This window comes from Cololabis saira, chromosome 14, assembly GCF_033807715.1.
Source record: "Cololabis saira isolate AMF1-May2022 chromosome 14, fColSai1.1, whole genome shotgun sequence".
Taxonomy (NCBI): domain Eukaryota; kingdom Metazoa; phylum Chordata; class Actinopteri; order Beloniformes; family Belonidae; genus Cololabis; species Cololabis saira.
Window position 1 is genome coordinate 37,070,455 of NC_084600.1, and position 55,309 is coordinate 37,125,763.

Below are 55,309 nucleotides of genomic sequence, written 5' to 3' on the forward strand. Positions count from 1 at the left end.
ATGTCCATTTGTGGTCACATGACCCTCTGGGCAGAAAAGCAGACGGAGACCTTCAGGAGTTTTATGTGCACTTCTTTCCACATTCAGAACTCAGGGTTTTATTTTATTCATTCAAAAGTGACCATCTAAAACTGTATAAGACACGCATCACTGTAAAAAAGAAGTGATCACTTAAAACAATCTGTTTTGATGAAACAATTAACAGCTGCTTTACTGAAATGTTCGCTTGACAAAAACATCACAAGTCCATGGTGCAAGTAAGAAAGGCTAAAAAACAAAAACAAAAAAGCATCACTGAGATCTCTGATGTTATTACCAATATGAGGAATCAGACTGAACATACCGAATCTTTAATAAACCTAATGTCAGGATAACGTGGTGAAATGTACAGCAAAATCAGATTTCTGAAAAAGGGGTAACATGTGATGGACCTATGTAAAACCTACCATTTATTAGCATATATTTGCATCAACAGTAGTTGAAGGTAAAACTTAATCTACTCCATCAGTTCTTTTTCAGTGAATTACCAAAGGATTCAGTGCCTGGGAGTAAAGAGAGGTAGTCTGGCACAAAACACACAGATCTCAGGGTTTAAAGATGAAATAAAAGATCACAAACTCTTTTCACAGGTGTCAAGTTGGCTTTGGTTTGTCAGCACAATTCAAGAGTAGTCATCCTAATCACATACTGACTCCATACTAACATCAGTGTTGGCAATCACCATTTAAAGAAAGAAGAAAAAAAAAAAAAGAAAGAAGGCCATCCACAGGAGGACTCGGGGAATGCTTGAATGAAAGTATGAAACAAGCACACGAGCGTTTGCACAAACTACATTAAGACATTTACTAAGTTGCCCTTTAAGTACAGAAACACATTCCTTCACAGGGTCAGAGAGCCAATTAAAAAAATAATTTAAATGCAAACATCTCATTCACTTTACATTTACACTGCAGTGTTGTGTACCTCATTTAAATCAGCGGAGCATTCCCCGCACTCAGACTCGGAGAATTTACTTGAATGGTAACATACAAACCAGCAAGAGTGGCGCGTAAAAAAATAAATATTTGAGCCGAGGCTCTGTGTCTCTGCCTGGCTCAAATTTCTTCCTTAAGACGACTCAATGCGAGTGTCCGTGAACTTTAAAAAGGGAGAAAAAAAAAAAAGAGAACTTTGGATATGTTTTTTTGTTCACAATCAGACTATTAAACTGTCTTCTCTCTCTTCAAGTATAGTACATTGCTATGGGTTTCTTCTCCCTGCGGCTACATTCCCTCATTGGCCCGTGTAGTTATCCCGGCAGCACATCGCGCCGATGTGCCCCTTCCAGCTGCTCTGGGACAGCACAACCCACCGGAGGAGGGGGAGAAAGCAGAGGGCATGGAGGCGGCCTGACTGGGAGATGCTGGGGTGGAAACGGAGCAACGTTTGCCCGGTTAGCCGTGGCAGCAACAGCTGAAGTCCCCGACGGAGGTGGAGCAGATTACTTCTTTCTATTGTGTTGCCTTCGTGCTTGAAGCCTCTGCCGTGCTCCAGACGGTCTCGATCCGGCTCCGATGGAGAAGGAGGGAGTTGCTGGAGTCCCTGTTCGTGAAACACAAATGATCCGTCATCATGTGCAACAATTCTGTCACTTCTAACATCTGAGCATGCTGTCGGCTGCAGGAAATATCTGTGCCTAAATTCTCAGAAATGGAACTTCCCAAACACAGAAAATGCATGTACATATACAGTACCTTCTGAATTTATTTTTGCTAAAAGTTAAGATGTCTTCCAAAATGTATACGTTTTGGGCTGCACAAGATCACACTAAAATCAGTGCCAGCATCACACTTAACTATCCCACATCCATCAGGACCAGAGGTGGGTAGTAGTAACGAGTTACATTTACTTTAGTAAGTTTTGGGAAATTTTGTACTTTTAGGAGTAGTTCTGAATCACTATACTTTTACTTTTACTTGAGTAGATTTGTGAAGAAGAAACTGTTACTCTTACTCCGCTACATCGAGCTCGTTACTTTTCTTTTATCCCTTTTATCCGCGTACGCGTCATCCTCATGACATCACTGAGTGATTCTTTGGGAAAAATGTTTGTTTTTGCATGTTTTGTCACAAATACACAGACTCAAACACACACAGAGTTTATATGAGTTCATGGTTCTAGTTCTGCCTGCGGAGCCTGGTTAAAAAAAGGAAAGTACAAAGGCTTGAAATTTTGTGCTACTTGTGATTAATTTATTTTTTTATTCCGTTATTATTTTATTATTTATTAAAGTACTTGAATTTACTTTAAGATTATTTTCATTTAAGCTATTTTTTATTCATTTTAATTTATTTTATTGATTGAATTTGCCTGAAGATGATTATTATGTACTTTTGTCTGTTTGAATGGTTCTGTTAAAAAAAATAAATCAGACGTTACTCAACAGTTACTCAGTACAGTTACTAGTAGTTTTTTCACCAGGTACTTTTTTTACTTTTACTCAAGTAATTATTTGGATGACTACTTTTTACTTCTACTGGAGTCATATTAATCTGAAGTAACAGTACTTTTACCCGAGTACAATTTTTGGCTACTCTACCCACCTCTGATCAGGACCCCAAGCAAGTGTTGACAACTTTGCAGACCACCACCTCCCTATCATATCATCTCATCATGAGTACGACAAAACAAATGCTTCCATTCGAGAACTCTTTGGTTGGAACGAGAAATATTTAAATTATGGTCCAATCTTGCAGCAATATCCACCCTAACCCTACAGTACAGCTGCACACTCATTCTGCACGTCATTAATTGTAATACTACTGCAAGAACAAACAAAGGACACAAACAGCAAAAGGGTTTAAGGTTTTTACCTTTGTATATGGAAAGTTGTTACATTACTAACGATCATGAGCAACTTACCAAACTGTTGAACGGGAGGGTTGAATCCTTGGACAGGCGTTCCAGGACTTCCAAAAGGAATGGGAGCAGCAGCAGCACTCTGGCCAAATGATGGCGTAGATGTTCCTGCAGAGAAAACAACAGAATCAGACCAAACCAGCAACGACTTCATTCAGATGGTACAAACAAATGCCCACCCACTCTTGAAGAAACATCTAAATATTAGTCTTTCCATAATCATAGCATGAAATCTTATGTCATGATAATTCATATTCACTAAAACAACAACACATCTGTGTGAGTATTCCCAGACGAAATATGGCAAAACCAATTTCGACCAATATGAAGACTAAAACAATGTTCTCCACGAAACCTGTTCTAGATTACGGTGGCCGAGACCCGCCATTGCTGAAAATTAAAGAAACGCTGCAAATACAAATAAACGCTTTGCAAATAAAAGAAACGCTGCAAATATAAAGAAACGCTGCTGCAAAAAAAAAAAAAAAAACGCCGCAAATAAAAAAGCCACAACGGAAGTGAATTACCGGGGACTATTTTTGCTGATGCACCGGTGTTTTTTACGTGAGAGGAGAAGAAGAAGACGAAGAGGACGTAAGTGAAAAGGAAGAAATAAGAAGAGTGAGGAATAAGAAGAACAACGAACGAGAAAATAAGTGAAAAGGTTAGTGTTCAACGTCGCTACGTGTAATTTTGAATGTGCAACACCGGTGCGTCGGCAAAAATAGCACCGGTAATTCACTTCCGTTGTGGCTTTTTTATTTGCGTCGTTTATTTTGTTTTATTTGCAGCGTTTCTTTTTGTTTGCAGCATTTATTTTATTTGCAGCAGCGTTTCTTTTTGTTTGCAGCGTTTATTTTATTTACTAAGCGTTTATTTTATTTGCAGCGGCGTTTGTTTCCGTTTGCAGCGATACTTTTATTTTCAGCAATGGCGGGTCTCGGCCACCGTACTAGATGGGTTTAAAACAACAAAAGATGAGTTTTGTTTTTAACTTACCAAAAGCGGGTTTGTCTGTTGCTGCTGCCCCAAAGTTGAAGCTTCCCATCTGCGGTGCGGGAGGATTAGAAACTGGTGTCCCAAACTGGGGGCACGGCATACTGGGAGCAAAGTTAAACCCGCCGGTAGCCGGCTGTGCGGGGCCGGCGGGGGCCGGCTGAGGAGCAGCACCACCGAACGTGAAGGTGGATGACGAGGAGCTCTGAGTCTGAGTGGCTGCACCAAAACTGGGTGGAGCCGAAGGAGCTTGGGTGGCGCCGAAAGCAAAACCAGTAGAGCTAGCTCCGAATGTGGGTTTGGCCGGGGTACCAAAGGTTGTTGCTGTGGTCGTGGCTGCTGCCCCAAAAGTGAAGGGAGCCGGGGCCGGGGCTGGGGCCGGGTTAGAGGAGGCTGGGGCCGAGGAACCGCTGTTCCCGAAGGTGAACGGTTTTGGTTGTGCTGCTGTAGAACCAAAAGAAGGTGGCGGTGCTGCTGCAGCTGCTGCAGCAGAACCAAAAGAAGGTGGTGCTGCTGCAGCTGCTGCTGCTACCGAAGGACCAAAAGAAGGTGGTGGTGCTGCTGCAGCTGCAGAACCAAAAGAAGGTGGTGCTGCTGCAGCTGCTGCTGCTACCGAAGAACCAAAAGAAGGTGGTGCTGCTGCTGCTGCTGCTGCGTCAAAAGCCGGCTTTCCAAAGGCGAAGGTGGACTGGGGGGCGGAGGTGGCAGCAGCGGTGGAAGCCGTGGTGGCCATGGCAAAGCCGCCGAATGAAGCGGTGGTTGTATTCTGGGTGGGAGCTGTCTGTCCAAAGCTAAATACTTTCTGGGTGGAAGCTTGGGGGTTGGGTTGTGTGGCCCCAAATGTGAAGGCTCCCTGGGTGGAGGCGGTGGTGGCGACAGCAGGAGCAGCAGGAGCAGCTGCTGTGGTCCCTGTGGTCGCAGCTCCGAAGGAAAACGTGCTCCCTGTATTTAGAGGTTGCACTGAGGCCGCGCTGCTACTCGTCGTAGATGGCTTGGACCAGTTTCCAAAGAGGGTTTTTACAGCCATCGTAGCTGCAGGCTGAGCAGTGGTGATGGAACCTGCGGCGGCGGCGGCGAGGCTACCAGAGGTGTTAAAGCCGGGATAAGGAGGAGGGGCGGCTGTGGTGCTACTTGTCGATACACCAAACATTGACGGTGTACTACTCGCAGGAGTTGTAGAGGCTGTAGATGCGGTTGTGAGGGATGTGGGTTGTGCAAAAGCTGCAGCTGCTGTGGCTGTGGCGTCTCCAAAGATGGGCTTAAAATTTTGGATGGAAGCTTTGATTTCGGAAGAGGATGTAGCCGGGGAGCTGGTGGTGGTAGCGGGAAAGATGGGCTTGAACCCCGATGCCAGCAGTGGGTTGGTGTTACTGACGGGCCCAGAGCTGCTAGCCGGGGCGGCAGCAGCAGCAGCAGTGACCGGGGTAAGAGTAGCAGTGACTTGGGGAGAGGCCAAAGACGATGAGGGGGAGCTGACCTGGCTGGACAGGCCAAACAGGGTTGCTACTGGTGCAGGTGCGCTGGTGGGAGCTTTGGACACCTGGCTCAGCAGCTGGGAGAAGGCAGACGGTCCCCCCACCCCACCAGGGGAGGACTGGGAAGTAGGGGCGAGCTGCGGGGCTGCACTTGATCCTTTCAGGTTTAAGCTGCCGGCTGGCACAGGTGTCGCTGACACAGACACTACACACACAATGAAAAAAAAAACATAAAAATCATGGCATATATGGGGAAATTCACTTTTAATTGATATTAAATCAAAGTATCATGAATCATAAAAGCTCTAGAAAAAACAGTAAATCGCTATGTTGTAAGGTCAAGGCTTTTTGGGTGGAAGCTAAGAAAATATTTGAAAAAATTATTTCAAAGGCCCGTTTAATGGACCCTGCCCTTTTCATCCTGGGATCCTAAAGGGTCACAAATACCCCCGTTAGTGGAAGAATAATTATAGACATGTGTCTTTTGCATGCAAAAAAAATCAATTGCACTTTTTTGGAAGAAAACCAGTAGGTCTAGTGTTACATTCTGGGTTAGACAGATGTTGGCAGTCTTTCCTTTGGAAAAAATCACATATATGCTGAAAGGGAAGCAGGACTTGTTTGAGATGGTTTGAGGACCATTTATTTCTGTTGTTAAAGATGTGTAGGTACCCTGACACTTAAATATTTTTTGGAAAACCTGATTGCAGTTTATTTTGTCTGAGAGCTGTGAGTGGTTTCATTTCTAGTGTTTTTTTTTTTGTTTGATTGGTTTTTGTTCCTTGTTTTATTATTTATCTATCTGATCATATGACTTAGATATCTGATCATTCTGTCTGCGAGAGTGTTTATTGTTATCATTGCCTGGAATTGTACTGAATGTACTTTATATATGTGAAAATATGGAAAACGTTAATAAAAACTGTTAAAAAAAAACAAAAAAACAAACAGTAAATCAAAAAAATAATAATGACAACACTGTCAGTTCAGAGATTCTACCTGTGATTGTACTGGCAGCAGAGATGGAGCTAGCAGGAGTAATAGTCTTCATCTTCAGAGCCTCCAGAAGTGGGTTGGAGATTGCAGGAGCTGTGCTGACTTTGGGGGCTGGACTGGAATCCAGGTTGATAACTGGGATGTTTGTGCTGGACATTGTGGACAAGGGAGCTGCAAGAAGGCTGCTCAGGGTGGTGGTGGTAGAACTGGTGGAGGAAGGCGGCTGAGTGGAAGTGGCTGCTGGGGGAGCTGCAGCCTTCTCTGGTTCTGGAGCTACGTGATAAACAAATTCAACAAATGGTCAAAGACAGTTTGGGGTCTTGTTTTTTTTTCTTGTCTGAACATCTTTCGAGTTGTATTTGAAATTCTATATGACTACTTATGGCGCTTTTGCATTAGTCTCACTTCTCCCCGGTTCTACCCGCTATGGCCCCGTTTTGCGCTTTCGCACTAGGGCTGAGACGTGTAGAGCCGCTCCAAGTCGGTACTTTTTTCTGTAACCATTTCAGCCAGGTTCTTAGCGGGCTGAGAAGGGACTATTTCTGAGGTCACCACCCTCCGCGCCTCTGATTGGTCGGGGGGCGGGGCCGTCAGACGTTTGAATCAGGAAGCGGGAGTCAGAGCGAGGCGACCCGCGGCTCGCGGCGATTTTATTATAAAGCACAAAACGTCTGTTTGGTGATCCAACTCTGAGGTGCAGATGTTCATAAACCTGGTGGCTGTCGAGAAAAAATTAAAAAAGCGATGTAGACGGGCTGTTTTACTCTCAGCCGCTCCGGCTCCAGCTGATTTCTGATCAGCGCTGACATGAACAAAGGTGTTGCGCAATCGAGTACGTCACAGCAGCTTCACCCAAACCTGCCCGCTTCTCCCCTGGCAGTGCGAAAACACAGAGTGGAACCGTGTAAAGCCGCGCCGAGCCGAGTCGGGCCAAGTAAGTCCTAGTGCAAAAGCGGCATTAGAGCTGGGCGATATATCGAGATTTTAACATATATCGATATATTTTCAAACGCTATATGGTACGAAAAAATATCGTTTATATCGATTTTAAAAAAAAAAGGGAAAAAAAAGTTTTTTTTTTTTTTTTAATGATTTTGATATACCGTATTTTCGCGACCATATGGCGCACTGTGTGGAAAGGCGCACCCTCAGTTTTGTGTGTCATTTTTGGTTTTAAAACACACATACGGCGCACCGACCCAAAAGGCGCCGTCTACGGAGACGGACCTGCACACACACGCGCTGCAGAACACACACGCGCTAAAAATACAGCGGAAGCAAAACTTAGTTTGATATTTTATTTCACTTTTCACATCAATCAAACCCTTCAAAGGTTCATATTCTGTTTCTGCATTAAAGAATTTTAAAAAAACACCGGGTTGCTGCACATAAACCTGTCTCAGCCACTGATCATCTCCTCATCCATCCAGCCCTTTTCATTTCACTCTGGCTGGAAAAGTCTCTTTAGGGAACGCTTTTCTTTTAAAAATCCCGACCGTGGCGGTCCCGGGTCCCGCTCCCCGTCTGCTCCCTCGCGCTGGACCGGGTCCGCTCCCCGTCTGCTTCCTCGCGCTGGACCGGGTCCGCTCCCCGTCTGCTCCCTCGCGCTGGACCGGGTCCCGGTCCGCCCCCCCCGCGCTGGTAGCGCGGCGGTCCCGGGTCCTGGGACCCTCGCGCTAGACCCGCTCACACACGCGCTGTCGGGGAGCCGGTACCGGGGTTTGTATCCGACTGAGCTCCGTTAATTCAGCTGCGCCAGTCCGAATTTCCAAACCTGTCTCAGCTTGTTGATCATCATCCCTTCATGCAGCCCCCTCTTTTCATTCGTCCTTATAATGACTCCGGCTGGAAACGTCTTATGTAAAGTTTTTCTTTTAAAAATCACCATACAGTTTCTGTCCATCAGCTGCGCCAGGCCAGCACCACATAAACCAGTAAGTGTGTGTCGCGCCGCGCCGCGAACACACCCGCGCATGTCGGGATCCGGTACCGGGTTTGTAACCGACAGATTTGGCTGCAAATTTCGGAGGGTGAAGCCGATCCAACCTAAGACGTACCCCAGAAATCTCTGCTCTTAAAGCGGGCAGGAACCAGGTCGATCGGACCGCTTTGGGAACCAGGAAGTCGGCTGCAGCAGCGCCCATCACCGCGCTGCTCCAGCCGCTGCTTTAGAACACTCACACACAAGAACACTCACACACAAGTGTGCTTATTTAAATAGAGCGGAGCAAAACTTAGTTTGATTGTATTTTATTTCACTTTACACATCAAGCAAATCCTTAAAAGTCTTCATCATCTGTTTCGCATTAATCAGCTCAGTGGAGTCTCATTCACGTCGTAACTCACGGGGGCTTCACCCGCCCCCTTCTCCCTTTACCGTTCTCATGGTGGCCGGCCTGACATTACCGTAATTCAGGTAATAGACACGGCGCACCGTTTCTTAAGGCGCCCGGCACATTAAAGAAAAAAAAAAAAAAAAAAGTTGCGCCTTATGGTCGCGAAAATACGGTAGCTTATTTTGTGACGAATTGACTTGAATGTTTTATTTGAGATTTGCACAAATGTTTTGTTATTTGCACAACTGTCAAGCTCAGTGGAAAAGTCTGCCTGTTACTGTCTACATTGTATTAATTTGCACAGTGTATTTTAATTTAATTGTTATGCAGGAAAGGGATATTTGTTTTATTTTATTCAATAAGCATTTTTATTCTATATATGCAGGCAGTTTATTTTTATTTCATTTGTTTTATACATTTTGATATTGTGCAGACCTCTGTTAATAAAGGAACCTGTGTGACATTTGGCACGAGGCTTTGTATTAAAACTGACGGGTTTTTTTAAGGGTTTGCCTCAGAAAAAATGAAGCTAACAGAGATGCTATGCTATAATGCTTTGGGGGAAACCCCAATTGTGGCACAGAAAAAATATCGATATATATCGAGTATCTGCATTCAGCTAGAAAATATCGAGATATGACTTTTGGCCCATATCGCCCAGCCCTATGACTACTTATGAAATATTTATTCTAATCTGTAAATGTAGGTGAAAGATGGAACAAACTGCAAAAAGAAAATAAATGATTACTCACCGGGGGTCTCGAGGACCTTCTGAATCTTACTGATGGCAGCCTTTTTCTCTTCATCAAGATCTTTTGCAGTGACCGTGTAACCCAACTCGGGAGGCGGAGGCTGCACATGAACAAGCATGAAGAAAAATAAAAATCTATGTCACTGCAACTTACAAGTACATGAATATGTTTTAATTTTGTTTTCTCTTGAGTTTGAGAATGTAGCACCAACCAGGGTGATCTGATCATCCCGGTGGCTGGATACCAGCTGGATCTTCCGTTTTCTCTTCCCACCACTACCAGCAGAGTTTGTTGAGGTGGTGACTGGGACTTTGGGGATTGGAGTCAGGTTTGCTGCAACATCATCATAAAACAGACAATTAAAATAAAACCATTTCTGATCTGTCCTTTTTAAAGCCAGATCATCTTTCCACTGAGACAGCACTGCAGTCATGCAAAAGTCTTTGGTGGAGGTGCACTCATCAAGTATGCTGGTTTAATATCTGCTCCAATCCCAATAAACTTGAGAGAACAGATCACCCCATCATTGGCTATTCAAAAACGGTCAAGTAGTAGGGCTGGGGATCGATTCAAATGTCAAGAATCGATTCGATTCCGATTTTTAAGGTTCAGATTGGTTTTTAATTTTTGAGAATTTGGTTTTTACCATTTTATGCAAATGTAACCCCAAGACAGTATATAAAGTAATGAAATATAGACCATTTATGCAATTATAACTGAAAACTTTAATGTTTTCATAACTTTAAACATATTTAAAGGCAAAAACATGGCACCAGTTATTCTCGTGTCCAACAAAACATTCCTTTTTTGAGCATAAACAAAAAAATACCAAAAGTTGTAATGATGGGGAATTAAAAATAAATCTATTAAATTAAATTAATTAAAAATCGATCTTTAGACATACAAATCGATTTTTAGGAATTAATATGAGAATCGATTTAGAATCGGAAAATCGATTTTTTCAACACAGGCCTATCAAGTAGGCTTATTGATCTTGAAACTGTAGTCATAATTTTCTGCTATCGTCGTAGAGACGGGAATAGTTTGCACAAAACTGCATCCTTAAGGCTCTAAGCAAAAAAACCTGCTCTCGACAAGTTAGACTTACAAGTAGTGTGTATCCGGTCAGATGTGTTGTGATCTGACTTCACTGAAGATGCTGAGCTGGGAGATTGGGTGTCCTCCTCCCTGGTTATATAAATGCAGGTTAAAAATTACTGGTCTGAATTAAACGTGAAAGACCGTTGGCGAACAGACAGAGGCAGACCTGGGTCTTTTGGAGACTCCCTCTGGAGTTTGGGAGCGAGATGAGCCAGGACTAGAGAGAGCAGAGCTGGGTGCTGATGTTTTCCTACCCTGTAAAAGTAAACACGGAAATAAACGTGGGAAAACGTCTTTTTTTTTCTATTTTCTTTGCAGTGATGCGTACTATAAATCAGCAGAAAAATGAAAAATACCTGACTGAGACCCATAGAGGAGCTGTAAGAACTTTGGATAGCATTTCTCCTGGTGCCCGAGCTTCCTCTTGAGGCGTGGAGCGCAGTCCCGGAACTAATGGAGGAGGTGCGAGACCTCTTCATGATTGAATCCTCCGCCGCAGAGGTCATCCCTCTTTTCAGGCTTCCTGGCCTGGAGAAAGAGGTTGACAAAAGTATTACCATCCACACTTTTACAACAACATAGTTTGTGCAATACTACAGGCATGTTCCATACAAAAGCGGGAAAAAAAAAAGTTACTTCAAAATATTTAACTCACTTAGGAATAAGTTGTGACGGTGCTCCGTTGGGCAAAAGAGACTCAAAAGCAGAGTGTGCACTTCCACCACTGTCATTGCGCCTTCAAAAGTGAAAATGGATTTAAAACAGATACATAAGTCAAATGCACTTGCATTCATTCTGTTACATTTCGATTTATGCTTATAAAACTCACAAAAAATACAATTATCAAAAGAGAAAATTCATTATCAGGGCTGTACGCTTACTTTTTTGAATGGTAGCACTGGTGCTAGCAAGTTAAAAATTTTAGTAGCACAAATAAAAATTTACTAGCACACCCGGGTGGACAGTTAGTAGGGGTGTAACGATACACTAATCTCACGATACGATACACGATATTGAGGTCCCGATAACGATACGATATTATAGCAGTATTTTTTTAACAACCTTGAATGAGGAACATATGACTGGAATAAATGGTCTTTTATTTGAAAGACACAAAATAGAAAACAATACTGTGCGTTTGCCCTATTGCTACAGTTTGTAATGCTTTATAACTGTTTAAGTTTTAAAGAGAAAGCCAGGCCAACCATTTTCCACAAACTGAACTAAAAGTAAATGTCAGTTTTGCATTATGATCTTCAGTTTCATACAATTAAATATTTTGCCACAAACTGAATAGTTTCTCTCATGTATGATTTGACTTTTTTATTTTCCAGAAATTTAACAACTAAAATTAAATAAATAAATAAAAGTAAATGAATACATACAATTTTACATCATAAAAAAGATTGATTTATGCTCACCTTATAAGTGTAAGAGGAGATTTATTTTTGTTAAGGTTATTTTGGTAATTCAGGGTTCATTATTTTATAAATATATATTTTATATTCTGATGTAAATCAGGGACTATAATTACACTAGTCAGTTTATCTGTAGTTGTTAATATGTTTTAGATTGGGCGGAGTGATACAGCAGTAGCTGCTGTGTTGATGCTCTAAAATCCTACGCTGTTGAGCGGACATTAAAGTACACTGGAACTCAGCAGAAGTTGTCCTCTGTTTATCCTACTCACGACCCGAAAAAGGTTTAATTTAATAAGGTAAGGCTTAACTCTACACCAGACTTAAAAGTTCAGAGCTCAAAACCCCGCTAGAGACCCGTGATCGGGACCGCAAAAAGGTACTACTTTCTTCTGAGCGGAGTAAGATTTTGGTCCGCGTGTCGAGGCGCAGTCGCCACGCGCGGTCGGATCATGGATGTATTAATAGCCTTTCCACACGGCGCCCCGTATGGTCGCGAAAATACAGTATTTATATATGACATGTCAGAATAGGTAATTTTTTTGACGACACCCCAGGGTGCCGCGACACCCCGGTTGAGAAAGGCTGATGTAGGTCAAGAGACATTCATATTGATTTTCACACTTTTTTTAACATGACCCCAGCGCAACTCACTCGCACAAATGCGAGTGGATACATATTTCTCTTCGCACCGGATGATTTTTATTCGCAAATGCGATGAAAACTGTCGCACTGTACAGCCCTGATTATAAATAGTGAAATTTTGGTTAAATTTGTCAGATTCGTCACATTTTCTGCTCTAATGTGTAGAAACTAGATTTTCACTTCAACACTGAGAAAAAACTCTTAAACACTGTTAGGTAAGAAATACGTTTCACCCTCACAAGGGAAAACAACTGTGAGAGTATGTGCCAACTGCATGACTCAGACATTACAGGACAGAGTTGGCAGTCCTTTAGTATGTTATTCTCCTTGGCCGGGTTTCCCAGATCAGTTAAGTAGTTCTTAACAGCGAAAGACTTCTTTCAAACCTTCTTAAGCAGCCTGTGAAAGAAAATCGCGTTTCCCAGAGTTGCTCTTAGCTTAAGTATCTCTTTCATTAAGAAGGAAATGAAAGATGCTGCTGACCCAGTCTTTACAACCATCTTAGTGAACAAAGACTCACAGATCCAGCCGCGTCAGGCAAATCAATATCACACCAAGCAATGAGATATTAAAACAATGCACCCCGCACAAATTTTGATCTATTTTATACTTTAGATTTATATTGTTTAGCATTTATTGGTGACAGCAAAGGAAAAAAAAAGAAAAATAAGGAATAACAAGTGTGTTCCTGTATATGCTTTATGCTTTACGCACAAATAAAACGATCATCATGAATATCATTTATTTGATAATTTGGCTGCCATACAGCATGTTCTCGCTGCAAATCAACCGCGTCACCGTGCGCGAAGCAGAACTGTTTTTATGAACGCATTCGTGCGTCAGCACTTCAGTCCCCTGGACGTGTCGGACCGGGCTGTCAGACCGGGACACCTGCGCCGTGCCCGAGCCCGAGCACCTCTACGTGTGATGACAGGGAAGCAGCAGCTGAAGAACAGGAGCCTTTGATGAATCGTTCATTACAGTCTCAAATATAATCAATGGTGTCGGTTTATATTAAAGAATCTTTTTGCCCAGAAGAAAAAAGAGCGAAGACAACGACCCATAACTATTTTCTTCTCTTGAAAAAACCTGCACCGCGGGGTTTAGGAGAAAAAGACGCTGCAGCGCGAGTCGGGATGCAGCATCATTCAGAAGAGGAGGAATACGTGCGAGGCGGGGCTGATCTCTGCAATCTGAAGCGCTCTATAATTGTAAAAAGAATTTCACTTATCACGGGTTCTTTTTGGAACATAACCCCTGCGAAAAACCAGGGATTGCTGTAATTCCACGTTGCGATTTGCGAAACTCGCCTTCTCTTGGCTCATGTTTTTGAACACACACAAACGCCCACCCCGTTTCCTCCCGGTTTCTGCGTGTGGGGAAAAAAAGCCTCACTGTAGCCAGAAATAACGGAGTAACGCACCGTTTGGATGAAAAAGGGTCATTGAATTATATTTATCATCTTAATCTTTTATTATAACGCACAGGCAGCAGTGAATTAGTGCGTTAGGTAGCAGTGCTGCGTGTGAAAATGCGCTGATAGTGATCGGTGATCGATTTGCCTGGCATCGATTCATTTGGTTTCAGAATCGGACAGCTGCTCCAAAGAGCTTCTGAAAGAGCGAAACTAAAGGACGGTGTTAAGAAGTCATCTGGGAAACACCCGTATCTTTGGGTTCTCTCTTAGTTCAAACCTTCTTTGAACCTCTCTTAAATCCTTAAGAGAGGTTGGATCTGGGAAACCCGGCCCTTGTTTGTTAACAGTAGACAAAAGCAGAGACGTCGATTTTTTTTACACCATCTGATTCTTTTAGCTCCCATTGTACACTTGCAATGATAATATTCTCTACTCCAGTCCAACAGCCTATTGATTCATTTGGTTCAAAAACCCAAAAAGGTAATATTGTACTCTTTCCCAAAAATTCTTCAATGACAGTTTTTTTCAAAATGACATTTGTGGAATATGATCAATGTTTTTTAAGTCACAATAAAAAGATAATCCATGCTAACAAGTTCCAAAATGGCATGTTTTAGATGTGATAACAGTGAAAAATAGAAATAGTCGACAAAACTGAATCCAGTTCTTGCACTTCATTGAAAGAATTTGCTAAATATCATTTAAGACTTTTAAATCCAATAATCTGCTTGGTGCCGGCCCTTTTCTCCAAAAACTGTATTTGTGAAGGACGTTGCTGAGGGTCTAACAGCATCTGTTACTCCACTCATAGCTGCTATGAAAAACACCCATTGGGCTCATCTTTAAAAATCTACTGATCACCATGGCCTGTTGGAATCTTTTAACTTCTCTCATCTGTGTCAAATTATCCTGGGCAAGAGGCCATGATTGAGCCTTAAAAGGTTTCCACAGTTATCAGCATAAGTCAGAAAAAAGACCAAATACACAAGAGTAAAAATACAGCTGAGAAGAGCATGAAAAGCCAAATGATCGTTTGTATCTTTCAGTCTGATACCTTCTTTTGCTTTTCTGTTCTGTTGTGAAGCTCCTGTCCTCATCCTCCACATCCCTCTTACGGCTTTCCTTCAACACCCTGAGGACACTCTCTTTGGAGCAGGGGTCTGCAGGGGTCCTGGTGACCTCAGCACAGCTCAGATGATCCATTCTAGAGAACAAAGAGCCAAAGCAGAGCTCAAGGCACAAGTCGGATTTTTGTTAAACACTAAATCCTACATAAAAATAACTACAAACCATACATTGTTATTAACACACCAAGAGGTCTCTTTAGTATTACTTCACATCAAAATTTAAATTTTTATGCCTTAAAGGGAAGATTAACTGATTCAAGATAATGTTCTCATTTGAAAAAGACAAAAAAGAAAAAAAAAAGGCAGTGACCTGGGGCTGCTGTGGTCGGGTCTGGCAATCTTCACAGTGACTGGACTGAGGGCAGCCGGGAAATTACGAGGGCTCAAGATGCTTTTCTTTCTGAAGCCGTCCCAACTCGTAGGAGGGAGGACTCCCACTGATGAAACACCTGGCTGCTGCAGGGGGTAGTGACGCTGTGGGGTGATGGTGAACCTGCCCGGTGTACCCGGTGTCTCCCTACAAGAACATAACAATGAGACACAAGATCTGGTATATTTTACATGCATAATATAAACATGTATTGCCAAGATGGGAAACATAAAAACAAACATTTAATGCACAGGAGACATTCATTTTGCTGATTCTACTCTCACTAACACTGAAGATCTTCAGACACAAGCCTCAACCCTAATGTCAAGTTTCAGCTTTGATTTTTTTTTGGCAAACCTACAAATGTCAACCATAAAGAGAAGATTACACCACATGTTACACCACCATTCCTCTTCACAGTTCTGCTTTGGCCCATGCTAGGTCAGGCAAACACTTTCAGTGGGAATATTCACATTACAAACAGATATGTTGATGCTGCAAAAATAAAGTAAAATTGCAGGTTGAAAAAAAATAAAGTCTATGGTTTGCCTATGAAACTGTGCATGTTTTTTTCTAGTATTTTTACTGCCTTACACCAGTAAGTAGCCTAAGACAACCACAGAGCACATCTCACACAGATTGGCTGATTGATGAGGCACACTAACTATAATGTGAACTTTCCAAGAAAGGACATGTATTAAAGTATTTCCTGAATGATGGAAAACTGTATAAAAATAAATAGATATAAAAAAATTGGTCAGTGAATTTGTTATCCAACTGTTGAGGATATTTACTGCTTTGTCAATTATTTGTAAACATCCCTCATTACACGTGGGACTGTGTGACCACAAGGCTCCCAGATGAACACATGCCTATAATTTTGATCCTTCACTCCAGGTAAAACCTGGCTTATTACCGTAATTTCCTGTCATACAAGAGAATATAGCCAACAAACAAAACCAATTATGAATGCTTTCAGTTTTAAAGTGGATTTTATTCGACTAAAATGAACGAGTTGTACTTGTCAACTGTCTCCGTAAAGTCCCATGAGAGGACTTTAGCTGTGCAATTGTCATAAGCAAATAGACCCATTTGAATCTTGTTATACATCTTCACAATGAAACAAGTGACACTTATAAACAAGTTTATAAATCACTATGTTGTACCCATTACTAAAAGGAGGTTATTTAACTAGAGTCATCCCAGGATCCCTCTAAAAGGCTCAAATACATCCTGCCAAGAAGTTGTATCTCTTGACAGTCACAAACTTGCACACAGCGTGGTTTAATGCGCCGAACATAATTGGGTCTGCATAAAATAATACATCCACGGTGCGTTTTGAGGTGTACAGAATGAAAGTATTGCTACTCCATATATATATATTTTTTTTAGTCTGAATAAATATTTTTTAAATTTTTTGACGGGCTCGACAATGACTTTTTGTCAACGTTCTGTGTTTATTGTGATCTTAGCAATGGGTCCTTTTTTTTTTTTTAGAACAGTTTACCACCATAACTGTTAAAACTTGATCAGTTAGTTTAAACAACTTGTTTAGGGCTCCATATTTCATCCATATGTCAATTGATCGTGCATAAAGTAGTCCCATAGGATAAAAGGAAGATGGCGAGAAGAATTTGAGATGAGTAGACACTACATGCCCAAAACCCTTAAAATTATGATTTACGAATATAACAGCAGTGACACACACTGTTGGCTGTTTAGGACAAATAAACAAGAAAGGTAAGCACAATAAATGATTCCCTGTGCAGTATTTTTTGGTGAACCTTTACCAATTTATGGCATGGTATGAGTTGCATATTGGCAAAAAATTTAAAATTTAAATCACGTTGGTGCCCCCCCCAATCCTGACATCGGATCTGCACCCCTGCTAGAGTCATCACAGGATCCCTGTAAAAGGCTCAAATACTCAAATACATCCCGCCAAGAAGTTGCATCTCTTGACAGTCACCAACTCGCACACAGCGTGGTTTAATGTGCCGAACATACCCATGGAAGGAAAGCCTCCTGTTGCAGATTCCTGCAACTAAACTTGGATGTACATTCCAATAAAGGTTAGGATAAATGATAACATGCCTCTGAATTATGTTTTTGCACCATTACAATACTTTGGTGTGTGATGGTAACCTGTTGTCAGAGGTCTCAAGTAACGAAGTACAAATACTTCATTACCTTACTTAAGTAGAAATTTTGGTTATCTATACTTCACTGGAGTAATTATTTTTCAGACGACTTTTTACTTTTACTCCTCCTTACATTTTCACGCAATTATCTGTACTTTTTACTCCTTACATTTTAAAAACAGCCTTGTTACTCTATTTCATTTCAGCCTTTAAAAAAAAAAACAATCCAGTTAAATTGCTCCATCCGGATAGAGTGAATTTGGTTGTGGTTGTTTCAGATGTTCTTGTCCAGTTTTGTTCTTACTTTCGTTCCCTCAGATTCCTGCAACTAAACTTGGATGTACATTCCAATAAAGGTTAGGATAAATGATAACATGCCTCTGAAGTTTGACTTTTTGCACCATTACAATACTTATAGGCAACTAGTAATATCTTCTGCTCTCTGAAACACATGTTAGTGCTCAATAGTACACATATATGGTTCTTTAATATATTTGCATTATACTAAGATGCATTCATTTTCAATGGCTTTTGTCCTTAATGGCTTTTTCCCCCTTACATTACTTTTACTTTTATACTTTGATTTGATTTATTTTTGAACATGTAAAAAAAACAAACAAAACAACATTTCATGAGAAGTTTAAGAAAAAAACAAGACAAAAAAAACAAAGAATTTCATCCTTTAAACTTGTTATCTTGATTTACATGTGTCAAAAAAGGAGTAGGAAGAAGTGTAAACTTATTTAGTCCTACCCCCATTCACTGGTCATTTAACCTGTATTTATAAATATTCACACACTGTACTCACACTGCTAAATAACAGTATTATTATTATTATATACTGTAATTATACTCACACACATACTTGTACATACATACATACATACATACATACATATAGTTGAATATTTCTATATATTTGTAGTATGCCCATATGAATATTTATATAAATATACTTTACATTACACTATATGTGCTCTATATCATATATATTACACACATACACATACATACTTTAGTAAAAGTAGTTTTGAAACTAGTACTTTTATACTTTTACTTGAGTTAAAAACTTGAGTTGATACTTCAACTTCTACAGGAGTATTTTTAAACTCTAGTATCTATACTTCTACCTGAGTAATGAATGTGAATACTTCTGAAACCTCTGGTTGTATTTAACCCATTCTAAAAGGTTTAGTTAGTTAGTTAACTAGAGTCATCACAGGATCCCTTTCAAATACTCAAACACATCCCGCCAAGAAGTTGCATATCTTGACAGTCACAAACTCGCAGACAGCGTGGTTTAATATTTAATGTTAAACATACCCATGGAAGGAAAGCCTCCTGTTGGGAGTGTGGACTGCATAATTGGGTCTGGACAGCTTCTCCCGCAGCTGCTCCCGGGGGTTCCTCCGGGGCCTCCCGGGGCTGTCGGGCTTCACGATGTAACTCCCCATGAGGAAATCCCGGGGGCTGAACATAAACGAGTCCCGGGCTAAAGCCTCCCTGCGATAAAACCCGCTTTCCCCGGGTCTCTGTCTGAAGTGTCCCTCTGTCTCCTGCAGGTCTGCTCTTCTTCTGCTGCTGCTGCTGAACCTCGCTTTCCCCCGGGCGGTCACCGACAGCCCGCTCGCCCCAAAGTCCGCCAACCAGCGCCGGAGCGCGGCCGGAACGCTCAGGAAACGCCGCGGATTCCGGCCTAACCTGGCGGGAAGAGGTTCCCCGCTGCGATAATAACACGCAAAACCACAAAAGCCTAGGATTAAAGTTGCATAAAGGAAAGAGGGGATATAATAAAAGGCGACAGTCAGGAGGGCTAAAACGGAGAGCAGCGCTAAATGTTTCTCTCTAGGTGACATGGCGACAGCGCGCCGCCGCGGGACTACAGTGTCCCATCATGCACTGCGGCACGGTCCGCTTCTTCTTCTTTAGTTTTAGGACGCGCAGGTTTAACGACCGGCGCAGCAGCGCCAACTAGCGAGAATTTAGGTTAATAGCATAGACATATATACTGTACGTACAGGACTGTCTCAGAAAATTAGAATATTGTGATAAAGTCCTTTATTTTCTGTAATACAAAAATGTCATACATTGGCATACATACTGTAGCCACCCGTGTGCAATAAACCTGTCTCTTTATAAGTGCAATAACCACTAAATACCTCACGTATTTTTGAAAATATTTGTAAATTTTTTGTAAATATTATCCATTTTTTTGGTGTTTACTATTTTTTTTTCTCTCTTGTACAAACTCTTTTTCTACTTTTTATATTGCTCTTTTTATTATTGAACTATTTATTGGTTATTTCTATTTTAAATTTTCTGTATAAAGCGTGTGTGTGTTTTGGCTGCTGCACGACTGAATTTCTCCTCTGGGAGATCAATGAAGGCTTCTATTCTATTCTATTCTGGATTCATTACAAATCAACTGAAATATTGCAAGCCTTTTATTATTTTAATATTGCTGATCATAGTTTACAGCTTAAGAAAACTCAAATATCCTATCTCAAAAAATTAGAATATTCTGGGAATCTTAATCTTAAACTGTAAGCCATGATCATCGATATTAAAATAATTAAAAGGCTTGCAATGTTTCAGTTGATTTTAATGAATCCAGAATGTATGACATTTTTGGTTTTTTAAATGCATTACAGAAAATAAAGAACTTTATCACAATATTCTCATTTTCTGAGACAGTTCTGTATATGTGTATGGTTAATAGGCTTCAAGTAAAAACACTGCACTTGTACCACAACTGCTATTTTAACCCTATAATGCTGGATAAATCATATTTGATACATGAATTTCCGAGACCCTCGAACCATCCCATAATCAAAAAATGAAAAAAGAGTTTTATACTGACCAAAAGATTATTAAAAGTATAAACAATTAAATCAAAAATACATAAACATACCTAATGTATTCACAATATGAAAAAATAACTATTTGGAAATTGTTAAATATAAAATTGGAACTGTTTAGTGTTTTCCTGTCAATATATAATCAACACCTTAAAAAAAGAAAAGAATATATACAGCATATCCATCAATCCATCCATTTTCTATACCCGCGTAATCCTATGCAGGGTCACGGGTATATGTATGTACCGGTATGTATGTATGTATGTATGTATGTATGTATGTATGTATGTATGTATGTATGTATGTATGTATGTATGTATGTATGTATGTATGTATGTATGTATGTATGTATGTATGTATGTATGTATGTATGTATGTATGTATGTATGTATGTATGTATGTATGTATGTATGTATGTATATATATATATATATATATATATATATATATATATATATATATATATATATACATATATATATATATTCCAGTTACTCCCAAGTAATATAATATTGTATCGTGACGCCATACTGACATAGGACTAAGAAAAAAGGAGGCTTTCTAAGAGGCAGTGTATTATTTTTAGGGAAAAATAACAAAACATTAACTTAACATTAAACCTTTCAATCACTGCATTAAAAATCTAATACATATTAGTACTGTAACCACATCTGAGTTTTAAGGGAAAGTCTCAACAGTGACATTATTTGGAGAAATAGAAAGAAAAAAAATATTTTGTCTACACCTCCACTTCTTGTGCTTGTATTTGCCCTATGTATGATGTCCATATTTCTGTTACTATTGAAAATAATGCGAAAAGTTTGAAATATGGATGTATTTGATCCCCAGTAAGACAAACTATGTTGATGCCTTTCATGACTTTGGTCTCTATCATTGTTTCTTGCTAATGCTTTAAAGTGTGTTTCCAGAAGGTCACCTTATGTTTCAACTAGCTGAAGTTATATGACATTGCGTTTTCCAGCTTTGTCTTCTTTTACAACACATTTCGTTTTTTTGCATTATAGTATTCATTTCTTGGCACTTATGAAAAATATAATTTTCGTCAATCTTTAGAGTTACTTTTTATTGGTGGGATTTCTTTTTTTAATCAGTTTTTGAGTCTCAATTTATTCACTTACCAGGGACAGCTTAGCTCCATGATTAATGTTTTTTTTGTTTTAACTTTTTTTAAAGTAATTGATTCGGGATATTTTCAAAAATAAATTCAAATCAGTACATTTTATAAAACCAGAAGACCTGAGTCAAAAGTGACTTAGTCAAAAACAAAACATCTCTCTACACATGTTATGAACTACTGATATTAAAGTATTGTAACCACTAAAACACGACTTCTTGTTCTTTCACAAAGCTTCTGTCTTTTGCGCTGAGTTGAGACATCTGGATTTCAAATGTTTTGTCAAAAGAGCTGTAGTCCACACGAAATGCTCCTAACTCCAGAGTAATACATGACTCAAACCGATGGCCCCACAGGATCTCATCCTCACAGTAGGATGTCCTCGCCTGACATGTCATACCTGCAATACAGCGAAGCATCAGAACATTCATTCATCATTAGCAACAACAATGAGCATAGACACCTGGAAGCTGCATTTGTCACTATAATCAGTACTCGAGTTGTAAAAAAAAAAATCAGGGGGGATGGTGGATTTTATCATATGGGGACAAATAATTTGATTCTGAATTCTGATTACAAATAATATAATATATTACAAATAATAGCACTGACCAAAACAGCTGCAGAAAAACTGCAGGAATGACATAGCAGCAGTTAAATGCAGCCTTCTGTAAGCTTTAAATATCCACTGGGCTTACATCAAATACATCAAAACACAACCACAAAAAACAGTTTTCTGAACTTATCAATATGACTCTGTCCTTCACAGGATAAGTAAAATGGATCACTGCAAAAACTCAAAATCTTAACAAGAATATTTGTCTTATTTCTAGTTAAAATGTCTCATTTTAGTAAAAAAAATTTAATTACACTTAAAACAAGACTCATCACTGGAAAAAACAAAAATTTTCACCTGTTTCAAGTAGATTTTCAAGTGAAGATTTACTTGAAACAGGTGAAAATTGTCAAATAAGTTATTTTTCTGGTATTATTTTTCTGGTAATGACTCTAAATGTTGAAATAGCAGTAAAACCACATTTATTGATGAAATGACATAAGGGATGGAAAGGGGGGGATGAGTTTTACAGGGGGGATGATTTTGACCGTTTTTATTTCAGGGGGGGATGCCATCCCCCCTCATCCCCCCTCAACTCGAGTACTGACTATAATGACTGGTAATGAGATTCAACTCACAATTTACAATATATTATACAGTTTCCGACTATTAGATAATAAGATACATTGTATGTAGTGCACCTCTCCTTGAACCGCCACCTTACTGTGGTGGAGGGGTTTGTGTGCCCGAGTGATCCTAGGAGCTATGTTGTCGGGGGCACTTTCGCCCCTGGTAGGGACTCCCATGGCAAACAGGTCCTGGGTGACGGGCCAGACTAAGAGCGGTTCACAAGCCAAACATGGATAAAACAAGAGCAAGGACCGTTACGTCGCCCGGATCGGCGTCACCGGGGCCCCGCCCTGGAGCCAGGCCTGGGGTTGGGGCTCGTAGGCGAGCGCCTGGTGGCCGGGTCTTTGCCCGTGGGACCCGGCCGGGCTCAGCCCGAAACGGCGACGCGGGTCCGCCTTCCAGTAGGCCCACCACCCGCAGGAAGGACCATGGCAGTCCGGTGCATTGTGGGCTGGGTAGCAGTCGTGGCGGGGTGCCTCGACGACCCAATCCCTGGACCAAAACCCTCACAGTGGGGACATGGAATGTCACCTCGCTGGGGGGGAAGGAGCCGGAGCTTGTGCGTGAGGTTGAGAGATACCGGCTAGATATAGTCGGACCCTCCACTACTCTGGAGTTGCCCAGGGTGAGAGGCGGCGGGCTGGTGTGGGCTTGGTTATAGCCCCCCAGCTCAGCCGCCATGTGTTGGAGTTCACCCCGGTGAACGAGAGGGTCGCTTCCCTGCGCCTTCGGGTCGGGGATAGGTCTCTCACTGTTGTTTGTGCCTACGGGCCGAACAGCAGTGGGGAGTACCCGGCCTTCTTGGAGTCCCTGGGAGGAGTACTTGATAGTGCTCCAACTGGGGACTCCATTGTTCTACTGGGGGACTTCAACGCTCACGTGGGCAATGACAGTGATACCTGGAGAGGCGTGATTGGGAGGAACGGCCTCCCCGATCTGAACCCGAGTGGTGTTTTGTTGTTGGACTTCTGTGCGAGTCGCAGTTTGTCCATCACGAACACCATGTTCAAGCATAAGGGTGTCCATCAGTGCACGTGGCACCAGGACACCCTAGGCCGGAGGTCAATGATCGACTTTGTTGTCGTTTCATCTGACCTTCGGCCGCATGTCTTGGACACTCGGGTGAAGAGAGGGGCTGAGCTGTCAACTGATCACCACCTGGTGGTGAGTTGGATGCGCTGGCGGAGGAGGAGGTTGGACAGACCGGGCAGACCCAAACGGATTGTGAGGGTCTGTTGGGAACGTCTGGCTGAGCCCTCTGTCAGGGACATCTTCAACTCCCACCTCCGGGAGAGCTTCTCTCGGATCCCGGGGGAGGCGGGGGACATCGAGTCCGAGTGGACCATGTTCTCTGCCTCCATTGTCAACGCGGCGGCTCGAAGCTGTGGACGCAAGGTCTCCGGTGCCTGTCGTGGCGGCAATCCTAGAACCCGGTGGTGGACACCGGAAGTACAGGATGCCGTCAGACTGAAGAAGGAGTCCTACCGGGCTATGTTGGCCGGTGGGACTCCTGACGCAGTAGATAGGTACCGGCAGGCCAAGCGGGCCGCGGGCTCGGGCAGTCTTGGAGGCAAAAACTCGGGTCTGGGAGGAGTTCGGGGAGGCCATGGAGGAGGACTTTCGGTCGGCCTCGAGGAAATTCTGGAGGATCGTTCGGCGCCTCAGAAGGGGGAAGCAGTACTCTGCCGGCACCATTTATGGTGCTGGTGGGGAGCTGTTGACCTCGACTGGGGACATTGTCGGACGGTGGAAGGAATACTTTGAGGATCTCCTTAACCCGACTGACATGCCTTCCACTGAGGAAGCAGAGGGTTGGGGCTCGGAGGCGTGCTCATCCATCACCCAAGCCGAGGTCACCGAGGTGGTTCGTAAGCTCCTCGGTGGCCGGGCACCGGGGGTGGATGAGATTCGCCCTGAGTACCTCAAGTCTCTGGATGTCGTAGGGCTGTCTTGGCTGACACGCCTCTGCGACATTGCATGGAGGAAGGGGACAGTACCGCTGGGGTGGCAAACCGGGGTGGTGGTCCCTCTGTTTAAAAAGGGGGACCGGAGAGTGTGTTCCAACTACAGGGGGATCACACTTCTCAGCCTCCCGGGGAAAGTCTACGCCAGGGTACTGGAGAGGAGATTACGGCCGATAGTCGAACCTCGGATTCAGGAGGAACAATGCGGTTTTCGTCCCGGTCGTGGAACACTGGACCAGCTCTATACCCTCCGCAGGGTGCTCGAGGGTTCATGGGAATTTGCCCAACCAGTCTACATGTGTTTTGTGGATCTGGAGAAGGCATTTGACCGTGTCCCTCGTGCCATTCTGTGGGGGGTGCTGAGTGAGTATGGAGTCCGGGGCCCTCTACTAAGGGCTGTCCGGTCTCTGTATGATCGAAGCAGGAGTCTGGTTCGCATTGCCGGCAGTAAGTCAGACTTGTTCCCGGTGCATGTTGGACTCCGGCAGGGCTGCCCTTTGTCACCGGTCCTGTTCAGAATTTTTATGGACAGGATTTCTAGGCGCAGCCAGGGGCCGGAGGGGATCCGGTTTGGGAACCTCAGGATTTCATCTCTGCTTTTTGCAGATGATGTTGTCCTGTTGGCTTCATCAGACCGGGACCTCCAGCATGTGCTGGGGCGGTTTGCGGCCGAGTGCGACGAGGCAGGGATGAGAATCAGCACCTCCAAGACCGAGGCCATGGTTCTCGACCGGAAAAGGGTGGCATGCCTTCTCCGGGTGGGTGGAGAAGTCCTGCCTCAGGTGGAGGAGTTCAAGTATCTCGGGATCTTGTTCACGAGTGAGGGAACAATGGAGCGTGAGATTGACAGGCGGATCGGTGCAGCGTCCGCAGTAATGCGGTCGATGTACTGGACCGTCGTGGTAAAGAGGGAGCTGAGTCGAAAGGCGAAGCTCTCGATTTACCGGTCAATCTACGCCCCTACCCTCACCTATGGTCATGAACTTTGGGTAGTGACCGAAAGGACAAGATCGCGGATACAAGCGGCCGAGATGAGTTTCCTCCGCAGGGTGGCTGGACGCTCCCTTAGAGATAGGGTGAGGAGTTCGGTCATCCGGGAGGAGCTCGGAGTCGAGCCGCTACTCCTCCACATTGAGAGGAGTCAGCTGAGGTGGCTTGGGCATCTGTACCGGATGCCTCCTGGACGCCTCCCTAGGGAGGTGTTCCAGGCATGTCCCACCGGGAGGAGACCCCGGGGAAGACCCAGGACACGCTGGAGAGACTATGTCTCTCGGCTGGCCTGGGAACGCCTCGGACTCCCCCCGGAAGAGCTGGAGGAAGTGTCTGGGGTGAGGGAAGTCTGGGCATCCCTGCTGAGGCTGCTGCCCCCGCGACCCGGTAACGGATAAAGCGGGAGAAGATGAGTGAGTGAGTGAGTGAGTGTATGTAGTGCAATTTTGTTGAAAAAAGTGAACTAACATGTCTATCAAATTATTAGTTTTCCCTAAGTGGTCAAGCAAATCTTGAAGCTTTATGAAAGATTGTGAAAACTTTAAAACACTTCTACAAACCTGATGCTTCCACTATCCCCTCCAGGATGACTATAATCTCAAATGTTTTTCTTGTCAGTTGCTGGGCCCCCACCTCCCAGAAGGGGCTGCTTTCATTGATGATATGAGTGATGGTCTGAGGCTCCACCAGGAGAAGTCGGTCTCCTCCAGTGTCGTAGCCCAGATTGATTTCCGACTGCTCCAGTGGGATGAACTCGCCCTCCTTCGTCTGCCGGGACTTGATCAGCTTGGCCCGGATCTTGGCATCCACCATGTGGCTCTCTCTCAGATCGCCGATACGGAAGAGCAAGCACAACTTCCCATCGCGCTCACAGATGACACAGTGCTTGCTGAAGATCAGTGTCTGGGCTCTCTGCTGCGGCCGTGAGATTTTAACAAACATGCAGCCGACCATCAGAGCGTCGATGATGGAGCCCAGGATGGACTGGACCATCAGGAGCAAGGTGCCCTCTGGGCAGTGTGCCGTCACCATCCTGTAGCCGTACCCAATAGTTCTCTGGCTCTCCAAAGACAGCAGCAGGGCTGCAAGGTAACCATCTACATTCTGGAAACAGGGCTGCCACTCGGGGTCATGAACATGTTCAATATCATCACGCAACCAGGCACCAATGAAATAGATCCCCCCAAAGACCACCCATGTGAGAATGTAGCACATAGTGAAGACAAGAAGGAACCAGCGGTACTTGAGGTCCACTAATGTGGTGAAAATGTCTGAAATAAAGCGACTCTTGTCTTCGATGGGTCCCAGGTTGACCCTGCACTTGCCATCCTTGGTGACGTAGCGCTGCCGTTGATTGCTGCTTGCGACGTGTGACGAGTTTTCATCACCCAGGAGTTTGCAGCGCTTTTTATGGCTCTTTGCAGCATGTAGTTTTTCTATTGCAGAGACAGGAATGTTGCAGCTCCCACTGGACCTCATGGATTGCCATCTGGAGTTGAAACGTTTCAGGTGTCTGCTGCGATGTGCACGCTGAGGCTTCTGGACCTCTTCCGCTGGGGGGGTTGCCTGGGCAACGGGCTGTTGGGGAAGGTCTTGGTTAGTCAATGTGAGCGAATGTGAGACCGGGCTGCAGGGACTCTGGCATGGAGATGTCTCTTGAGATGGTGGGAGTGATGGGCATTTCATGTTTTTGATCAGACTGGCTCTTTTTGTGATCATCATCGCTGATGGACCAGTGATCGAAGGGTCCTGCCTGAAATGACAAGACAACAATGATTATTTCATTTCATTTCATTTCATTTCAATTTTATTTATTCCGTATCATGGAAATGGTAGTTCACATACATGTTCCATTCCATGATCGAAAAGGGGCAAGAAGAAGAAAGCCTTATATTACAAGCCCCTTTCTCAAAAAAATAAAACAATACATATGAAGATGGTCTGTCCGTCTGTTCAACAGTCGCTGCTTATAATACCAAAAAAAATAATGAAAAAAACAAAACAAAAAACAAAAAATAAGAAAACATACACAATAACTCACCAACAACACCAAAAACAAAAAAACAACAAAAGATATTTTACCCGTTAAATTCATATTGTCTGATTATGTTGTCTTTATACAATTTCTTGAACTGGTGAATATTTTTACAATCCTTTAAATCAATTGTTAAGGAGTTCCATAATTTTACACCACATACTGAAATACACATTTGTTTTAAAGTAGTTTGTGCAAACGGATGTTTAAAATAAAATTTCCTCCTATGGTCCTTATTTTCTGAGCTAAACACAAAAAAACGTTATATTTTCAGGCAATATTCTGGTTTTTGCCTTGAACATAACTAATAAAGTCTGTACCTCAACAATATCTTTAAGTTTAATTAATCCTGCATTGATAAAGAGTCCACTGGTGTGTTCTCTTGCCTCCTTTTTATGTATGATCCGTACTGCTCTCTTCTGTAAAATAAACTAAGGCTTGATATTTGTTGCGTATGTATTCCCCCAAACTTCGACACAATAACTAAAATAAGGCAAAATAAGTGAGCAATACAAAATTCGCATTGTCTTATAATCTAAAACATGTTTCACTTTGTTCAAAACAAAAATATTATAGAATATATTATCATTCTCTAATTGGAGATAAATGCACATAGAGAATATGTACCAATATGAACATCTAAGTGTTGCTAAAGTGGCAGAGAAATGTGGTTATGGATATCTATCTGTGGTGTGGTTGGTCTCTGGAGGACACCGTCAGTGTTTCCTTTGCAGCTTAACTAGCCATGTTAGGTAAAGATACGTTGTACAAAATCCCTTTGTTGATCATAAATAAATAAACACCATCGACTTGAGCTGTAAGAGAAGCTGAGCAAAAAGTCAATGTTGATTTACGTCTTTATCCTGACAAGAGGAGGTTTCATCAGTCTGAAGGGGACTGACCAGGGTCTCAACTTATTCCACATGTAGGGATTACCAGTAATCCTCAAAATTAATCAGACCAACGCAAAGGACCACAATATCTTTAATAGATTACTGATAGTATTTGCCTGAAGGCTTAGAGGAATTTTGTCCAGATGTGTTCAAATGAACTGTAAAATGTACATGTCCCTTGGGAAATCTAAAAACAGCAATAATTTCACTGTACATGTATAAAATCACCCCTTTTCTCTCCTCTTCTTCTCTTTTCTTTCTTCTGTTATCTACATACTCACCACTCTTATATTTTGCACATTTTGTATTTATTATTTATATACAGTTTGTAGTTTGTTGTGATGTTCGACATACTCTTTTTCTCTTCTGTATATTTTTATTTTTCAGGCCAGAGCTTCAGGAGCTGCATCCCCCCCAGATGTACAGTCAGTAGTACACCAACATGAATCAGTAATAAAATAAATACATGAAAGTTTTAGTTCTCCAGCTAACGGGTAATGACTACTAATATATTTTTTCTTATGTACCTAGACAATATATCTGTGCCTCTCTTCTCGTTGTTCTTCATCTTCTCTTTCCTGTCTCCCTTTTCCTCTGCCCGGCTGCTCAGAAGGGTCCCCCCCCTTACGAGCCAAGGTTCCTTGCCACTGTTTTGGGAGTTTTTCTCCCGTTAGGAGAGTTTTTACCTCCCATTGTCAATGTAATAATTCCTATATAGATAAAACTGAATTGTATTCACAGAAAACAAAAAAAAAAAGAGCTGTGACTTACCTCTGACAAGTACACCTGAAGATAAACGCAGCCGCTGCCAGAATATACCTTCTTTAAAGTGATCAGGTTGCAGGAGGAGACAGTTTGAAATGAAGACATGAAGCTTTGACACTGTCCAGCTGTTAAGTCTCCTCCCCCCACAGCACAACTACTGACATCTCTCAACATAAGACATCCCACATCTCCCGGGCATCTCTACAATAACATTACATCACTTTGTCTGAATGGCATTTGTCTTATAGTGGGGGCTGCTGTGAGCCCCTCAAAACCATTAACAGAAACCTTTGAATGAAAGTGCTTAAACACTTGGAGTTGTTAAAAAGAAAGGGCCGCTCTTTTAATAAGGCTGCAGAACAAATCATAAAAACAGAGCATTATTTCATAGACTATAATTTTCTGCATGTACAGTATATGAAGGTAGATTTGTGTCTTTATTATTCAATCAAATAAAAAGTTGTTTCAATGAAAAAAAATGTGTTCAATAATAAAAGCCTGCACTTCAATTAAAAAAAAGCATTTTCATCAAATAATAATGTCTGAATGGCAAAATAAATATTTGTACACTCCTTTTCTTTGATTGAAGTGGATTTTTTTTTTTAATTGAAATATTTTATTTTTTCTGTTTGGGTCATATGAGGACATTTGTGTCTTTATTATTCAATAAAAAAAGTTGCTTTAAATAAAAAGAACATGTTTTCTTTGATTGAAGCAAAGTTATTTTTTGTTGAAAATATTTTTTTTGATTGAAGTAATCTTTTTTGTGTTTGGGCCGTATTATGGAAATATCTTTTATGTTTAAAGCAACTTTTTCTGATCGAATAATAAAGACACAAATGTCATACTCATAGTATTATTTTTCAAGGCTGCAGGTTGGTCTTGATTGATTGCTTTTTATAAGCGATTCAATTAACACATCTACTGGTGTGCTTGGGATCATTGTTCTGTTGCACGGTCCAATTTTGTGTGACCTCACATACCTTTGAATACTTCATTAGAAATCCTTCCACACAAGCCATACTTACTTGTTTAGTCTTTTTCTAATTGCACCATCATGAACATGCTAACTGGAGGCTGAGATAGAGCTCATTTCCTTTCTTCTTTATTTTCTTTTAATTGAACCACCTGATCTTGGGGTTAACTTCTGGGTTGTCAAGCAAGACCGGCAACCATTTGGAACGCATCACAGTTGTAAATAATCTTTCCCCCTGGAGAACTTTAGACTGAAAAACCGCCTTTACAGATTTAAGCAACAATATTTGTGTCTCTAAGATCATTGCTGATATCGTTCCTCCTTGGAATCGTGTTAACAGATGCTGCAATGACCAAGGCGAGCAAAGTGCTCAAAGTTCTGCTTGGACAGACATTTTCTGAAGCTAAATTATCATTAACAGAATAAAAGCAGAATGCCAAAATCCAAGGGCCCCATCTGCTGTTTCTTATTAAAAAAAAAAACTATGATAATCAATCAAAATAATAAACATCTTCATTAAAAACAGACAGAAAGCAGTACTGAAAATGTGAGTGTTTGGTTTATTTAAACAAGTAATAAATACACAGAGGACAAGTTTATCAGTTTTAACAGAGAAAAAAAAATAGTGATTAAAGTCATTTGTCAGCACTTCAGGCTTGTTTAAAGGCGTTTTAGCATCATGACAAACCTGACATTTGAACTCGTCTCAAATAACTAAAGCACAGAAAAGCTGAGACCAATAAAACAAAATGAAATTGCGATTAATTAACCCTGAATCCTCTGTCACATGCCAACAGATGGCAAACAACTGGTTACACAACCTCAGCTGGTTTGTAGATGCAGACCTCCACAGCTATTACCAAGGCTGTGGGATGATGGTGTACAGACTCCTCTGTGTAATCTCTGCAGGACTAATTGCAGTCTCAACACGTCTCACAGACTGATTACAACAAGCTTTCATCTGACACCAAAACCTCCTTTAACCTTTTCTTTGTGACAAACTGTCTATTATGTACACATGCAAGCATTTCGTGAATATGACACAAAGAAGAAATGAACAAAGGCATGAATCTTACTTTCCGCAGGGGAAAAAAGTGCTACGATATGTTTTTGGTGGTTGTTTGTTCCAAGAATCTATTTGATTTTGGTCAGAGCCACAGCCCTCCTCTCGGTGTTCTGAAACAAAGCTCGGATCAAACTCTTCACCTCCGAGCTGGAGAACTCCATGGCCAACGGGCCTTTTCCATCAGCCCACCTTTGGAGGAGAGAGAACAAATTAGCAGGTTTTACACATCCATGTAAAAGGTGAGATGGCTTTTTCATTAGCAAGTTAAATTATGATTCAGATGCCACTGAAAATATGAATGCAGTTACAAAATGACTTCTGTGGCCGTAATTGGAAAGAAGAAGGGAAAAACAAAATAAAACCACTGTCCTCCTTTTTTTTTTCAAAACAATACGTTACATTAAACTGCATTTATTATATAATGTAGTAATTTTAGAAGACAAGGCCATTTTTTTAGAACATAAGATGATGGCATAGCGGATTACGTCATTGTTTTTTACTAACATCACACAAAAAAAAATAAATAAATAAATGAAATGAAAATTTTTTGAACTTGATTTTATTTTTAAAGATATGTTTAACCCTATAATGATGGATGTATTTGATACATGAATTCCTGAAACCTTTGTACCACTCCCATAATCAAATTTAAAAAAAAAGAAGGTTTTACACAAACCAAAATATTATAAAAAAACAACAAAAAAACTCAGGAATTTATGATGATTAGAAAAAGAATTATCTAGGAATCAATTAATAAAAACAAATTGGAGGTGTTTTTGAATTCAAGATAAAATTAACACTTCAAATAAAAGATTGTTTTATTTCATGTCAGGCTTTAAAGGGTAAATATCTTTGCTTCCATGAAATAGCATGTGTTTATAGTTCAGAGTATCGTGTATTTACTGTAAACTAGTAAGCTGTGTTTTCTCATAAAGCGCCCTCATTTCTTACCTGTCGACAATCTCCTGCAGGTTTGCTCGCAGCACGATGACAAGTTCCTTGAAGGTGGCCCACTTCTTCACATAAAGCGGAACTTCCTCCTGATATTTCTTATTCTTGTTTTCTTCAGCCAGAGGGATGAAGACCAGCGGGCCTTCTTCAATGATGTTTTGGGACAGAGTGTGGAGATGTTCCCCGTCCTCAGAGGAAATATCCTGCAGACAGTCAAGGGTCAAAATCATGAATGATGTTCAATAGGAGCAAAGTGCCTCTGTAGCTTTTCAAAATAACGTAACATGTCATAACATATCAAAGACCAGAACCTCTCTACTCAGCTGTTAGACTGCAAACAGAGAAGTAAGAGTGAAAGAGGAGGGTCTGTAGCATTTCAACAGCTGGTGTAATCCTGGAAGCATTAGTGTTAAGGAGTAAGTAGATCTACGTTTCCCTCAGTATACTATACCAAAGAGGGTTTTGTTTTATTTTGATAGCACTGTGCATATTGCCTCCATACTCGCCACAGCTGCCTGTAATGTGATCAGTGCACCTGTTGCCGCCGCCGCCCCCCACAAAATACACTAATGCATTTAAGGGAATCATAGGAGACTTCAGCAACACCTCTCTCTTCCTGCTACACGACAGCTCCAGAGAAAATCAAACTTCGGAAGTTCTGCCCATCTACAAGAGTAATAAAGAACAAACAAACCTCCAGTATCATGACTTTGGCAATGATTTCTGTGATGGCTGTGTTGAGGAGGTTGCCCATGGCTTTGCAATAGATGCTGACTGGAAGGACGTCCTGCCACACCGTCCCCAGCTGCTTCAACTGATGAATGACCTGCAGGCACACGGATAAAAGAGTCAGTAAATAAGCAGTGGATCAGTGAAAGGTTGAATAAAAAAAGAAAGTGGTCTTTTTCAATCTCATGTGCATAACAATTTAGAGTTCTTAATGCAAGTGTATTTAGTTAAGGAGCTCTTGGACATCAGTCTAGTTTGCTGCTAATCCAGAAACAGTGTGTGGCCGTGCATGTACGTCGCATCTCTATCATATATTTTTAACATTGCATTGCTCAAGCAAAGGTGTAAAATGCTTGTTTGTGTAATCCTAACTATAAAACACACACTTCATTTTAATAAATCTAGATTTCTCGTAATAGTAGTATAGTTCTTGCATTTTACATAATGCAGTTACTTTGGGGGTTTTGATGGGCTTTAATAAAAGGTTTTGATATACTGTATAGATAAAGCTGCTGCAGCTTTATGTGGCTAAAATGCAATAAAACCTCACAGATTAGCATTTGAGAGTATAATAAGCATCCTTCCCGGCACTTCCTTATTACTAAAATAATGATTTCAAAGCCTCTCCACTCACCTGTCGTACTGCTTTGCTGGCTGCAATATAGTTGTCTTCATCATCCAGGTTGCAGAAGTTGTGAGCAGTGGAAAGTCTTTCCAGCAGTTCAGCTCTCTGAACATTCATTTGTGCTAAGAAACACTGGGCACCTACAGAAAAACGACACATGCTCATATACCGAGGTGCTCTGCAGATTAGTAACTCTATACACGTTCTGTTTTCAGACAGCAGCTACGAATCATAATTGACACTGCAGCGATCGATAGATGTGTGTGACCAGTGTGAAACCTGCTCACTTACCCAGTTTTCTGAATCCAGGCACCATGTCAACGAACGTTGCCACGCCCTCGTTAAGGGGCTGCGGCAAGTGGGTTCTGAAATGGTGACCGAGGGTGAGCAGATGGTGGGCCAGGTACATGCAGTTATTGTGCTGGATAGCAGCGAGGTGGGGGAACTTTAACAGGTTCTCCCTGGATGGAGTAACAGACACAAAAGAGACGTGTTTATATCTTGAGCAGAAATGTTTGAGTAACTCTATTTTGTATTTTCGTGATGGGGAATTTTCTTACTTGTGGTATGTTGGCACAACATCATAGAACAGCTGGAAAATGTTTCGCACAGTGAAGAAGAGTTGCAAGGCACTGACAAAGAACAGAAGGACCTTTTGGTTAGTTACTTACACAGGAGTGAACACATCACACTGCGACTCATACGTGACACCAAAATAAAAAAAGAGCGTAAGGTGTCAATGACTGCGTTTACATGCAGTCAATAACCCTTTTAAAACCTGAATATTGGCAATAATCTGAATTTGCACGGCCATGTAAATGTGAATTTGCTCATATTCGGGTTATTCAAAACCCGAACATGACCCCTGGGTTACTCCTTTTAAAACCCGAAAATTCGGTCATGTAAACGCCAAACAGAATATCCCGATCAAACGGAACATGAATTTGTTTTCTGCGCATGCTTTGTTTGCAAGGAATCCTGGTCTTTTGAGTCCAGGAAGTTCTTATAAACACGGAGAAACGCAAGACCACGCCACACTTTTGGAGTGAGGAGGAGACTAATCATTTTATAAATGTAATGAAGGATATGAACATTTTGGCATTTGCAGACAGTAGAAAGTACCGGGATAGCGAGATTTACAAGAAGGTGAGCGAAAAGTTGCGCGAAGCAGCATTTTTTTTTTAAAATTTGGATACAGGAAGAAGAAGAAGCGGAAATGACGGGAATTGCTTCATCACGTTCTCTGCACGTCGCTGGTTTGATCGAGATATCCCGAATGATCAGTTACCATGTATACAGGGATAACCCTGTTTACTCACGCATGTAAACGGAATATTCCGAATGTTTCAGTGACCGGAATATTAGCAATAACCCGAATTTTGACTGCATGTAAATGTAGTCATAGTGATGTACTCTATATTACCATTGTGTGGAGCTGCCGACAGCTTCAGAGAGGGTGTTGAGGGCCAGCTCCATCAGCTGCTGCACCGACTCACTGATGCGACAGGCTGGCAGACGCAGACTCCAAGCAGACAGCTGCTTCGAGTTCTCCATCGTCACTTCCTCCTTTGTGGCATCCTGTCTTATTTTCACATCTGAACTCGGAGAAGGCAGCTTGGGAAGACGCAGCTTTGAGTCTGGTGTGATCTAAGAGGAGAAATATAAGATTACAAACAATGGAAATGTCTAAATATGACAAATAACTCTAAGATCCATGAGGCTGCTGGAGTTAAATTAAGCATTGTTGGACTACATTCTTCAAAGCCAGTCCAAACACCTTTGGATTAGTACATATACTAACTTAAGTGTGTGTGTGTTTTATTTGTTTTTTTTTTTCTCCCAAGTTTACCAAAATTACATATTCATGCAAACAAAAATTGTAGTGGTTTCTTTTTTTTTTACTGCTTTTCGTTGATTGACATCACACTTCCAATTTGACTAGCAATTCATGGTAGCCACCTGGCGACAAGACCATATATTTACGTGTAAAGGTTCATTAATATACGTTGTCCCATTTTCAAAAATAAGTAAATCAGTTAATCCTTTTTTTTTTTTTTTTAAACTCCGAAGTTATACACTTCCAGACCTTAAACTTTATAAATAATTACTATTTCCCACCTCCCATTCCAACTTAAAGTAATTTCATTGGCCACTACTATCGAAGTGATTCATCCCGACACTCGCTTGTACGTACTTTGACAGTGTTGTGCATCTTGGAGGTCATAAGCTTGCGCGCTGCCACGATGACATCCTTGCACTTTTTGCTGGCAAAATGACAGTTGACATCTCTGGCATATTTTAGCAGGTCTGTGGAATCTCCCTGCAGATACTCCATCTCCTTCAGAGCCTTCTCAAACTCTTCTGTCTCTTTAATCACCTTAAACATGTACACAAATAGAACATTTAGTGTAAAGACTTATTTTTTTATGAATGAACATGAATTTAAAAGTCTTAAAGTCTGTACAGTGTTGTATTTCTCCAGCTGGCTGCTGTTTGTAGGGATAGAGTGGACGAGACACTCGTGGATGATACATTGTGATATATCCTCCCAAATCAGCTCCCCCAGGATCGATGCGAGTTTCTTATCCCCAATAGATACATCTGAAAAAAACAGGACATGCAACTTTCTCAGCCTCAATGTGTTTCAAAAACTGATGACACCGAGCTTCATTATAGCTTCCTTCACTTCAAGTAGGGACACAGCAATTATTTACCAAACAGGTGTGAATGCAGTGTCTTGAGCACCAAGAGAAGTTTGTTGTAGACTTGTGAAGGTGTGGATCTCTGCTCGGGGCTTTCCTCCAAACACTGCAAGGCCAGGATAGTTCCCTCGCCCTGCTGCTCCGACACCCTCACCGACAGCGAGGCGAACATCACCAACGGCTTCAGCATGTTCTTCAAAAGCACCTGACCTGAACCACAAAGGAAAACAATAACGATCAGTTTCTGGGCTTGGATAAGATGTACCAGGCCAAAAATAGTTCAAATTAACTGAACCAATTTTCATCTGTATATTGTACTAGACCGGGGGTCGGCAACCCGCGGCTCTAGAGCCGCATGCGGCTCTTTAGCGCCGCCCTGGTGGCTCCCTGGAGCCCTTTCAAAAATGTTTGACCTTTTTTTTCCTCTTTTTCAATTTTTTTTCCTCTTTTTTACTTGTTTTTTTTTTAATCTTTTTCTTCTTTTTTTCCTTTTCTTCTTCCTTTCCTTTTTAATCTCGACATTTCGACTTTTTTCTCGACATTTCAACTTTTTTCTCAAGATTGTACTTCAACATTAATCTCGACATTCTGACTTTTTTCTCAAAATTTTGACTTTTCTCGACATTTCAACTTTTTTCTCTACATTTCAACTTTTTTCTCAACATTTTCAACTTTTTTCTCAACATTCGACTTTTTTCTCAACATTTGACTTTTTTCTCAACATTTCGACTTTTTTCTCGACATTTCAACTTTTTTCCTCAACATTTCGACTTTTTTCTCGAAGTGCATAATGAAAAAAAAAAAACTTCCCCCAGTTATGACTAATATAGATACATGCAGCATGTGTTGTCTTCATTCTAAGGCTTATACAAAACTTTTCATTTTTTGCAGCTCCAGACATATTTGTTTTTTGTGTTTTTGATCCAATATGGCTCTTTCATCATTTTGGGTTGCCGACCCCTGTACTAGACCAAAGACCAATTAATTTTCTTAAATTGTATTTTTGGCTACTATACTCTCCAAAACTCACGACGAGCTACATATTTTATAGGGAGCAGTCCTGTTAGTTCTTACTGAAGAGTTTGATCTTGTGCTGAAGGTCTCCCTGGATGGCCAGAGCTTGCAGGACACAGCAGAGCAGAGCATGAGGTTTGGGTTCACCATCTTTACTGCAGGGATCACTTAACGTCAACTCCACCTTGAGGAAGGACTTCTGACCTGGAGCCTCTGAAATTAAAAGATGAGATTAATAGTTTCTTTTGGGGTTTTTTTGTTTGTTTTTTTAAACCAGGACACATGAAAATATTTTTTTATATGTATAAAAACACATTTTCTGCAAGTACATTGAGAGAATTACAATTTATTTTTTAATATACAAGGACAATTGTACAACTATTGCATGAAAAGTTCACAATTTAAGAACATTTGTATTTGTATTGAATTGTTTTATTTTTTTGAATGAAATAAAGAATAAATGAATGAATGAAAATGAAAACTTGGGAGAATATATATACTGCTGCAGAAAAAAAGAATTGCTTAATAAATATTTCAATAGCCTCTCACCCTTTGAGGGAGGTAATTTCCAGATGACGAGGTGCTTCCATTCATCCCCAAGGTGGTAAATTAGGTTTTCTCTCTGCACTGTTAACTCAGCGCTCAGAGCACCGAGCAGCGGCAGCTGAGACGTCTTCCATCCCTTGAGTGAATTCACACTTTTCCTTGCCTACAAAAATGAAACACGTCAACCGTTTCACAATGCCTCCCAAGCAAATGAAGGAGAGAAAACTATTCTTAAAACTGCAGCCACTGTTTCATTTTAAAAATTAAAAACAAAAGAAATAGAAACAAAAAAACACCACCCATCATCCTAGTTGTAACTAGGGTAAAGGTTACATGGAAAATAAGGCAGAAGTGCTTACCCTTTCCAAGTGATTGGCCGCATCGACATACTTCTTCTCGATCAAAGCTTTGTTGAACGCCTCCATTGCGCTGTGAAACTGAATAATGCAGAAGAAATGTCAGACACTGAAACATTCAAACACGTAGCTGCTTTTATCGTCATCTACGGCATACCTCTTTCAGGTGTTCGAGCATTTTTATAATATTAGTGTTCTTCTCCAGCTGCTGCTTTAGCTTTGTAAATTCAGTCACAGCAACGTTTATATTCTGCTGCACCTGTATTCACATACAGTATATAGTTAAAAACATGCACACTGTTGAAATGCAACCTTTGATTGACCAACAGTTTCATCCATACCTCAGTCTCTATGCAGTTTTTAAGAGCTTCGATTTCTTTGGAGACAGAATCAACTTGTAGCAGTAACTCCTCAGAAGCTTGAAGGCTTGGCAGGAATTCATTGTACCTCTTGTTTATCATGTCACACACTTCCTCCTGGGGAACACATGAAAAACACAACACAATGTCACATAGTTAAAAAGAAAATTTTAGTAATGAGATTTTATTTCAAATAAGATAGCTGCCATAGCTGAAATTGGAGTATTTAGGTTCAGAAATGCGCATATTGTTGGTAACCTTGTAGGTCACCAAAACAATAGCTCATTCCTCCTGAAAATTAATACACTAAAAGTTTAGTATCATTATGTGCATCACACTAAAAAGAGACGAAAGCTAAAAAAGCAGAGCAATATCTGAAGGGGTATGAAAAATTATTCATACGTATACCAGCTTTTTCTTTCTGATTTACAGAAATGTTAATTTGTACTTATTACTATAACACTGCTGTGTGTGTGTGTGTGTGTGTGTGTGTGTGTGTGTGTGTGTTGCTGGGGGGTTGTAATTGAAGGACCATGAAGCTGAAAGAAAAGTACAAGACATAACTTTTGGTGGCTGAATAAATTTCCAACAACAGGCTTTATGGAAGAACATCTAATACGATTCCACTCTTTCATATTTAATTTAATCAATTTTGCTTTGGAGATTGATAAAATATTTTTGAATGGAATTTAACTTTAGTGTATTAAAGAAAATCGCATTAAAAACAAATTCACCTCGGCTAAAAATGTAAACTGAAAAGCCATGACATTTCTGAAAGAATTGTCTTTGAAGTAAAAATGCAAACTAAGATATGTTTTTGCATCTGGCTCCAGCCCATAACCCTGGGTAGAGCAGAAATTCATCTAAAAACTTTGATATGCTGAGTGAAACATTGTTCTTGTCAGGAAGCTCAGCTAGTCATCCAAAACAAAGATAAAACGCACAAAGGAATAGCTGAGAAAAACAAACAAAAGACAATGGACTTTTCATATAAGCCCCGGTCTTCATCCAACTGAGCGTGGAGATGGCACCCTTCAAACATGAGACAAAGCAAACAGTTTGCTCTCCAAGACACTGACACCTGTTTGTTCAAGCTGGCAGATGATTTCATCACAGGGAGCAGAGGAGTCCATATCATTCTCATGTGTTGTTTATTTTGTAAAATATTAACTTAAAACAGAACATCCAAAGTAAAATCGTGTTTGTGTTAGAAATGGAATAAATAATAGTGGAGCTATTCTTTATTACTTCATAACAATAATATTGATCTGCCGATTATAAGTCTGATAAGGCAGAGCCTGTTCATTGAACAACACCGCTTAGAGTGGGGAAATGTATCAAAGGAATATGCACTGGTTACAGAAAATATATCCATATAAACAGTACTCGAGTTGAGGGGGGATGGCATCCCCCCTGAAATAAAAACAGTCAAAATCATCCCCCCTGTAAAACTGCCATCCCCCCTTTCCATCCCTTATGTCATTTCATCAATGAATGTGGTTTTACTGCTATTTCAACATTTAGAGTCATCACCAGAAAAATAACTTATTTGACAATTTTCACCTGTTTCAAGTAAATTTTCACTTGAAATAAGTAGGGAAATCTGCCAGTGGGACAAGATTTATCTTCTCATTACAAACAAAAAAATGTTCGACTGGCAGATTTTTCTACTTATTTCAAGTGAAAATTGTTGTTTTTTCCAGTGATGAGTCTTGTTTTAAGTGTAATGAGATTTTTTTTACTAAAATGAGACATTTTAACTAGAAATAAGACAAATATTCTTGTTAAGATTTTGAGTTTTTTCAGTGATCCATTTTACTTATCCTGTGAAGGACAGAGTCATATTGATAAGTTCAGAAAACTGTTTTTTAAGTGTTTTGATGTAAGCCCAGTGGATATTTAAAACTTACAGAAGGCTGCATTTAACTGCTGCTATGTCATTCCTGCAGTATTTCTGCAGGTGTTTTGGTCAGTGCTATTATTTGTAATATATTATATTATTTGTAATCAGCACAAATTATCTGTCCCCATATGATAAAATCCACCATCCCCCCCTGATTTTTATTATTTTTTTTACAACTCGAGTACTGGATATAAATGTAAATGTGTGTCAGAAACCCAGCATGTAACCTGCAGCTGCAGCCCCTGACCACGTGGTCTCCACAGCCACGTCACTCACGTCAGTCCTGGGTCTGCACCACATGCTAATGCACAAAACAGTTTTGCAATTAATAAAAACTTCGCTCTATGTGAGATACCAGTCTGGTTGGTATTGCAGCCAAGTAACCGAGACTAGTTAACTGTTAGTTGACGAAGTTTCGATTCGGCGGCAACAGCTTAGCAGGAGTTCAAACTTCACACAGCCTACGTCACCGAATGCTAAGCTAACTGACGGATTACCTTTGTATCTTCCACCTTTCGCGACATTTTGCTTATTTTACCGGCCAGATCCTCTTTCTCCAGTTTACCAGAACTGGCGAGCACTTCGGTCACAAACGACGCCATCCTGTTGAGTAGCGTTGCAATGTTTTACCAGCACTTTCTCTGTTGACAACACGGGCTCATGACGCGCCAGCCAGTCTGATTGGCTCGGTGACGTCACATGCCCCGCCTCCTGGCTCTTCTTCCAGGTCACGTGGTTTTACCAACACCCTTCAACCATAGACATAAAGGCTTTATATATATATCTATGCTTCAACCCGCTAGATAAAGCCTACCAATGCTGGATATACTGCATTCTTTGAGATGTATATAGTCAGTACTCGAGTTGTAAAAAAAAATCAGGGGGGATGGTGGATTTTATCATATGGGGACAGATCATTTTGTGCTGATTACAAATAATATAATATATTACAAATAATAGCACTGACCAAAACAGCTGCAGAAATACTGCAGGAATGACATAGCAGCAGTTAAATGTAGCCTTCTGTAAGCTTTAAATATCCACTGGGCTTACATCAAATAGGCTACATCAAAACACAACAATAAAAAACAGTTTTCTGAACTTATCAATATCAATAATCTGCCAGTGGAACAAGATTTTTTTGCTTGTAAGGAGAAGATAAATTTTGTCCCACTGGCAGATTTTCCTACTTATTTCAAGTGAAAATTTACCTGAAACAGGTGAAAATTGTCACATTTTTCTGGTGTTATTTTTCTGATGATGACTCTAAATGTTGAAATAGCAGTAAAACCACATTCATTGATGAAATGACATAAGGGATGGAAAGGGGGGATGGCAGTTTTACAGGGGGGATGATTTTGACCTTTTTTATTTCAGGGGGGATGCCATCCCCCCCTCATCCCCCCTCAACTCCAGCACTGGCTACGTCAGTCAGATTTTTAAAGATAGTTCTCCAGCTACAATTTTCAAGTCTGGTATGGAGGTTGATCTAACAACGTTCTTGACTTGGACTTAGGCTTGAACTTTATGAACTTTTGAGACTCAAACTATATTTACATATTTTAGTACTGAATGAATCATGTTGAATATATGATTTTGATGAATAGTATGTAGTATGCAGTTTCTTCCCCCAAGCTGTTGCTCTGATGAACTCTCATCACTCATAGAGTCTCAGAGTAATCAATCACTGTGCAATAATAATAATAATATTAATGATAATAACACAATCATAAGCTGTAACAATGCACCTTTCTATAACCATGTCTACCTCATACTGCTGCACCTTTCGCTTTTTTAAAAATTGTATATTTGTTAATAAGAGCTGTCATTTGCCTATCTACTCTCGTAGCTCTAGCTCTAGTGAGCAAAAATAACAGAGTCAAATTCCCTGTCTTGGCCAAATAAACATGATTCTGATTCTGATGTATAATTTTTAATGATGAGCTGGTATTCCATTCCATCCCACTTAATAAGGTGTCACAGTTTTTGAAACTTTTTGGCCCACTTCTCTTCTTCTTCACTTGTTTTGTTCACAAGTTTCTACCGTATTGCATCTGAACTGCAACCAGCTGGCACTTAGACTCACTCCTACAGTCATTTTATATCCCATTCAGACAAACAGTGTAAACTGGTTATAGGGCGCTTTGGGGTCCTATCTGATCACATCTAAACCATTAAAGCAGACACAGCTCATGCCCTGGAAGGCCATGGTGTACATTTTAAAGAGTGTTCAGGATAAACAAAGCAGATAGTATAGACTGTTGTTTCATGCGCTGTAGTATATTGTTTTTTAGAGATGAGTCTGCAGGCCACCATTGTTTTACTATCATGAAAATGCAAATGTATGCCTAAAAAAATCACATTTTCTCTCTCCTTCTTTTTATCCCTGTCTAAAAAATGGGGAAAAAACATAATTTGTGTCTGAAAGCAAAACTACGGGCAGATAAATAGGAATTATTTCTGAAAGTTTACCAGCATGCATATTTTCAAATTGTGGGATGAAGCTGGAGTATATAAAAAGCCATGCAAGCATAAAGGGAACATGCAAACCCTTCATAGAAAAGCCCCAGAAGTAATAGCTGTATTGGAAATATATTAAACACCACTGTTTTTATGAATTGGAAGTGGATGAGGGAATTGACATTTTTCCACAATATCAACTGATGATAATAACACATTATTAGGTTTGTGAGTATATTTTATATTATAGTAAATGTGCAATATCATTCACTGCAACGAACAATTATGTAAATATCCATCTGTTATCTATTTTATATACCAGTATACCAGTTTTTATTATTATTATTATTATCATTATTATTATTATTATTATTATTATTATTATTATTATTATTATTATTATTATTATTATTATTATTATTATTATTGTATATACCAGTAATGTTTATAGTGTGTCATACTCTGATATTATTATTGTATTATTATTATTTTTATTGATGCCTCTTGTTTTGCACTATCCCCTTTGCTGCTGTACACTGCGAATTTCCCCGCCGTGGGACTAATAAAGGAATATCTTATCTTATCTTAATATCTTATCTTAACTGTACAAATGGCAGCCCACTGCTCCTAGTTTAACTACAGATGGGCTAAATGCAGAGAAGGAATGTCCCAATTGTGGGACTAATAAAGGAACGTTATTATTATTATTAAAATTATAATTATGAGATTAAACTTTTTCAATATGAGTGAACTTTTTTGTTAATCCAAGGAGCGGTCACTAGGTGGCGATAAGCGCTGTGTTTGGTGTTTCTTAATGCGTCAGATTCCACAGCCGAAGAAGAAAGGCCTGCATCGCTATGGAAACGACAACTACCCATTTACGGTGTTCTTTACTGCTTAATTTCTTAAGCATGTAGTCTCCTGATTACATGTGTTACCGTCAACATCAAGTGTTTGTTTCGACTTTTTATGCTCTAAATCACAAATGTTAAGCTTTTGCTAAATGTCAAGTTTGTGTCTGTGTGTGTAAAGTGTCATAAACGGCTAATATAGCCGGGCTGATTGTTTCTCATGGCGGACTGCTGGAGCACCGATACCGGAGAGGCCGTCTATCGGTCCAGGGACGCCATCAAAAACCTGAAAATAAAGTAAGTTATCCTAAGCTGATGGGTAGATCTATCTTTTCTTTAGGCCATTGTGACACTATAGTCCATGGGCCAGACCAGATATCAGAACCACTCAAGGTGACCAAACTTGCTTCAAATTTTTTTAAATATCCATGTCTGTAGATGATATTTTGGTATGATAACCCTTCCTGAGTGGCAGCTGTATCATAGTTATCAGCTCATGAAGTTACCCACCCCCTTCAGAACATTACATTTAGATGCTGCTGCATATCCTGGTTTAGACTCATGTACAGGATATCTGTCAATGTTTCACAATATTGTGTTTGGTATCATTTTAAGCATTCATTCACGCTAAGATGTGAATCTTTCTGACCAACATAGAGGTCACTGCAGCTCTTTAAACTATAAACGACACATTTTTACACAATTTTTGCCTAAAATATATACTATCTTTTATCCATGTGTCATCTTGGAACGACAGAGACACAAATTACAAAAACTGGAATACTCACAGGACCATAAGGATTCAGGAAATGTATAAAATACCCATACTTTATCATTGTTGCAGGTCATTGTGAGCCTTAAACTTTAAACTAGAAGAGCATCATTTTGCTCCTATGAAACTAAAAACAGCCGCTAGGCTGATGTAACAAACTGGTCTTTATCATGCAAATGCAGGACATAAAGGACACTGCAATGAGATAAGGACCCAGCTTAGGTTTATAAACAACATTATATAAATAACAATATTGTAAACAAAATTAACATCGTTATTAATGGGAATATGTCAAGATCTGATTATAGTTAGGCTATCAAGTTCTGTGTGTACTTAAGGCAAGGCAAGGCAAGGCAAATTTATTTGTATAGCACAATTCAACACAAGGTAATTCAAAGTGCTTTACATTGACATTAAAAGCGGCAAGACATAATTAGACAGTAAATAATTCGACATAATTAGACAGTAAATAACAAATATGATTGAATAAGATGATAAGAAAAGAAGTAAAATAATAAAAAGCACAATCTGTTAAAAATAAAGGCAGTAGAATACAGCAGGTAAGTTTAATTTAGGAGTACGCTTGAGTAAACAGTAATGTTTTTAACCCTGATTTAAAGGAGCTGACAGTTGGAGCAGACCTCAGGTCTACAGGAAGTTTGTTCCACCGGTGAGGAGCAGAATAACTGAACGCTGCCTCACCTTGCTTGGTTCTGGTTCTTGGGAACAACAACAAACCAGATCCAGAAGACCTAAGGGGTCTGGGAGCTTCATAGGAACTAACAGATCAACCATGTATTTTGGTCCAAGACCATTCAGTGCTTTGTAGACCAGCAGTAAGATTTTAAACTCTATCCTTTGACTAACTGGAAGCCAGTGTAGTGATTTCATGACCGGTGTAATATGGTCCAGTTTCCTGGTGTTTGTAAGGACTCTGGCGGCAGCGTTCTGGATCAGCTGCAACTGCCTGATAGATTTCTTGTTAAGGCCTGTAAAGATGCCATTGCAATAATCCAACCTACTGAAAATGAATGCATGAATAAGTTTTTCCATGTCTTGTTTAGACAGAATCCCCTTAATTCTAGCAATGTTTTTTAGGTGGTAATAGGCAGATTTAGTGATAAACTTTAGATGGCTGTTGAAGTTCAGATCTGAGTCAATAATTACACCAAGATTTCTGGCTTGATTTGTAGCTGTCAATGACATTGAGCCAAGGTGAGCGCTGATCTTTTCCCTTTCATTTTTAGGGCCAAAAATGATCACCTCTGTCTTTTCTGCATTTAGCTGGAGAAAATTCTGGCACATCCACTCATTGATTTGGTGAATACAGTTACTCAATGAGAGTAGGGGACTGTAGTCATGTGGTGACACTGAAATATAGAGCTGTGTGTCATCGGCATAAGTATGGTAGGAAATGTTGTGATGTTCCATAATCTGAGCTAGGGGTAGCATATAGATGTTGAATAGAAGCGGTCCGAGAATAGACCCTTGAGGAACCCCACATGTGATCTTGGTTCTCTTAGACTCATGGTTTCCTATTGACACAAAGAAGGCCCTATCTTGTAAGTAAGATTTAAACCATTGAAGCACAGTGCCGGTAAGTCCCACCCACTTTTCCAGTCTGCTGAGAAGAATGTTATGATCAACTGTGTCAAATGCAGCTTAAGATAGAAGGTTAAGAAGGTTAACCAAGTACAGAATCATCACACCATGTCACTCAAACTATGATACAGCTGCCATTCAGGAAGGGTTATCAAACCGAAAATATCATCTACAGACATAGATATTTTCAAAAATCATAAGCAAGTTTGGTCACCTTGAGTAGTACTGACAAGTGAAATATTGGGCTTTGGGCCATGGATTATTATGCTTGTTTAGGTTATACCACGGTATTTCTTTGTGTCTGTACTTTTTCAGAGTCCGGATAGAAAGGGTGACCTCCACGGCGGCGCTGTCTCAGCATCTGCAGCGGCAGGTTCTGTCCCAGCAGGAGGGAGCGGACATCGAACTGGAAACCCTCGCATCACAAGCTCAGACAGGTCAAATAACGACAGATTATAGTGATGAACACTGCTTGTAAATATTTACATTCAGGATAATTGCAGACTAAGACAGCATTTGTCAACAACCGTATTACCAACGTGGCAGAGTAGGTGCTTCATTCAAAGCTTATTTTAACACATTGAAATTCATGTTATTCCTTTAACAGGTGATAATGAGGAAGAGGTTCTGGTGGGCTGGCAGGAGAAACTCTTCAGTCAGGTAGAATTTTAATTGTTTAGTATCTTCATTTCACTGCTAATTACTATGAAAACAAATAACAAATTTAAGTCATAGCTGTGTTTACTACTGCAACATTTTCCAATAAAGTAATAATTAACACACATTTGTCCTCGTTATCTATTTCTTCCACCACCATGTTTATCTGTCTGTGGTTCCAGTATGAGATGGAGTTGTTCCAGAATGAAACGGCATGTCAGACGCCGCTGGATCGACAGTACCATGCAGAGGTCAAGGCCCTTAGCAAGGGCAAGGGCCGGCGAAATCAAAGGATTTTCACATACACTGATCACGACCGCTACACCAACTGTCTTCCACTCCACCAGGTGGTATGTTGATCCCCCCCACAACAGTCGCATCTTCTAACAATACACAAGACAGGATTATGGCAGAATTATTGGATTCTGTCACCGCATAAGAGTCAAGGCCAAATAATATTTGTTGGACATATAGTAAAAGTGAGTTTCTTAATTATTTCCATGACTTTGTGCTAGCCGATCTTCAATCCTGAAGATTCAAATAATTCAAATCAATCTATTATATATTACTTTTGTGGAGTGTGGTCAGTACTTTTAGATTTGTGAGACCTGTAATAATTTTATAAGATGTTGCATCCTACAAATGTTTATTTCTTATCAAGCGTTTTGTTGTTAAACTGAGCATGATAAGATACGATACGATACGATACAAGTTTATATTTGTCATTTTCAGGACACATGTAACTGGCTCAGAAAAGCAAATAATGATACAGTTTAAAAACGTCCTAACTCAACTTAACTAAAACTAAATTTTAACTTAAAAAGGTGCTTGAGACCCAGAATTTTCATTTACCATCTGTAAAATGCTAAAGTTGCTTGTTTTCTTGAAAACAGCACACTGACTTGCTGACCACAACAAAATCAAGCCCCACCTTCCTGGCTGAGAGAATGGCCAGCGTGAGAAACAGACGACAAGAACGGCGCACCATGTAAGTTATAGACCAGCTCATGTTTTCAGATTAAATGATAAATAAATTTGACGTTTTTATTTATGTTAAGGTGGAATTTTATAAAGAAAAGCTCATCCAAATGTGCATCAGCTGACATGTAATCAACACATGGAAACAGTCAAGTAGTGCAATAAATGGTATTGCACGTTTTGCAGGGATTCTAGTGTCCCTAAGTCGAGAATAATCAACTGGGAGCCCACGGAAGAGTTTGTGAAGAGCAGTCATGTGGTGAATAATGTCATGCAGACCATGCACGTCATGGGGGACCTGGGTCCTCCTGGAAAGTAAGACCTTAAACCCAATTTCCCGTCACTTAAGTCTTATTCTGCTTTGTGGGTAATATTCATTTATTGGTCTTATTCATACTGGTGTTATATAAAGTCTGTATCAGGTATCTCATCACAGACATCTAGATTACCATGCTTTATTCCTAAACATCCTTGTTACCGTAATTAACATAATGCTGTATGTACATTTTTAATAAGTATACTGCATCTTGGATCGAAATTATCAGTAAAGCTGTATGTCTCCGTCTTAGTTATCCCTTTGAGAGGAAGCTTGTATGCAATATTTCAACATGTTGGGCTGTTTTCCAAGTCAAGAATTCTTGTCTGATGATGTTGCATTTCTCGTATTATTTCTCAGGGTGGGACAGAGAGAAAATGAGTGTTTGCTGGTCACCATAAAAACAGATGGCAATGGAACAGTCATTGTAAAACCTGACTTCAACAATGGCAGAGAGCCACACAGGCAAGTTCACAACATCAAAGGAAACAAATCAGCTCAAGTTTATTCCATCTGCTGTCATTTATTGTCATTTTAGTTTTTTTTTGTGTATGATTTAAAACAAAAAAGAAAAAAGAAAAGGCTCAATCCTGTGCAATGTTTTAACTACACTAGCATCTTAAAGTCTATGTTGATTGCACTATATATTAAGAAATATTGGATTGGAAAAACACCTACATTTACTACAGTAAAAAATGTTCAGTACATCAAATGTTAGTCAGGGTGATGTTTATGCTTTTGTGAAGGATTCTAACAAAGAGGAGAGAAGTTTGGCGTCTTACTGTGGAGAATGTGTCCACAGCCATGAAACCAGAAGAAAAGGAAAGGGAGGAAAGCATGTACAAAGTTGTGAGTCACCATTTCCTTTTCATTCAGGACCAGAAAAGAACTAAAGAGTATAAGAGTATAATATATGAGTGTTCATGTCAAGATGATTGATCATGAAGTCCAATTGCAGATTAATTTTGATCAACACATTTACACTCTGTTCCCAGCTGTATGCAAGGCACAAGGAGTACCTCAATAGTCTTGTTGGACAGGACTTTGAAATGGTAAGACTTTTAACCAAGAACATACTCATAATGAATTCCTAGAACCCATGTTTAGTTTTCATTAATTGTTTTATCAGATTATTAGGCCAAAAATTAATGATATTCTTTGAAAAGTTTGGCATTTTTCGTGAAATCATAACTAAAAAAACTGATCAAATGTTAACGCTAACTTAATAAGTGGTCATGAATTGATCTTACTGTCTCTCTTTGCTCCAACAAAATCTCTATTGTCCAGCCCCCTCTCGGTATTTTGCGCTACATGATGAATGGAGAGATAGGTGAGTAGGAAGTCTGCGCTGAGCATGACAAATATCTTTAGGATTAAAAATGATCATTTACTAATTCTTCCCTTTCTTTTTGTCTTCACACAGTCTCAGCTAAAGGCTTTGAATATGACAATCTTTACGTCCACTTCTTCATGGAACATCCAAATAGTGAGTCAAATACAGTGTCTTTTTCTTGAGACCTCAGTTTGATAGGATAGGATAGGATAGGATTCAACTTTAATAATCCCCAAGGGGAAACTTCATTGCCACCATGGCCACAACAATACAACATAGAACAATCAACAATACACATTAACATGTCTCCACCTAGGGATAGCAGTGGATCAATACAACAGAAAATGACCCCCCAAAAAAGGGAGATAAAAGAAAAAGAATACAATCCATTTAAAAGTGCAATGTGCAAGACAAGTATAGCATCAAATTAAACAGCTAAGAATATAGCTGCAATTAAAAGTGCACTGTACAAGAGAATATGGCAGCAAGTTATGGCAGTCTAAAAGAGTGGCTGCAGTTTAAAGTGCAATTTGCAGTACAAGGGTTAATATAGCAGCAAGACATGACATCAGCAGTCCAAGTTAAAAAGTCTGGTTGCTGCAGGAACAAAGGACTTCCTAAATCTCTCTGTGGAGCATCTGGGCAAAAGAAGCCATCTACTTCTGCTACTTCTCGAAAAAAAGCTGTACAGGGGATGATCATCTTGGGACAGGATAACTCTGAGCTTTCTCCTAGTCCTCTGCTCTGTTATGACCTCCACAGAAGAAGGGCTCATACCAATGACAGATCCTGCCTTTTTAATAAGTTTATCAATCCTGTTCCTGTCCTCCAATGTCAGGCTGCCACCCCAACAAACAACCGCATAAAAAAGGACACTTGCTAAAATGCCATTATAAAAAACATTTAAAAGGGATCTGCTGATGATAAATGATCTGAGTTTCCGTAAGAAAAATTATCTGGACTGGGCCTTCTTAAAAATAGCATTGGAGTTTGTCTTCCAGTCCAGTTTACAATCCACGTGCACACCAAGATATTTATATGATGGTACTATCTCTACGGACTGTCCTTTAACCAAAATAGGTTCAGTTTCGGTTTCAGGTTTGCCACTTTAACTGAATTAATGTTTGTTTGTTTAAGACTGGTCCAGCTTGCCATTTCATCCTCTATCGGGGGTTACTCAGACCTGCCGGACCAAATCTCTTGGGCAGGTATGTTTTTTACAGCCATGTGAGAAAATTATACCTTCTGCCTATTATAAGGTTACCAAATTTGTATCCCAAAATTTTTCTTCTATCATATGTGTGGCCATATGTGTAACTTGGCCCAAATTGGTTCATATAACAGAACAAAGACTCCAAACATACCATCAGTTCTGCAGCAGAATGGCTGAAAGAGAGATTAATCAATGGGTTGCTGTGGCCCAGTTAAAGTCTGCTCCTCAACTTAACTGAAATGAGACAACATTTCTACAGAATTATGTAAAAGACTGATGGCATACTATACAGAAAACTATAAATTCAAATTATTATTTATAATATGGGTAAGGTTGCTAAGCTAAATGTAATAGATGGATGTATAGATGCTTCTGTAGTTTGACATAGTTTTTGCTGAACGAAAATGATATGATGAAATATGATGATGAAATAATTGATGACTTTTTGGTCTGCTGAGACTGTATGTGCTTAATTTTTGAGACAGTATGGATCAATATGTGGTACATGTATGTGAGGATTTTCAGTGCACAGGTACAGGCATTTGTTAAACACACAATTGGATATCTGCCAACAGGAAAATGTTGCTTTCTTCAGTTACCCTTTCACCTTTGAGGCTTTTTACATGAGTGAAAAGGACAGTGAAGGTTAGTGTCAGCTACTGAATAATGATTTTTAGAGATTTCTTGCTTTAAAAAAAACAACCACACATTTTCTTTTGTAATTTCAGACTCAATCCTCCAGTGGCCAGTGCTTTACTTTAAGGTTCTTTCCCTGGATTCGTGGCAGCGCTATCGCACAGAGGGCTATGGTTATCTGCTTTTTCCTGCTGTGCCTGGTATGCTGCATGTTCCTAAACACTCACAGATTAGGGTTGCAGGAATCAAAGCATTTCTTGATTTATCTGATCACTTTATGACTCTATTTCCTTTTTCAATTTACAAAAAGTTTGAATGGTTTTCTTTTTCCCGAGCCCTTGACTGCATGTACATAGTGTTGCCTTTATTAAAAACAGTCCTAAATGAATATATAAGTTCATCATTTAACCAGAGGCCGCCTCACAAATGATCCTTAGCAAAATATATTGAACAGGAATTTCATTATTAATCTTATTTTCTATTTTTATTTTAGGAGAGGTTGTTGGGTTTGATTGTCAAATATGCAAAAAAAAAAATTGTCTCATTATCCTTTCTTATATGTTTTATTTGTGTTGTGTGTTTGCATGCCAGGTAAGCACACTATAACATGCCACACATGGAGACCTCTTCAGATGGGGACGGTCTCTGCACTGAGGCGCTTCTTTATTGGAGGCTCTGCGGAGCTTGAAGATCACAGCTTTGTCAGAATCCCAGGAACTTTCAAGGTGAGCTCAACTTCTCAAATGATTGATTTCACCTTGTTCTGATAAACGGCTCCTGCAGATTTTAAAGGTTACCCTGTAAAATCTTCTGTGTTCTTCAGTGTATGACCAAACAAAATGCATGCATACCTGAGGTATTACAAATGCAGAGATTTCATTAAAACGGCATTTGAAAAATCAGATCTTTGAAAGTTTTATCTTTTACGAAATAGAAGATTCCAAAATGCTTGGAAGATAAAAAAACGTGTGGAAAGGATACAAATGCTGACAGGGGGAAAAAAGTGGATTCAAAACACACTTCTTGCAAAAAGTGTAAAAGCTTTTATTGAAATGATCATTTAATGATGAAAAATATAAAAACATGGAAGCACTCAGTTTCAACCTAGATGTAGCATCACAGACAGACATCATCAGGATGTCGTTGATTTCCTAATTAAGTAAAAACACAGTAGTCGCAGACATCTGATAGTCACTGTTGTGGAGCCATCCCAACTGACCAAGTAACCAAGAGAAGAGAGGGTTTAAAGGGAAAGTCTGAGGTAGTCTGTGAGATAAGAACAGAGCTGAGGGCCGTTCTCCCAGAGAAGCTGGCAAATTCTCTGATACCTGAGCAGGTCAGCTCACCCCTGAACACTCAGGTAAGGCCACAGCTAAGCTCACATATGGCATGCAGACTGTAATCGCAAGATCGAAAAATACAAAAAGGGAAATAGAATGCAATATATTAAAAACAGCAGCACAACACATACCAGAGGAAATTACGACAAATTACAAAAAAGGATTGAACTCAGTTTCCTCTTTAAGGCTTGGTTAAAACTGCAGCCTGCCTTTGATAAATGTGAATGTCACCCCCCCCTCCCAAGTTGACATGTGTTATGCTGTTAATATGAGTGTGTGTTTGAATTTAGGGAGACCGGCTGAGTCGTTTTGGCTTTAGCACTGAAACCACAGGAAGTGTCACCTTTACTCTGCACTGCATCCAGCAGGCCAGGTAAGCACAGGGTCACATCATATCATGTGTGCAAGGGAAAATAAATCAGGCTTTCTATCAGGCTTGCAAGCCTATTATAGCCTTGAAACTGCAAAGACTTTGAAACTGATAATTTACTTATTATTTTTAACGAAAGATGAAATGTTTTGAGTTACAGTGTGATTCAATGTTTCTATGCTATGTTCAGGGCTTTTGTTGATGCTGCCATCCTGAAGAAGAGGAGACAGAAAGTTGTGGATCAGCTCGGAGGATTTAGTCAGCAAGGAGCTGTTTGCAACGTACTGGGTAAAATGAATTCGATTTTCAGTGGCCATGGAGCCAAAGTTCTGAAAATGTAGAGATCAACATAATGTAGAAAATAGTTGGAGCATGGGTTCATTATGAAGTCATGAGTTTTCATCATTTAAACACAAAATATGGAAATTTGTGATTTTTGCTTTTCAGCTAGTTTGACCATAGAGCCCAAAAGAGTTTTTACACAGCATTTTAATTACATTGTATCCGTGTTTTTCTGTCAGAGGCTTTCCAGAGGGCCAGGAGAAAGATGCAAGAGGCCCGAGAAAGTCTTCCAAGAGATGTTATCCACTCCACCGCCCAACTTGATCTCGAATCCACTGCATAGGTGCAAAGAAGCCGACATAACATCACCAGCAAGTGTGACACTACACTGACTTTGACGTGGTATATACAGCATAGGGATATGAAGCTGGCTGGTGGGATGGGTAGTCATTTGGTTAAAAGATGAATTTATAAAGAGCTATGCAAAGTACGCCTGCTAAGTATGGTTTCACTTGGGATTGCATTCTTCGCATAGTTACTATTTGTCTCAGAATGAAGAGGTCTATTTTTCAGTGTTACAAGCAGTTAACTATAATACCTTATTTTACATTCTGATTGTAATATATATGTTGTCCATTGATTATTTCAGATCTGAGAACCATATTTGTTGTAAAATAAACATTTTTATACTAACAGTTGCCACATTTTGGTGTGCTTTTTTTTTACCCATATAATTATAATTATTCATCCATCAATTTTCTATACAGATTTATCCTTTTCAGGGTCACAGGGTCTGCTGGAGCGTATCCCAGTTCATTAGAGGCGGGAGGCAGGGGTACACCCTGGACAGCTCGCCAATCGATCGCAAGGCTAATTATAACTAGTTATATACACATTTCATACACATTAAAACTCTATATATTGATCTATGACACACTGACTGACATTGACTTTTACTGAAGCTTAGATTTTTAACTCTTCAGATAAGTACAGCATATTTTTTTGAGGATTTCATTTTTAAAGAACTTTATACTCACATTTCAGATGAAAGTATTCTTTTATATTTCACTCTTAAAGCTATTCTTATTTTATGAAAGAAACACTGGTGAAAATTACTAAAAACTACATATGTAGAATGATTGAAAATAATAATTATAAACAATGATAATAATTCTATTTTGAAGACCAAATGTAATAACATTTAGCTATGCACCTGTAAAAATATTCTGGTGATATAATTTTGCTACTACAGGATAACATATTTGAATCTCTGAAAACTGCAGTGCTGTACAATAACTATATTTATGTTTGACACACAAACAATACCTGTGTAGTTTCCTACACAGGTATTGTGGAACCAGAATTTCAAAATAAGACTTTTAAGGGTCGGAGCTGTGGGGCTATAATCAATTATACCTCCAATTCTTTGACATTTCAATTCATCAGTTTGTACATGTTGAATAGTACCTGTGTGTCGAACTTTTGGTGTTTGAATTGATTATTAAGAAAAAATATATAGAGATACTTTTTTTAAAATATCTTTTTATTTCACAAAAGAAAGGCAATCAGATACATCCTTAATGACGGTAGGTCTTACAATTTTCTAAAAGCACAAAAACACACATTAAATAAATAAATAAATAAATAAATCAGAATCAGAATCGTCTTTATTGGCCAGGTTCGAACATTGTCCAACAAGGAATTTGACTCCGGTAATTTCGCTCTTTGGTGATAAAATAAAATAAACAATAAAACAAATGTGGTATTTCTATGA

General features: G+C 40.1%; 4 protein-coding genes across 6 annotated transcripts; 1 reads left to right on the forward strand and 3 right to left on the reverse strand.

The window, feature by feature from the left end:
• Nucleotides 1–829: 829 nt before the first annotated feature.
• pom121 (POM121 transmembrane nucleoporin) lies at nt 830–19,564 on the reverse strand (the record flags this gene model as incomplete). The annotated part of the gene is made up of 14 exons (XM_061739271.1): nt 830–1,581; nt 2,902–3,006; nt 3,898–4,365; nt 4,516–5,574; nt 6,369–6,638; nt 9,454–9,553; nt 9,665–9,786; nt 10,562–10,641; nt 10,721–10,809; nt 10,911–11,082; nt 11,210–11,290; nt 15,089–15,238; nt 15,472–15,678; nt 18,996–19,564. Coding segments are annotated over 14 exons (3,573 nt in total), but the record flags the coding sequence as incomplete, so codon positions are not given.
• Nucleotides 19,565–21,802: 2,238 nt separating this feature from the next.
• Nucleotides 21,803–27,357, reverse strand: LOC133459302 (G protein-activated inward rectifier potassium channel 2-like). The gene is made up of 2 exons (XM_061739181.1): nt 26,366–27,357; nt 21,803–22,065 (listed from the first exon to the last, which is right to left on the reverse strand). Exons 1-2 carry the CDS (start codon nt 27,282–27,284, stop codon nt 21,869–21,871), a joined length of 1,116 nt encoding a protein of 371 aa, XP_061595165.1. The 5' UTR covers nt 27,285–27,357; the 3' UTR covers nt 21,803–21,868.
• A 3,657-nt stretch (nt 27,358–31,014) lies between these two features.
• On the reverse strand, nt 31,015–41,414 carry zw10 (zw10 kinetochore protein). The gene is made up of 16 exons (XM_061739183.1): nt 41,223–41,414; nt 38,805–38,939; nt 38,621–38,722; nt 38,467–38,544; nt 38,111–38,270; nt 37,622–37,774; nt 36,560–36,757; nt 36,310–36,446; nt 36,040–36,222; nt 35,269–35,492; nt 34,406–34,477; nt 34,137–34,306; nt 33,855–33,985; nt 33,186–33,317; nt 32,492–32,694; nt 31,015–31,729 (listed from the first exon to the last, which is right to left on the reverse strand). The coding sequence occupies exons 1-16, from the start codon at nt 41,325–41,327 to the stop codon at nt 31,609–31,611; spliced, it is 2,304 nt and encodes a 767-aa protein (XP_061595167.1). The 5' UTR covers nt 41,328–41,414; the 3' UTR covers nt 31,015–31,608.
• Nucleotides 41,415–44,047: 2,633 nt separating this feature from the next.
• On the forward strand, nt 44,048–54,215 carry mks1 (MKS transition zone complex subunit 1). 3 transcript variants are annotated; one of them, XM_061739185.1, is made up of 19 exons: nt 44,048–44,068; nt 44,218–44,333; nt 46,726–46,847; nt 47,018–47,070; nt 47,250–47,417; nt 47,961–48,055; nt 48,232–48,360; nt 48,722–48,826; nt 49,108–49,210; nt 49,357–49,413; nt 49,649–49,691; nt 49,785–49,847; nt 50,832–50,902; nt 51,483–51,552; nt 51,636–51,743; nt 52,135–52,268; nt 53,174–53,256; nt 53,444–53,541; nt 53,775–54,214. In XM_061739185.1, the coding sequence occupies exons 2-19, from the start codon at nt 44,257–44,259 to the stop codon at nt 53,876–53,878; spliced, it is 1,683 nt and encodes a 560-aa protein (XP_061595169.1). In that variant the 5' UTR covers nt 44,048–44,068; nt 44,218–44,256; the 3' UTR covers nt 53,879–54,214. The 3 variants fall into 3 exon arrangements, with proteins under 3 accessions (XP_061595169.1, XP_061595170.1, XP_061595168.1); XM_061739186.1 differs by lacking the exon at nt 44,048–44,068 and having other exon boundaries at nt 44,104–44,333; nt 47,250–47,414; nt 53,775–54,215; XM_061739184.1 differs by lacking the exon at nt 44,048–44,068 and having other exon boundaries at nt 44,105–44,333.
• Nucleotides 54,216–55,309: the final 1,094 nt, after the last annotated feature.

Coding starts and splice junctions, on each gene's coding strand:
- zw10 (XM_061739183.1), bottom strand. CDS start 41,327: ATGGCGTCGTTTGTGACCGAAGTGCTCGCCAGTTCTGGTAAACTGGAG. Junction 38,271..38,466: donor CGGCCAATCACTTGGAAAGG/GTAAGCACTTCT, acceptor TCATTTTTGTAG/GCAAGGAAAAGTGTGAATTC. Junction 33,318..33,854: donor CCAGCAAAGCAGTACGACAG/GTGAGTGGAGAG, acceptor GTGTGCCTGCAG/GTCATTCATCAGTTGAAGCA.
- mks1 (XM_061739185.1), top strand. CDS start 44,257: ATGGCGGACTGCTGGAGCACCGATACCGGAGAGGCCGTCTATCGGTCC. Junction 48,827..49,107: donor AATGGCAGAGAGCCACACAG/GCAAGTTCACAA, acceptor GCTTTTGTGAAG/GATTCTAACAAAGAGGAGAG. Junction 49,692..49,784: donor CATGATGAATGGAGAGATAG/GTGAGTAGGAAG, acceptor GTCTTCACACAG/TCTCAGCTAAAGGCTTTGAA.
- LOC133459302 (XM_061739181.1), bottom strand. CDS start 27,284: ATGAGGTCCAGTGGGAGCTGCAACATTCCTGTCTCTGCAATAGAAAAA. Junction 22,066..26,365: donor GGGGATAGTGGAAGCATCAG/GTTTGTAGAAGT, acceptor GCTGTATTGCAG/GTATGACATGTCAGGCGAGG.